We start from the raw sequence: 60,948 nt of genomic DNA, 5'->3' as shown, positions 1-60,948 counted from the left end.
TACACGTCCCTATTCAGACCACCCAATTGACTAAGAGGCGCAGGCCTCTTAGGTAAATCTGGTGGGAACTGCTCCACAGTAGGTGCCAATTTCTGCCATATGACTTACGTAAATCAAGGTAAACCAGGCATGGAAGGCCACTCCTGAAAATGTTAAGCTCTGCATAGGTTGACATATTTTTGGCATACAATCCACGAGGAGACAACCATAAAAGCCAAACTGAAAATGGTTTTATTTTAGTTTAAAAAGAAAAAAAAATATTTAAAACTTCTAAAAACCTCTTGCTACATTTTAATTTCACAGAAATCATTGTAACTGCTGAGCATGGCTGGATGTCTGCAGAAGAGGACAACAGCAGGTTAAGGGAGAAGATGTTATGTAGAACATATTACCTTTCTATAATATGTCAGCCTGGCGCCACAGCCAAGGTATTATATTATATCTTATTAAGACAAGGACTCCTGCTCCGAGCATTGCTATCTCAAGTAACCGCCGGGCACATTTCCATCATATAATATATGAATATACCTTTAGATTTGGCTTTAGGCCTCTTAATAAATAATGCTAAGTGCTGCATTCAGATTGACCAAGATTATGTATCCTCAGCCAATTATATCCTAGGGCTTAAAATGACATTACTCGTGATTTACTCTACACGGACCCTTGCTAAGGGAAGGCCGTAGAGGGGTGACAACCTAACATAACAATATAGCACCGCAAATGGAGCTTAATTCTTAGTGAATGGTTTTCCCTCATCTACGTTAAACATAATTTTTTTTAATACATAGTCACCTTTTGCGGTCAATGGTCTCCTGGAAATAATTTACCATGTTCAATATGTAAAGATGTCATTGAGCGCCACCCAGAGGTCAGTTGCTATAGTGCAGGAAATATTCCTACCGCTGACATTTGATGCACGTACACTTCTGTGTACGCCAAACAAACAGGATTTCTGTTCTTACCTGTGTTTAATGCAAGAATACTGTTTGTACAATGACTTAAATACTATACCAGTGCATGAACACTAAAAATGAAACCTTTTGGCAGCAGAACCCTGAGTGCTATTTTCCTATGAATCAGCCATTGTATACAGCAGAATACTTGACTTGTGCACTACATAGTTATCCTCCTCTGAAGCATTAAAAACTGGATGCATAAAGTCAGTCATCTTCTGCAGAGTATCGCAGCCACCTCAGAACACGACCAGAGTAGCCTGCAGCGGGTGAAATGTGCAGACTATGCAGGTTACTCTGGCAGTACCTTGTATATTAGACAGAACAGCCAGCCTCTCTGTGCAATCCACAAACCAAGGAGAGAGGTTTCCATAGCGGACAATACTCAGAATATCAGTTCATCCCCATCTCAGTCCTTGGCAGCGTTCTCCTGGCTCTGAGTGTTCCACATGCCCCTCTTGGAGTGATAGTAGTGGAAGAAGTTTCTCAAACGCAGCCGCTCCACCTCCAGCCCGTTCTGCAGCACCCTGCAAAGATGTCCAGATTTGTAGTTAATCGTAAAGAGGAAAAGCATCTTTGTTTCTCAGCAGGACTGTGCTTCATATAGATTTACTGTCCCTTGAGGGAAAAAAAGATGGAATCCCGTTTTTTACACCATAGCAAATATACAAATCTCAAACACCACAGAATAGCTGAATACTCTAGCTTCATAAAACGTATCTTATGAGAATGATAAAAAAAATCATTGTAATAAATAACAAATGGGTTTCCTGAGAGAGAGTGGAATAAAAAAATGGAGAGTTCAACAGAAAAATATAAATGGTTGTTCCAGAACAAATGATAAATATTCTACATCAAGCAGATTCCAGCTGCACTGACAGATCAGCTTAGCACGATGGAGCCTTATCATGGATCATTTTCTTCTTCTTTTTTATTTCCATTATAAATTTTCATTCAGAGTGAGATTGTAAACTCATATGGAGAAAACAAGCCTTTTCTACAGAAAAGCTTTAACACTTTGCTTTGTGAGCGAGGTATCATACTATTTTCTATCGATGGAAGGAGAAGTGTCCACCGCATACTAGAGATGCAATTTCTTACAGTTCTCTCATACACATTCACTCCTATATACCTATGTTTCTCATTTGTTTTCTTCAACATTTATATTTTCTCTATCTTGACATGGACTCTTCCTTGGTTTACCTGTAGGTTTTCTTTTTATAACCTTTTCTTTATACTTGCACTATATTTTTCACACAGCTGGCTGGGAACAACCAACATCTTTCACCTAACAGTCCATTTTTTTTAATTTTGCCTATTAACATCCTTTCTGTGTGTCATCTATTACAATGGTACAATCATACAATGGAAGTCTGTACCTCCTATAAAGTATTAAAAAAAAAAAAAAAAAAAAAAAAAAAAAAAAAAAGGGTTTGCTCACCTTTTGGGGTTGTGGATATACAGAGCAACAACACCTATCTGCACATATCCACTGTGGATAAATTACACTCCAAACATGTCAATGCCCAAGTACCCACCAGGGATAGGTCCAATGGATAATATAGTAGTGAAAGTTGAAAAAAGGGGGACCTGAAGGTTGCAAAAGGACTCACATAAGATTAATTTATTGAGTCCAATAATAACGCATTTCGGGGATCTCAGTTTTTCTCCATCTGATCATGGACATGTTAAAGGGTAACAGTAACCTTGAAATGCGTTATCATTGGACTCTTATGTGAATTGTTTGGATCCAATTGTCTGCCTATCTAGATCGCAACCTCCAGGTCCCTCTTTTATTTTACTGCCATATTATCTATTACAATGGTACTATCTTAATCGAAGTGTGGATTGCCATGTAAGCTTTCCAAAAGGTTTATATATGATGTAGAGGTTTTAGTTTCTCTTTAGGAGACACCTGCTTTATGTTACAAAGTTCCTCTCATTACAGGATGCAAATGTTCAATTTTTCCACAGTGCTGCCACAGGTGAAATTAGGAATTGTACCATACCCTCTGTGATAATGGGCTATTGTGTAATACATGGGCATGCAGGATCCTCCACAGGAAGAAATCCTCTTAGTATTCTGTCTCCAATTTATGACCAGGGGACTCAGATTCAAAAACACTCACTTTCCCCAAAAATGGCTATGACGCTAAAGTCAGGCTCAGAAAATCCAAATTTATTCTCAAAGATTAAGTTAGTAAAGAAATTGGAAAGGTTTCATACGTTTCTCCGCCAAAGTGAAATTATAAACTGCAGTGGAAGAGCCCAATTAGTCACGAGAACTCTGATTTTAGATTTCTTCTGAGCAATAACTTGCAATTGCCACGTGCTACAGAACTGATGGACAGTTAAGAGTCATTTAAGGCATCATAATAAGTCATATTGCTAATGTACTCTTCTCAAAAGACATTTTCTCAAAGAGATCTACGGTAATCCAATGAAAAAGCCATAAAAGAGAATAGAAAAAAACAAGCCCGGAACATGCTGCATCTCTTATTTAATTGGTCATTGTCTATTACATAACTATTGTATGAATCACAATTTTGTAGAATAATGGTGGATCAAACGTAGGTGCCAAAACCCTTTTTGAAAGCCAGGTTCAGATCTCCCAATTCAGAAGAAGACGCTGTCAGGCTCTTTGCAGATTAGTGATCTTCTTTATTGTTTAAATGTGACGCGTTTCGGGGGTCCACCGGCCCCTTCATCAGACATCAGATGAAGATGTCTGATGAAGGGGGTGGTGGACCCCCAAAACACGTCACATTTAAACAATAAACACTAATCTGCAAAGAGCCTGACAGCGTCTTCTTCTGAATTGGGAGATCTGAACCTGGCTTTCAAAAAGGGTTTTGGCACCTACGTTTGATCCACCATTATTCTACAAAATTGTGATTTCTACACCGGGAACCAGAAAGGACCCTCGGGAGGTGGACGGCAGCAGACCCTGGTTTAATTACTTGTGCCCACATTAGAGTCGTACCTGAGCATGTCCGACCACAACAGGTGAGCGTGCATTTGTGATTGCAAAGATACGAATGCTCTGTTATATTGATCTGCACATGCAGCGCCATTTGTTCTGTTTTTTCTTTCTTTGTGCATAACTATTGTATGAGTTCTCTCTTTATTTCTCCTGGTTAATTCACAACTTGGCAAATTGTCATTAATAACTTTATTACTATGTTATTGTTCTAACCACTACAAAGAATACTTTCCTTCAGTGTGGCAATGCCATTTACCATAATGGATTTACTGCACAAAAAAAACATGTATTGCTCTGGAAGCACTGAGAAGCCACTGAGAACTGCTCTGATCACTGTTCGGGCAGCATTAAAGTAAAACAAAACATGTCAGCATGTTCAAGGTGACTGGTGAGGGACATGGTAACAGGTGAACTCTTTGCAGTAAAATATGATTAACTAGCTGATGATGTAGCAGAGCTGGCGTGCGCATAGTGTAGCCATGTGCTGCATACAGGGCATCGGTTTACCGGGCATGTAGTAAAGGTTTAGACCTCTGCTTGCTGACTGTGAATGAAAACATTCTAGTTCCATCTAGACTAAGAACATCTATGACACTTACAGTATGCTGAGCTGAGACACAAAGACAGGTAAATATTCCTGCATTCAATGACAGCAAGCAGACATAGACTATAACTTTTCATATCACAGAAACCTAGGCTCATGGACACATGTAAGTTTACAGAAGCAACACAGGTGCATGGAGATGATGCAGATAATGTCTCCTGGGGGTCGGGTAACCAAGTCAATAGACAGCTAACCCAGCCCCCAGAGAGGAGATCATATGTCCTGTGACTACAAAGGGAGTAAGTGGGGGAGGGAGGAAGCTAAGTGTTGTCAGAGTGGACCCAGAGTAGAGGATTTTACATGTCCAGAGTGGATAAGAATGAGGTGGGTAGGGGGGGCAGGGAGTGCAAGATCGGTTATACATGTATATTAGACATAGGGTAGAATTGGGAAGAAATATTGTTTAGAATATTGTTTTGTTACCTGGATAACATTGGCTGTGAGCAAAAGTTAAAACTATGACTTCTCTAAACCACCCAGGCTTTAGTGTAAAGCACAGTGGAATGAGGGCATCCGTCATTAAATCATGCTGCCTGCAGCTAGGGCAGAGTGAAGGTGCCAACAGATGCCATTTTATAGGATGCCTATCAATTTTACAAACTTATGACATCTCGAGTCTTGACAGGTGGGGGCTCCGGTGCTGAGACCTTTACTGGTCGCTAAAATGAACTGGCAGAAGTGTTCAGCTGAGCACTAAGGGCCTTTGTTTCTGAAATCAATGACACTTTCTATGAACCTGTACACTACATGCTTTGGCTTTTTATAAGGTGAGCCGAGCAGGAAGAAGGGGCACATTGTTCAGTGCTACTTCCACAGTGGTTTAGAGAGTAGTGCATGTCTTGGCACCCGGAGCCCCACAGAACAAAACTTTATGTGACATGTGAAAAGGTTATAAAAACTAGTAAAATCGATTACAAGTTGTTTTTTTTTCAAATGCACTTTTTGTGATCACTGGGGATCAGACAACTGACATCCACCATCTATTGCAGGAACAGAGTGTTAGAGTCTTCTAGGAGACTGTCAAGTGCAATCTCCTCCAGAGCACACTGCTAATCCAGTATGTGGGATCCTAGCAGTCAGAACCCTAGCGATCACAAAATGTATCACCCATGTACTTGTGAAAGTAAAACCCTCCTAAAAGGAAAACTAACAACAGGTTAGAAGTATCTAACCTGCTGATATCTCCCTAGGCGCTGAGGATGAAGGTAAATTTCTTCTTATCTTCATCCTCTGTGCAGTATGTGTGACATTAGCTGATAAATACATATGCTAAGTAAGTGTTTTGGTACACCTAGTGCACCAATCCGCCTCGGCCGGCCCAGTCTGCTGATACCCATTAGAAGGGCCAGATCGGTGCACTGGGGGCAGAACTACCACCCTGGTGCACCAAAACGCCTAATTAGCATATGGATTAAACTGCTAATAGCACAGAAACAGCACAGATGATTCAGGTAAGAAATGTGCCTTCATCCTCAGCACCCAAGAACTATAGAGATATAGGATAGTTTTTTTGACTTAAAGAATCTAACCTGTTAATTATTGATGTCTCACCAAGAAAACCTGAGCTCTATGCTAGACGTCATACAAGCGTATTTCCAGATATGTGAACAAAACCGCTCAGTGTGTATGTTTTAAGGTGGATAATCAGATCTTTGCACAATGCAAGGATTAGAAGGATTAACTAGATAACTAGATTAAAGAGAAGTATCCCTATGTAAAATGATATGGCTGAAGTATCTCCAGAAACTGAATGGAAAAGTCTGGAGCTTAACCAGATTTACCTCCAAAAAGTAACTAGAGAATTCAATCGAAGTTTCGTGTTGAATCAATAGTACTATAAATATCCAGGCTCTAGTAGTCCCACGTAAATAGGCACTCCAAAAACATGATTGCCATGGGTCCGCCAGATAAAACCCCCAGTAATCAGATGCAATTACATTATATTACAAGTTATGGGCAATACATTTCTGGTGATAGGACGTTGATCGCCATATTTGGAGTGAGGAAAAAAATCTCTCTCCTGGAGATGGGGTAATTGGCATCTACCTCATGATTGTTTTTGTCTTCCTCTGGATCAACACAGTAGGGTTATACTTCAGATCAGGGATGGGGAACCTTTGGCTCTCCAGCTGTTGTAAAACTACAATTCTAAAGCTTTGGCTGTCCAGGCATGATGGGAATTGCAGTTTTGCAACAGCTGGAGGGCCGAAGGTTCCCCATCCCTGCCTTAAATTGACCTTGAGGGACTATTGCCTTTTTTTAACCTTAAAGGGATACTCCAGCGGGGGGGCTATTTTGGGATCTGGCCAGGGAGGAGGTGGCTGAGAGAAAAGACGTCCACTCACCTCCCCGATCCAGCGGCAGGTCCTGTATCGCAGCGATCCAGTCCCCGGCCGCTTCCTGGTGTCTGACGCGGCCTCGATACGTGACATCTCAAGTCCGCTCAGCCAGTCAGTGACAGAGGCGGAATCTGAGCAGACTTGAAATGGATCCCGCCTCTGTCACTGACAGGCTGAGCGGACTTGAGACGTCACGTCTCGAGCCACGCGCCAGACACCAGGAAGCAACCGTAAACGGGGCGCTGCGATACGGGACCCGCCGCTGGATCCGAGGAGGTGAGTTGACGTCTTTCCTCTCAGCCACCTCCTCCCTGGCCAGATCCCAAAACAGAGCCCCCCCTCCTGCTGGAGTACCCCTTTAATAAATATGTAAATATATTTTCCTAAAGCTTTGATCTTTAAAAGTAAAAAAATAAAAATAAAAAAACAAACAAAACATTTTATCTTTATGGACATTATGTGTCTTGAATATAGCAATAGGATGTAATGTAGCAATGGCTTAAAATTCAGTATAAATAAGAGCTTGCTGTACAAACATTTATTGTTTTGCTCTTAACATTATTAAAGTGGTTGTTCGAAATTATAGAAGGACCAGCTTTTTAACCAGAAACAGCGCCACTCTTGGCTCATAGGCTGTGTCCAGTACTGCAATTTCGCCTTCTTTAATGCCCACAAAATATTAAATGATTTAAAAATATGACATAAATGCATAAATCCTGCTTTTCATCATTTCTATGGAAACATGACTAAACATAAGAACAACTGTAGCCAAAGAAGACGTTCACATCAAAAGGAATAACATAAGTGCAAAGACACGTTGTGCTTTCCAGGAATTACTAGCTACAAGGAAGCCAATGCAGCCAAAGTAAGCATTTACAGATGCCCAAAATAATTGTACAAACACTTTGTAGAAACCGGGCCTGGACTGTTCAGAACCTCTCAGGATCCAAGAGGGTTGTTTTTGCCAAATGATGTCAAGGATATTGGAGTGAAGCTTCAGTACTCCCTTGTACAGCTGTTCTATAAGCTTGTAGTGTCCCCAAGAAGGATGCTATAGAGCGTGACAATGCCTTGTATCCTGCTGGAGTAGACTAGTAGCTGCTGATACACCCCCATGTGCTCCTGTTTTAATATGTAACTGAAGGTCAGCCTACCAACATTTGGAAAAGACTAAGGGGCCTTTTCCACTGAGCGATAATCGGCCCGATTCGGACAATTAACGCTCCGTGGAAAAAATACAACAATCAGCCGATGACAACGATCGGCTGATCGTTGATATAGGTTTGAACCTATAATTGTCGGGCGCGCGACTTAGGATTTACATTACCTATCCAGGCTGCAGGGATCCTCCTGCTGTCTTCTACTCCCCGGGTCCCGCGCGCTCCAGCTTCAAAGCAGCCTGCCTGAGCTGACAGGCGCTCAGCCAATCACAGGCCGGGACCGCCGCCGCCAGTAATTGGCTGAAAAGCCTGTCAGCTGAGACAGGCCGCTCTAAAGCTGGAGCGCGCGGGACCCGGGGAGAAGAGGACCACAAGAGGAGCCCTGCAGCCTGGATAGGTAATGTATAAAGTTTGAGCAAGGGCTGCAAGGACATCGGTAACGATGTCCACGCAGCCCCACTAAACGAGCGCCGATCTAGCAGATTGGCTCTCGTTTACTATTATTGGGCCCTCACCTGCCAGTGGAATAACACCCTAAGTTTTACAAACTGGTATTCGGAATTATGTAATACAACATATGGGGGCTAAATACCCCAATGTACAGCCACCAGCAAATTAGCATCACTATGAGATCTGATACAGTGTTACCAAAATTGTAAAAAAAATAAAAAATAAAAAAATGGAGATGCTGCAGGATCAGGCGTTCAGTATCTTTTACTGAGGTGAGGGTTCTTTCTGGCCACTCAATCATAAAGTCCGGATTGGTGGGGTGCTGCAGTAATGGATGACCTTCTGGAAGTATATCTGCACACAGAATCTTTGGAGCCAGAGTGACCATTGGGTTCATGGTCACCTCTCTTGCTAAGGCCTTTCTCCCTGATTATTTAGTTGAGTTGGTTCTAAATTTCTTCCATTTAAAGGAGAACTCCAGGGAACTCTAAAAATCCAGAGCAGACAGGGAGTGTGGTAACATAAAAAAGAATACATACAGGCCAGTCCTCGTGCCCCCGCAGTACCACAAGCTCTGGACACCCTCTGGATTTTTACATTTGGCTGGAGCTCCCCTTTAAGAATTATGGAAGCCACTGTGCTCTTGGGAACTTGCTGTGCAGAATTTTTAGTCCCCTTCTCAAGATTTGTGTCTTCAACACAATCCGGTCTCTGAGCTCTACAGGCAGTTCTTTCCACCTCATACATGTAGTTTGGTTCTTGCTGAGATATGCATTGTCGGCTTTGAGATTTTATATAGACAGGGCTGTGGCTTTTCATATCTGGCAGCAGCTTATCTCCCTGAATACAAAGGGATTGGGTAGTTTGAAACCCAACGTGCCTTGTCATTCTCTCTACCAACATCTGCCATCAGAAAGAGTAGGGAGGCCCCCATATGTACTGGATGGTTGGCTGATGTTTTCATAAATCAGTGTGTTTGGCCAACTTTAAAGCGACTTTGTACCCACTTTGTGCCCCCCACAACTACTCATACCTTCCTGTAGCTGACGATAAGTTCTTGCTGGTGGTATGTTTATCATCGCTAGTGTCGCTTTCCAGTGTCCGAAAATCATACTTTACTGTAGCTGGAACCGTGTCTAAGAGGCGTGGCCTAGAGCCTTCGTGCCCTAGGCCAGCACCGCCTGTGTGGTGGTCTTCTCTGTCTCCCCCGCCTCCCGCTCCGCCCGCTGACCGCCCTCTGTCCGGCACCCAGTCGTTGCATTGATTGCGCATGCACCGCCTCGTAACCCCCCGGCGCCGACGCAATGACGTGTTTGGGTCACCGCCGCCTCTCTGGTGTGGTCGCTCAGCGCAATCCCCGCCCTGTGTTTCTGAAGTTCCTGGCCTTTCCCCACCTCTCTTGCCTGTCCCCGCCGCATACCATGGTGCTGCCCGCTGTCATCAGCTGGTCGTCTTCCCAGCCCATGCGCCATTGCGCTCATAACCCATGCATGCGGCTAGTCGGAGAAAGCCGGCAGCATCAATGCACGTGCACGGCTTGGGAGCGCAATGGCGCATGGGCCGGGAAGACAACCAGCTGATGATGGCAGCGGGCAGCACCATGGTATGCGGCGGGGACAGGCAAGAGTGGCAGGGAAACGCCAGGAACTTCAGAAACACAGGGCGGGGATGGCGCAGTGCGGCCACACCAGAGAGGCCAAACACGTCATTGCGTCAGCGCAGGGGGGTTACGAGGCGGCGCATGCCCAATCATTGCCACGACTGGGCGCCGGACAGAGGACGGTCAGCGGGCGGAGGAGACAGAGAAGACCACCACACAGGCGGTGCTGGCCTAGGGCACGATCGCTCTAGGCCACACCTCTTAGACACGGTTCCAGCTACAGTAAAGTACGATTTTCGGGCACTGGAAAGTGACACCAGCGATGATAAACATACCACCTGCAAAAACTTAGCATCAGCTACAGGAAGGTATGAGTAGTTGTGGGGGGCACAAAGTGGGTACAGAGTTGCTTTAATGTGACGTTTATAGTCAGCTTTAGAGAACAAGCTGAATGACCATTACCTGTCCAGCAGCTCCCAGTCCTCTCCTCCCCAGCGGTCCTTGAATTCCTCTGTATTCATTCCTCCAATGCGATCAAAATCAGACTTGTAAATCCCAAACAGGCCAAAACCATTAACTTCCCAGTAACCTACATGGATAAATGCAAAGAGACAACAATGGTTTCACAAACAGGAGCCTTTATAAAAAGAAAAGAAAGCTGAGGAAGCTTGTTGATATGTACCAGTCTGTCATTCTAGACATCTTTCATACCATTCTTGTAAGTGTAAAGTTGTTTTGGAGTACAAAAAAGTTGCAAAAGGTATCGAAAAAGTTATCCAGGCTTATGGCAGTGAAATAACAGTGCCATATAGGCTGGTCTGGTTGTTTCTGGTACTGCAGCTAAGGTCTGAATAGTCGGATGGGCTAAGCTGCAATATTAGATTCTCCAGTCAGTGATGCAGGCCTATTCTTTTGATTATTGGTTGGAGTCCTGTTTTTTTTCAAACCTTAAAGGGGTATTCCAGGGAAAATCAATAATTTAGCAATGGAAAGGGTTAACCAAGGTTAACCCTTTCCTAATATACTTACCTGTCCGTTTTTGGCCCCCCAAGGAGATCTCCCGTCCGGTCACGTGATGGTCCAAGCTGTGACTCGCGGATCCTCTTCTTCCGGTTCGGTGACGTCACCACCCGGCCGGCGACTGACTCTTTCTTATTAGCAGCAGAGCACTGAACCCTGACTGACTTGTAGTGTGTAGCCAATCAGGGTTTAGTGTTCCTGCTGTACGAAGTTAGCCGGGTTCTGATCCCCCCGGCCCCCTACTTCTCTATCATTACAGCGATCCCCCCGGCCCCCTCCTTCTCTATCATTACAGCGATCCCCCGGCCCCCTCCCTGTGCTATAAGCCCGATCCTCCTGGCCTTCTCCTTCCTATGTAATCTGTCCTGATCAAAGATAGCTCACCCGCACCCCCCAGTGTGCTGCGGCGCCGGCCCCCGTATCGGCACTTATTGTAAGCAGCTGTTCTCAGCTGACAGGCGCTGTGCGTGTGTGTATGAGGCAGGAGAGAGTTCATGCTTTCTCCGTACACAGCGCAAGCATGAACTCTCTCCTGCCTCACACACACACACACACACACAGCGCCTGTCAGCTGAGAACAGCTGCTTACAATAAGTGCCGATACGGGGGCCGGCGCCGCAGCACACTGGGGGGTGCGGGTGAGCTATCTTTGATCAGGACAGATTACATAGGAAGGAGAAGGCCAGGAGGATCGGGCTTATAGCACAGGGAGGGGGCCGGGGGGGATCGCTGTAATGATAGAGGAGGGGGCCGGGGGGATCAGAACCCGGCTAACTTCGTACAGCAGGAGCACTAAACCCTGATTGGCTACACACTACAAGTCAGTCAGGGTTCAGTGCTCTGCTGCTAATAAGAAAGAGTCAGTCGCCGGCCGGGTGGTGACGTCACCGAACCGGAAGAAGAGGATCTGCGAGTCACAGCTTGGACCATCACGTGACCGGACGGGAGATCTCCTTGGGGGGCCAAAAACGGACAGGTCAGTATATTAGGAAAGGGTTAACCTTGATTAACCCTTTCCATTGCTAAATTATAGATTTTTCCTGGAATACCCCTTTAACTGACAATAATCTAATAGCCTACCCTAACAATAAGTCAATCAAAAGTCCTCAACAAGTTTCACTTTGTAACATGAGGGCGTCTTTCGGAATCTCTACCTAATCATTTTATAGCTCTGTAAACTAAGCCGTGGAAAGATGGGCAGGATACAACACTGGATTGTGGATAGGTGTGTTAATATTTAAAACCTGCTTTATCAAAGAAGCGGTATGGCAGTCAGGAAAAAACTGTATTCCCCAGTATTGTTTTTTTTTCAGTGAACATCTTTAGTTATTAGTAATATAACATAAGGAAGAATTGTACATTGTTACTGTTATCAGGAAACGCACCCAGTAGAGTTCCACTGGCAAGTCACCAGTCCTATAGATTAAGCAGTCACCAGTCCTATAGATTGAGCCCGTCAATTATGCTCTTACCTCTGGGCTGCCGCGGGGAGCTTCCACAGCTCAGTCTCATTACAATAGGGGCAAATGCCAACCTCCCCTCCACACAATGCTTTCTCACACTGTCCAGTACTGAAAGAGGGAAGTGTATGTGCAGGTCACACAGGAACACAATGCTATGATTGTCCTGCAGAAACACACCGAGGAAGTGATGAATAGCGCCATCTACATAAGGAAAATCAATATCACTAGAGCTCCGAGAAGCCTCATTTCTAACCTGTATCGTATCAACTCCCGCCTGTAGTCCTGCTGACCTCTCAAAATTTCCACTTCTTTTCAGATACTGATAACTGAAAATGAAACCAGTAGAAAAAAATGTCAGTAGAAAATCATAGACGCCACAATAAAACAAGTTTACAACTGCTCTCCAGTTTGATTAAAACCAAAAGCATTGAGAGATGTACATAAAGAATTTGGTAATGGTCAGGTCTGGTATTGCCGTGTTATCCAGTCACAGTATTGTTCAGGGTAAATGAATGACACCTATTGGTAACCACATAAGGGCCTGGTTTCGGCTGCATGTGGTGACGTACTGATCACATACAAATATGATGCTCAGAAACTAGAAAATCATGATGCTATTAGTGAGAGAAGATCGGGCGTCTTCAGGTTTAGTGCCTAGGGCAGCAGCTGCTGGTAATACGGCCCTGGGCTGACCATGTGATACATGGATGGGCAAACCTTGTTCTCATAGTATAGGACTTACTACTCATACGGGGGGGGGGGGGGGGGATTTCTATTACATACACATGCCCTAATAGCAAATATTGGCGGTATTATCTTTGTAGTCCTGTACACTCACACTGTGCATGGTACTACTGCAGCCAATCACAACAGCAGCCACGTGCAACAGGAAACGCATGTAAGTCATTGGCCACAGCATCAAAGACAAATTGTATGGCATGTCAAGAGAACAAATCCACTGGGCACTCTGCAGCAGCAGGTGTGGGACACTAGGAAGGGTGAGTATAGTTTATTTATTTAATTTTCCCTCCCATTCCTTGTACCCTGGCATTTTTTTTTTGTATTTAGAAACCACTTTAATTTCTTTGCTAAACTTCATATAAAAATGAGAGACCATACGTATCTTAAAAGGGGCTTGTCACCAAAGCTTGCCGTGTCTTAAAACAATCCTTTTTTGTACCTTTTAGCATACCATAGATTGCTGTTGGCTGCTGGTGACCTAACATGTATAGTGTAGACACGTTTCAATGGCTATCGGGGAAAGTTGGAACAGATTGAATTATCTTATGGATGCCACCCTGGAATTAATGAAAGCGCACGTCACGTAGAAAGAAAACAGGCACCAGATTGGACTGAAGTGTCGGCTCTGGGCTAAGAAAGGTGAGTATAGTGTATTTAAATTTTTTAAATTTATTAATTTTGTTACATTTCACCCATAAAAATTATTTTTATTAAATCTGTCTATTCTGACTTTAGGGTAAAAGTGTATGGGCACCGTCACTCCCTCTATCTCCCCTCACATCCCAATTAACCCTACCTCTTCCAGACTTCCTGGTTGTCTACTTTTCTTGTTCTTCCTTTGTGAACATTGTAATATTATCCTCCATTTATTATCAATTTGCTTAGAGTTTTTTTTGTTTTTTTTTTATCACCTATTGCCAAGTTACTTTTCTAAGTTTTAACCATAGTTTTCCAGGACCCCTTGTGCTGATGTAAGGAGTTCCTGAAATCCTAGATCCGCTCCAATGCACCGTGTGCCTCATACATAAAGACCGGTGCACAATGCATATACAAAAAGTGTCAACAACCCGTATAACAAATGTGCAGGCGGATTTGTTTACTTGTGAACAATACTTGTTTCAACTAACTTTATTTAAAGGAAACTACTCTAATAATTGCTCATCTTAAAAGCAAGAGGAATGTTTATGGAGAGTGGTGTGCATGCAAGTCTGCTGCCAGATATTGGCTTCCACATTATTAAAAATGCATAAAACCAAACAAGCCTAATTTGATTTCTATTGATTGCAAGACTTTTTGGAATTTTTTCTACACCAAATGTCTAAGCATTGCCAGCTATAGCTTCAGCACTTTTATGGATTACTGTGAAAGTGCACAATTCTAAACCATTGTTTTAAAGGGAATGTGTCAGATGGTTTCATATAATGTAACTAGTCACAAGGATCTTCACAGTCCTACCTTTAGATTTGTGAACTTAGGCTTTGAGCTGAACAATTTTTTTTTATTTTTTTTTTTTATTTATTTAGTGTCCACAGGGCGGCGTACATCTCCTCAACTGCCCAGAATTTCAATGCTGTATTGCTGCTTGACTCCTCCTCCAGTATATAAGCGACTCCCTTAAGCGACCAGTACTTTCATGCCCTAGGGCACAGAGGCTACCAGCGCCACCTTGTGGGCAATTGTCGCTTATATGCATATATGAAAGAGCACAGAGAGGGCCGTGCCTTAGTGCATGCCCAGCATGACTGGATTTAGCTAGGAGAGGAGGCAGTGACAGGGTTAAAGGGGTATTTCACTCAACCATAACTTGTCATATGTTGCTGCCAATAGTGAGAACAAAAAATAATTCCATGCTTGTTAATATCTATTCAGTCTCCTTCCGCAGCAAGTGCTGCAGAATCTGTTGGCGCTATACAAATAAATAAATATAATTACTACCCTAGTTCTAAGCTGCCTCTTTGTGCTGAAGACAGCAAATCTCCTCCTCCCTCCTGAGCAGGCTAATGTAAACAAGTCCCTATCTGCAACTTTGTAATGCTGGCTGGATAAATCACAGTGAGTTCATCAGCAACTTGACCTCAGATTAACCCTCCCAGCATTACAAAGTAGCTACAAAGTTGAAGATAAAGCCTGCCAGGGGCCTTGTTTACATCAGCTGTCTCGTAAGGGAGAGGGAGACAGAGAAAACAGCTCACACACAGTTTTCTGTTTCTTTAGCACAAAGCAGCAGCACAGAAGGAGACTGAATAGATATTAACATGTGGAATAAGTTGTTAGGGTCCTATTACACGGAGCAATTTTTAACGATTCAGGATAAACAATGGCAAACACGATCGTTCACTATATTACACAGAACGATGGTCGTTAGTTAGGATCATAGTAACGATCGCAATAACGATCGCAGAAACGATCGTTTACTTCATCTGATCCCAACGAAACAATGAATAATGTGCAATTACACTGAATGATTAGTAAAAAAAAAAAAATGCGGAACCTGAGCGAACGAATGTTGAATTACAGCCATTGATTAATGATAATTTAAGGTTCAGATCTAAATCAACAATCAACGACATACGGATGATTTTTCAATTGTTGCCTGCAGTTACACAGGACGATTATCGTTTAAATCAGAACGATATAACAATTTTTCGCACGATAATCGTCCTGTGTAATAGGGCCCTTAGTTTCAACATGGGCAGCAACATATGAAAAGATATGTTTAAGTGGAATACCCCTTTAATAGGTAAGGAAGGGAAGGCAGGAAAGTAAGAGGATGTCAGGGACAGGTCAGAGAAGGGCAAGTGGGGATTGGGTATGGTCAGTGCCTCTTGATTTGCGGGTTAGTGGGGGGAGGCATGTGAGTTAAGGGGGACAGGGTGGGCTAGATATCCAGTATGGAAGGAGGGGGGTAGCTTAGGTCATAGCTGAAGAGAACTCAGTTATACCCATAGAAAACATGAATTGCTCGACTCAAGCTGAAGTTCACAGACTTAAAGGGTAGGACCGTGAAGGTGCGTGTAACCCCTGCCTGGCCCTGCGAATAGTTACAGTATATCAGGTATCAGACTTTATTAAAAGTGAAAAAGGCAAAAAAAAAAAAACAAAACTTATAATTAATTCAGTAGAATAAGGAAGCAAATAAAAGGACATTAATGGGAAGAGATACTCCAGGAAGGTATAGAGCAAAATGAAAATCAGCATGTGGCACAGAGAAAATAGCAGCATAAAGCAGATTATTACTCTGTCTTTTAATTGCTTTTCTGGCAGTCTTGCAAATTTCCAAATAAAAAAGAGGGCACCCGTCTAAAGATCACCTATATGCATATACCCAGGCATGTAGGTTTGCTGCTGTGTAATATGGTGGAAAAACACCTTGAAAAATAATATATACAACTATGACCGTGAATAGAATGGCGCCGTAAACGGGAACTGGACACTGTTCAAAAAAGGACCATGGCACCGGATTCCCTGCATTGGCGCCATTCCATACATAGGCAATACTTAAAAGGGAATGTACCTGATGGTACATTTGCTTTAAGCAATAGGAATTTTGAACCTACTAAAAAGGTCTTATCCCAAAAGGTATGTACAGAACAGGAAATAAGTAGCTCCACTTGCTAGGACTCCCATTGACCACAAGAATGCCCATGCTCAGCCACTGCTCCCTTTGCTTTCTATGGCAAATCACCACTCAGGTATGCTGAGAAGTTCCAAAGAAAGAGAATGGAAAAGTGGCAGAGCATGAGCCATGGGACAAAAGGACCTGTATTATTGTGATCATCGATGGTCTCAGTGGTCAAACTGAAACAGTTTGTTACCTACCCTAAGGACAGGTGTAACAATTAACCTTAGGGTCCTATTAAACAGGTTGAAGATGGCGCTCTTTTACTGAGCTAATTACATGGCTCGATAATTGTTTAGCATGGGCTTCACGGACATCATGGGCGATGTCCATGCAGCCCTTGCCCTAAACTGTTATACATTGCCCTCTGTTTACACTCCCAGAGACAAGAACCAGCCAATGAAATCATCAGCCAATCGTGTCTTTAGGTCCGGACCTAAAATAATTAGCCACCGACCGCGCATCGTTCCGTGTAATAGGGCCCTTAGAATACCCGCTTTAAACTACAGCAGCATTTGGTGTGTGTTTATGTCGGTAACAGACAGTCAGGCAGACTGCCTTTTCTGAGCAGCATTCAATTGTTTCCCTTCGCAGGGCAGCTGTTTGCTTTGGAGAAGCTACAATAATGTATAAAGAAATTAACCGGCATCCATGGAGACAACTAATTTCAATGTGTGCTTTGCCATCACTGAATACTGGAGGATTAGGCTTTCCCCTTAAGGTAATAAAGGGCATGCCAGGTCCTAGAGAAACAGCTTAATACGACATATGAATAGACTAATAGCAAATCCGTTACTTGCTCCTTATCAGACTTCAGCAAATATAGAAACAACCAGATTTAATAACCACCACAAATACAAGCAATTGTTTGTTAAGTGTAACTAAGATCAGCTGTTAACTCTTTAGCTACATCCCTATAGGGGAATGCCACAAATATTCCATGTGCCATGAATGTCTGATAAATGTGGATCCCATCACATACGGTATCTTTAGAACCCGGGTACCAGGGTAAAAACAAAATTAACAGTGTAGAACAAGCTTTACTTTTTCCATAATATTCCGGTGGTGGAGCCTGTATCTATCAGTATATTTTTTGCTGTAGTCTGCACAACATTAGCAAGGAGCAGAAAGTGATCCATCAAAAAACATGTTTTTTAATATGTAAAATTGATTTAGTAGACAATACTAAATTTCGGACCCAGAGGCATATAAAAAGTTTTGGTTGCTTAAAGTCTGGGTGCAAAGACCCCACTGATCGCTAGAGAGCGTGTGAAGAAGCACTCGGCTAAGTGCTTCTCTCTCCTCACTGCAGGAGATGGATCCTATCGAGACCCTTTCCTGCAACGGGGAAAGGGAAGAATAGAGAGGTGCCTAGCTTTCTCTGTTCTAATCTTAAGTGGGTGTTTCAGCAACCAGATCCTGACTGATGAAAACTTTCGAGAAGTCTGTAAAACGCATGAAAAGTTGTTATTTTTTTTAATTATAACCCAGGAAAGTCTATTTAAAGCATTACTGTCATTAGCAGTAATGTTTGACGTTCTCAGACACGTCAAGTAACTGACCAGCGATTATGAAGCACAGGGTCTCACTCCAGAGACCTGCTGCCACGCTGCAATATAGCCAAGGGGAGTGTGGGACTGTCAATCAAATCCAACTTGTTTGCTTCATTAGTCTATGGAGCGAACAAGTCAGATGTCTCTGTTGACTGGAGTGTAAAGTGCACTGCTATGCACTGTCCCCCTGGCTGTATCTCAGGATTGAAGCAGGTCTTAGAAGTGAGACCCCATGCGATCAGTAACTTGTCTGAGGATGTGTCCATTTTGCTTCTGGTCATCACAAACATATATAATAGAATGGTGTTAGGAATGCTAGAAGCGCTGTTAATGCCTCGGAACCTATGTATAAATACCTTGGCAGTTTAGCACGACGCAAAGCTTGTTCTACGTCCATGTCCTCACTGTCATAGTCCACTAGAATGAGGCTGAACTGGTCATCGTGAGTCCTGAGGTACAGGAACTCTAGATCATTGATCAGCTGTTGGACCCAACGGGCCTGGTTCTTAACTGCCAGATAGGGAAAAAAGAAAAAAAAGGTCAATATCTCTGCAATGCAGTATAAGATATAAAGTAACATATAAAGCTTCATAAATACATTGTTTAATCTACAGTACATGCTTTTATTAAATTTGGTCATTTATAAAAATTTGCCCAGCATACAACACCAAATTAAAGTCAATGGAGTCCATCAGGTGTGGTTCGTGTCCAATATGTAATGGATATGCCGACACTGCTTTCAAACAACAGAAAATACAACTTAGGTTCACAATCAATCTAAAAACTGTACTTGGAACAAGACAAGTAGCATTCCCTACACCCACCATGAATAGGGTGAAATATCACCCTAGAGCAGGGGTACTCAACAACTTTTAGTGAAGGTCCACTTACCGGGGTCTATTGTCAGGTGAAGGTCCGAGCTGAACATCAGTAGGAAACGTGTTTTGTTACTTTGTCACAAACGTTCAACTATTTATATACAGAATTGCTGCTTATTAGCGGGAAAATTGCCATTTTTTTTCTCTCTCACCAGGCCTTTGATATTAGGTACAAAGGGGGTGACTGCCCTGGTAGTATATAGCCCCCCTGTTGCTCCCCCATTAGTGTATAGCCCCCCCTGTGCGCTCTCCTTCAGTAGTATATAGCCCCCTGTTGCTCCCCCAGTAGTATATAGCCCCCCTGTGCGCTCTCCCCCTGTAGTATATAGCCCCCTGTGAGCTCCCCCCAGTAGTATATAGCCTCCCCGTGCGCTCTCCCCCTGTAGAATATAGCCCCCTGTGAGCTCCCCCCAGTAGTATATAGCCCCCTGTGCGCTGTCCCCCAGTAGTATATAGCCCCCTGTGCGCTGTCCCCAGTAGTATATAGCCCCCCTGTGCTCTCCCCCTGTAGTATATAGCCCCCTGTGAGCTCCCCCCAGTAGTATATAGCCCCCGTGAGCTCCCCCCAAGTAGTATATAGCCCCCCTGTGAGCTCCCCCCTGTAGTATATAGCCCCCTGTGAGCTCCCCCTGTAGTATATAGCCCCCCCATGCGCTGTCCCCCTGTAGTATATAGCCCCCTGTGAGCTCCCCCCAGTAGTATATAGCGCCCCTGTGCTCTCCCCCCAGTAGTATATAGCCCCCCTTGTGCATTCCCCCTGTAGTATATAGCCCCTGTAGGGATGTCCCGGGGATTCCCCAGCAGAGCGCGCATCAGTGACCTCAGCGTACGCCGCCGGCCTGCACTTCCGGGAAGGACAGGCCGGCAGCGTACACTGAGGTCTGTGGTGCGCGCTCTGCTGGGGAATCCCCGGGACATCCCTACAGAGCGCGTATCAGCCGGGGGCCGGACAGACACTGCCCCCAGCCCCACAGGCGTACTGACATCTAAGGACAGTACGCCTATGGGGCGGGAGGCAGTGCGGTGGGGAGCGGGACGGACCGGATCCGGGGCGGTTAGGAGGTCTGACCAGGGGTCCGGTCAGCTGGCCTCCGCGGTCCGGGTTCGGACCGCGATCCGCCAGTTGAGGACCCCTGCCCTAGAGTATTAACACCCATAATAGCAGCTGGTGGTATTTGTCCTCTCCATTCTAATCATCTATCAACCTGAATTACATGATGTCCTGTTCGGGAGGACAATCTTCATTTCATCCTTACTATAAGTTACTAGACGTCATCAAGCTTTTATCAGGTTCCAACCTTTTCTATTCTTCTGGTCTTTTTTTATTCTGCTAACTATTGTGTAGAGACAACTCCATGTTAAGAAATTTATTCAGAAACGATTCAAAATTTCTATATATATAAAAAAAAAGCAAGTTCTTAGGATACAATTTTTTTTATTTTTTTTTTACAGCAAACTAATAGCCTTTTCTAAAGGCCTAAAGTTAGTAACGCCTACTTGGTCAGCAACGCTCTCTCTAAACTTCCATAGAAAATGTGCATGCTCCACCATGTATTGTACACTGTGGTGGAGATTTATCAAACATGGTGAAAAGTGAAACTGGCTCAGTTGCCCCTAGCAACCAACCAGATTCCAGCTTTCATTTTCCAAAGAGTCTGTGAGGTGGATTCTGATTGGTTGCTAGGGGCAAATGAGACAGTTTCACTTTACACCACGTTTGATAAATTTCCCCCTGTATCTCTAGTGGCACTAATTTCCCAGAAGCATGGTTAAATCCAATCGGCCTGACCTAAAATTGCTAGGATCACCCAAAATAATCAACTTTTTCAGCAGGGAGAGAAATAAAAGCTCCCACCATCCTAAAATCAGATTAGTTTCTTGTACGTGTGCGATGAGATGTACGTGTAAGATGAGGTCTAGTTGTAAAATGTTGAGAATCATTTTAATAAAAAGCATTGCAAAAATCCCTGGAAACTGTAGTTTATAAAGTACAACTTTCCCTCATGTGGAAAGTTGCACCAACCTTCTGTTAAATAAATGATGCAAGAACAAAAAAAATACAGCAAACTCTGCACTGAGCCTCCCTACTGACCCATTTTATTTTCCAACTCATTGCTTAGAAACACAGAAATAAACAGCAGAAAATGGGATATTTGGCTGTGATCTTACAGTTACAGTTTTCTGATGAATTCTCTAGACTTTTCCAACATATTTAGTGGATGCCATTACAAGGGATGGCCCACCAGCAATTTCTAATCCACAGGATAAGGGGGAAGTGTATGACTGGGGAACGGACCACTTGGTCATCAGAATGGAGCCTATGCACCTTTCACTGTCTATGGTACAAAAAATGGGGCGACTCCACAGCTCCATTCCAATGGGAAAGACTAAAACAATTTCAATAATGTTGCACAGATAACCTGAAGCGGACTGTCAGCAGCTTTTTGTTAACTGAAGGCAGTATTACACAGCCCAAACACTAATGTGAACAAGCACCGATCTACTAGACCAGTGCTTGTTTATTGAGCTTGATAATCTTGGCTTGATAATCTTGCAGCAAGGGCTGTAGATATATATATCATTATTGAAGTCCGTGCAACCCTTGCCTTAAAGTGACACTGTCATCTCCTTTTTGCATTATGACTTCTCTACACAGGTGTAAAGGGTAAATTTTGCAGTTTTTATAACATCATGGTGCTTGTTCCAGTAAAAAGTGATCTTTTATCATCTGCGGATTGTGCTACCAGGGCAGGGCTTCATGGGCACCGTAGGCCACACCTCTCCGTGACATCATCAGTGCATAGGTTCTACCCCATGGCGGCCATTGGTATGGGCCGACCTACGGGGGGGGGGGGGGGGGGGTGTTAAACCTTTAGGCAGGCCCATTGGGATAGTCGTTAAGGGGGCGGGGCCTCAACTGTGATGGGGTCTACTGCACTGTTGTGGGCGGTGCTCAGTGGTCGAAAAGCTCCAGCCAGGTGGCACAATGCGCAGATGAGTAAAAAAAAAAAAAAAAAATCATACCTAATTTTATATCATATTTCATGGTGCTTGTTTCAGTAAAAATTGAAAACTAAAAAATTTACCCTTTACACCTGTGTAGAGAAGTCATAATGCAAAAAGGGGGTGACATTGTCACTTAAAAGTGTAAAATAATAAACTTTATACATATCTGTCGATGCTCCCCAGTGTTCTTCTAGCTTCTGCCATCTGCCCATTGGAACTTCTGAGTTGGTGCCACGGCCAGTGATTGGCTAAGCAGCTTGTCATTTTAGAGACCGGCTCAGAAGTTCCAGCAGCAGCTGTGGGGAGCGCAAAGATAGGAAGACAATGGGAGTGTAGACAGGTAAGTTTCTTATTTTATTTAATTTTTTTACACACAGAGATGCATGGTCGGCGGCCAATGATTTTTTAATAAGTTGAAAGACAGCGATCAGTTGCTGATCGTTGTCTTTGTTACGTGGAGATAATTTGCTGAATCGATCTAAATGGGCAGATTATCTCTCTGTGTACTAGGGCCTTAAAGTAAAATAGATAGATATTGTCCACCTCCTTTAGTCCAGTCAGCAAAAAGTTGCCAACAGGTCAGGGAGGGCGATAACGGGCACAGCCTAGTAGCAGCCCAGACATGAAGGGGTGGGCAGTTACGGGTAAAGCACGTGGTTGCAGACGGGTTAGGAAGAGGTCAGTTAGTGGGAGGGGGGAGCACATTGGACCAGGGGAAGGGTTAGGTAGCTGGGTAGGGCCAATCAGGAAAGAGCAGAGGAGAAGAGGGAGGGCTGTAGCAAAGGGGTTAAAAGGGAGGGGAGTAGTTATACTCACATGTTCCTGGCTCCTGTACCGAAGACAGCCCGCCCGCCCTGTATTATTATTCGGCCGGTGGGTGGTAGGCTGTTTTTTTTTGTCGCGGCAGCTGCATGGGGGTGGGCATGGATGGTGCCAAATAATGATATGCTGGAGGTCAGGAGGAAGGGTGGCAGCAAACCCTTGGTATAGGGTAAGTGGTCGTGCAATGGGATCCGCATAGTGGAAGGTATGGTAAAGGTTCCATGGAAAAAAAATTGTGCAAAAGAGAAATTTCAAATGTCAACTCACCAGGTACTACAAAGTGCACTGTGGCTCGAGGATTCCAGCTCAAGCTGACTGGTCGGCACAAGATTGGTTTAGTGTAAATGGAAGGACTGGGGGAAACTTCAGGTGGTTCTGCAGGGGGACTCTCATCACTCTCGCCCCCAGCGCCACGGTGCAGCAGGAGGTACACATATTCTGCCAGTCTCACTTTCTTCCGTCCTCGTTCCTCCAGCTCTAGTTCTATGAGGTATCTGTTGCCCCTTGCAGAGTCACGACGCTTCTCCACATTGACTATACGAAGTAAAGTGTAAATGCTAGAAAAAGGATAAAATCACATAAAAAATAGACATGAACTGAAAAATGAAGATATAGGTATACAAGTAAAAGCCAGGAGATACACTGAAAACATAAAAAAACTGAAAACATAAAAGAATAAATAAGAAAAACTACACTTCTCTTACCCTCCATTCTTCTCATTGAGTTTTTCCATGTACTGAGCCACCACATCCACAGTTTCTGCTTCAGAAAGCTGCAGGTTACCGCTCACATTGCAGCGAAGATCGTTCCAGTCTGACCTCAACATCTCAAAGTCTACATTTCCTACGCTAAACGTACGTTGCCAATTGATGGCATCCTCAGGCCAGGTTTGTCGAGGCTCTGCATCCTCATAGCTGTAGTCCTGGAGTTCTTCAGCTGGAGCCTCTGAAGACAAGCTGAGTGAAGGAGGGCCGCCAGGAAGACTAGGTGAGGTAGGGAGGGATATTCCAGGGATTTCAGTTTGGCCTTCCCAACTGAAAAGTCCCAGTTCTGAGGTATCAGGTGGAGTCCAGGGTCTGGATCGTCTTGCCCCATGTGAAAGTTTTGGGGGTGTAGGGTGATGATAGTGCTCATAAACTCTAGAGGTTCTCCGTGGTTTAGGTTTCGGCAAGAGCATCCCAGGGAAGACTTGACCTCGAGACTTTCTGACTCCGGAGAGGAGTCGAGTCACATATACTTTATCTGATTCTTGTTTATTTAAGTTCTTTGAGTTTTGTTTTACATTCTCTGTCTTTGTGGTGCCTTCTATTCTACTTTCGTCACTAGGCCTTACCTCTACATTCTCCTGCTTTTCTGTAACTTCTAACTTCCCATGTTTATTTCGCAACTCGGATTTGTCACCTCGCCTCCGAGTCTCTGATCTTCCTCTGCTTCTCGATTTACCCTCTGAATTCTTTCCCTTTCTCCTATGATCAATATGATTTCCTTCTCTAGTTCTTAAAGCAGCTTTTACTTCTGTGGGTTCTGGATCATCTGCAATTTTTGGTCCACCAAGCAACGGCGTTAGGCGTTTCCTACTTCCATGGCGGGCAGAAGGTGGGCTTTCCCGAGGTGCCCACAGGAGAGATCTGAGAGAAGACTTCAAGCTATCATTCATTACAGGCACAGAGTCTAGGGAGTCATTGTAATGGATGTTGATGTGCTGAGGAACCACAGGAGCCGGGGACACGGCATCGGATATCATCTCTTCCCTAACATCTTTCTTAAGTGAAGCACCTGGCAACAGGGAGTCATCCTCATCTTCATCTTCATCCATAAAATCTAAATACAAAAGGATATAAATATTATAAAAAATAAAAAAATAAATTGTATTGTATTTTTTTTTACTTTCAAGGAAAACCCTACAATGAATAACAGTTTATCTACTTAAAATGTCCCTGTCATCGAATTTTTATTTTTGATCAGTGATGGTTTGGGTGTTCAGATCACAGTCAATCGTTAATTCTCTTCCCTAGCTTACTGCAATGGACAGACTCTAATCAGCATTCATTTAAAGTAAATGTGTCATCAGAAAATCCCTGATTGTTTTAAATGAAATATTTCCGTCTTCATTCTCACCACTAGGCCCAAAACTAAAGAGACACATCCTATACTATGCAATCATAAGAAGGAGGCTGCTGTAAAATGATCTGTAAAGCATTACAGTAAAGGGTGACATCAGTAAATAGAGACTTCAATAGATGAAGCTCACAGCTCAGCCTCCCCCTCACTGTAGAAAAAACACTTTAAAAAGGTCACAGAGTACACTCAGTATTGTTTCCCATTCATGTCCGGTCCTGTCTATTGTCATCTATGTACATGGAGCTTGCTGTTAAGCATATCACTAACTGCTGCTAAGATGTCTGCCCCCATAATAATGTACAAAAAAATGTAATAAAAAAATAAATAAGTAGATGATCCAATCAGCCAAAAAACAAGTGCTGGTCCATTTGCTGACAGCCCTTTGGGGCTTTGTTCACACATTGCTAGATGTGCTAGATATATAGACCGCAAATATGAATAAGTGAGATGTAGCAGAGCTGACTGTATCGCTTGGAAGATTATATTGTTCACCGTGGTGACAAATTCAGCTTGGCTTTATCTTCTTTGATGCACTTTTGATAGACTGTTTGGTACTACATCATCTAGCATCTAGTTCACCCCAGAATGTCCATCAAAGGCCCATTAATAGGCAACAAATGTAGAAAAGGTAAACTGTGAACTGATGAATCACACTGCACCATCTGGGATGACAAATTCAGCTTTCCCACATGTCCTTCATATACCTGCGACTTTGATGGACATTCTGTTTGGTTCTTGCATGTAATCAACCCCAAGTACGGGAAAGAATGTCCATCAAAGTCGCAGGTATATGAAGCAGATGTAGCAGAGCTGAATCTGTCACCACAGATGGTGCACTGTGATCTCACAATAAGGTGCACATCTACAGTACTGTCTATACTAAACCAGTCAGCCAGTTTATTATTCATAGGGCAGACGACAGATCTTCTGTTCTCCATGCACAGTGTACAGGAGCGCTTTAGCCTGATCAATACCCAGGAAAGCATTGCACTCTGAGGATGCTGTCTCCAGGGATCTGGAATGGACTGCCAGAACATGAGCGTGGCCAACTGAGACTCACTGCTTTATAAGGTGCTAGAAGACAGCACATCCAGCATCCCCTCCCCCATTCGTTGCCTGTCTATCTAACCAGACATCTGTCCCCGTTACACAGCATTTCATGTTCACGTCATTTTTCATCGATCCATTTCGCTGATTAAAAAGGATAAAGAAACCTCTCCCTAATATAATGAATATGAAAGGAAGGTAAGAACAAAGGCTTTTCTCTATTTGTTTATAGTGATGTGAAAGCTTTTGATCTTTACACCCTATGACTGCCAGACAGCAGAAATTAAGGCAACTATAAATACCGGGTTTTGTTTGCATCATTGATCTGGCACCTATGAAAATTTTATCAGAAAGTATGGATTACTGGAAGTTTAGAACAGACACTTGCACATTTGCACAGACGAGCAAGAAATCAGAGCCACTTAATTTCAGTGTATATGAATTCAACATAAATAAGAGCCATACATACATGGAAAAACATTGCACTGCAGCAGTAGGCTTTACCCTGCAATGTCTAAAATACTACTCTGAATACATTGTATGTGACCGCTGCTGTTACTAATAGCCTATATAAAACAACAATGGACAAGCAGATCATTTCAATGGATATACCAAAGGTATCCCTTGTTAACAGGATGGGTGATAACAAGCTGACTAATAGGGAATCAACCAGTGGGACTGCTCATGAGAAATAGCCTCCCTGTTACTACTCCATAGAGCTGTGAGTAGGCTCTGGACAGAATCTGTCTCCTTCCTCCTCTGGCAGCTGACCAGAAGGCCCCCTCTTACTTTCCTTGTAAATGTAATATTATTTGAGTAATAAAGGTATATACCGAATGGCACCTACATTATGAACTCCCTTCAGAAACTAAGGCAATCCTAAAGCCATTACAAATGGCTAATCTGCATATAAGAAGAAATCACTGCCCATAGATCTAAGCTTGCGCGCCCACTAGCATTCTGTTCCACTGGTGGACATGCTTACTGCTATACATTCTGAACACCAGGTGGCACTGCAGAATTAGTTTGTTTTTTTTATCTTGTTTGTCTAAAGCAGGGGTGGGGAACCTCCGGCCCGCGGGCCGCATCCGGCCCCTGACACCTCCGGATGTGGCCCGCGGCTCCCCTGTGACATGCGCCGCTCTGGAGGAGAAGGAGCCGACACACACGGCATCCTCCTGTGTCTGTGACAGGTGCCAGGAGGATGCTGTGAGTGCCGGCTCCTTCCCCTCAGAGCGGTGCACATCTTCTGTCTCCTGCCCTCCTGTGACGTGCGCCGCGCTGGTGAGGCAGGAGCTGGCACAGACACAGGAAGATGTGTTGTATGCCGGCTCCTGCCTCACCAGTGCGGCGCAGAGCGGCGCACGTCTTCTGACTCCTGCGGGCCGCGCGCGATGACGTCATTTCATCGCGCGCCGCCTGCAGGAGAAGACCGGCACAGAAGAGAGGAGGGAGAAGAGGACCTGGACAGCGTGGGAGCGGAGGAAAGGTGAGTGGGATGTTTATTTTTTTCATTTGGGGCAGACACTGGGGGTTAACTAGGCCACCAGGGACATGACTGGGGGGTTAACTAGGCCACAAGGGACATGACTGGGGGGGGGGGATTAACTAGGCTACCAGGGACATGACTGAGGAGTTAACTAGGCCACCAGGGACATGACTGGGGGGGGGGTTAACTAGGCTACCAGGGACATGACTGGGGGGTTAACTAGGCCACCAGGGACATGACTGGGGGGGGGGGGGGGGGGGTTAACTAGGCTACCAGGGACATGACTGGGGGGTTAACTAGGCCACCAGGGACATGACTGGGGGGGGGGGGGGGGTTAACTAGGCCACCAGGGACATGACTGAGGAGTTAACTAGGCCACCAGGGACATGACTGGGGGGGGGTTAACTAGGCTACCAGGGACATGACTGGGGGGTTAACTAGGCCACAAGGGACATGACTGGGGGGTTAACTATGCTACCAGGGGCATCACTAAGGATTCAAATCAGGTACAAGGGGCATCACAGAGGGTTAACTACAATAGCAGGGGCATTAGGGGAACAATACTTTGCCTTGTTCGGGTGCTGCAAACCCACGCTACTAACTGCCGCGCACGGTATAACATTGAGTGCGGCCCTCGAATGATTTTATTAAGGCCCGACCGGCCCTCGACATGGAAAAGGTTCCCCACCCCTGGTCTAAAGCATAAACAGCATAGAAATGGTAGACATTATTATTATTTTTATAGTCTACGCATTAAAGGAGAAGTCTGGCCAGGGGACAATTTTTGCAAACGTCAGAGGCAGGAGGAAACAAACTATACCAACTTACCTCTCCACATGCTTCTAAAGTGTTGGATCGCCACTTTAGGACCCCCACTGGGCTCCGGGATGTCCTGAAGTAACGACCCAGCTGATGGACTGTCCGCTCAGCCAGTCGGTGACTGGGGCGGGACACCGCTGCAGTCAATGATTGGCTGAGCATGAAATCTATCAGCTGGGGTTGGGACAGGGATCCCCCCCCCCTTCCCCCCCAGGGTCATGAAGTCATATCAACTCAGGGGAAAAAGTCTTCTGGTGGGGGGCCAGGAGCCAGTCAAGCAGTGCATTGCAGGCATGGGGAGAGGTAAGCAATGCTTGATTCTTATTTTCTCCCCTGCCGGCTGTCAAATTTTTGATATATAAAGTCTATGGTCCTGTCTCTTTAATAGATTCCTTCCGATGTCTTCACATAATGACTCACTGAATACATAGCAATAACCCCAGTGTCAGAATCTGACGGTCTTCAGCTATAAATGATTGTTACAGCGGTGGCAACAAATAGAAGAAAAGGGCACATGAGTCATGCGATTCTCCTATGCCTGAGAAGAGCAGAAAGCGGGTACATTTGTAGCAGTAAGACGTCCTGTACATACGCTGTCGATTGAAGAAAAGGAATGGCATTTGGGGAGAATCATCGTCATCCATCTTCATATACTTATAGAATCCAAACCTTAGGGAGGAAAACAAAATATCACAAGCTGTTTCAATTGCGTGACAGCAGTAAGAGGAATATAAAGGAAGCAGGGCCTGTGGCTTCAGGACATGGTCATTTTACAGAAGGAGGAAAAAAAATGTCAGCACAAGCCACAAACTTACTTCTCCAAGTACACAGGGGACTCTCGGTAGAAGCATTTGTTTTCTGTTTCCATGTGAGTAAGACGTGTAAAATCATTTGGGTAGACGAATGTGAGGTAAACCTAAAAAAAAAAAGGAAACAATCAGCAATGGAATGTGATAAGAGGGGAAGACATGTGGTATGTGCTAAGCGGTGGGCAGCGTCTACTCACAAACTGCAGGCCTTGGTAACGGGCAATGGGAAAATCCTTCACCACATAAGTGGGGTTGTATGCACAGGGGACCAGCACATTCTCCACCCTGGATTGTTCAATCATAGGGGCTGCGAAGGAGAGATGTTAGGCGTTATGATCTGCACAGAAGCCAGGTGCACAGTTGTGCTTCTAGGCAAGAGATTTTGGCCCTAGTCACGTCTAGTAAAAAGGTGTGTAACAGCGGAACAACTTCAGTTTATGAGTGTAGACTTGCACACAGAAGCAAATGACTAATGTTAATGTTTTCTGGGAAAGATGACCAAATCTTGGGACCAAAGACAAAGCTGGAGACCATGAGTCACGGCAGCCCACCATTTATCCCTCTATGACCGGGCGACTGAGTTTCTTCAACCTCTTTTCGGAGGACAACAGGGATAAAAAAAATAGATAAATAACTACAAAAAAAAAGGAAAAATTGCTTTACTTCAACTTTTAACTCCTGCAATTTTATTTTTCCATAGAGCTGTCATTTGTATTGGTACCATTTTGGGGTACATGGGACGAATGTTTATTAATCCATTTGTTTCAAACAAATGAAGTGTTTTTCCCCTCTTTGATGGAGTTCACTGCTTATATTTTAATATTTCAGACATTTCCTAATACAAAACAAAAACTTTTTTCCTGCTTATTTAAACCTGGCAAGGAACTTGAACAAGCAATTACTTTTATAATACCACTGCAATATTGCATTGATAAAAAGAGTGACTCGTTGCCCAAATAATGGGAGTCCAGGAGGTTTAAGGGGGTACTCCGGAAATGTTTTCAAGTCAACTGCTATCAGAAAGTTAAACAGATTCGAAAATTAAGTCTTCCAGTACTTGTCAGCTGCTGAATGTCCTGCTGGAAGGGGTGTATTCCTTCCAGTTTGACACAGTGCTCTCTGCTGCCACCTCTGTCCGTTACAGAAACTTTCCAGAGCAGGAGAAAATCCCTATAGAAAACCTTTCCTGTGCTGGACAGTTCCTGACATGGACAGAGGTGGCAGCAGAGAGCACTGTGTTAGACTGGAAAGAAAATGTTACTCCCTGCAGGACATACAGCAGCTGATAAGGACTTGACGACTAGAGACTCTTAAAATAGAAGTAACTTACAAATCTGTATAACTTTCTGACCCCAGTTGATTTGAAGAAAGAGGTTTTCACTGGACAACCCCTTTAAAGCTTATTTACAAGGGCTGATTAGTAGGGGAATAAGCACCTGGTCAGCTATAAGTATTCACACATTCAGGTTTGTAATTGAAATTCACAAGTACAAATGTAGGAATGCTGGGGTCCAGGATGTTTAAGGGGTGCTCCAGAAAGGTTTTTTTAAATCAACAGGTTTCAGAAAAAAACAAAACCAACAACACTTACTCATATAAAAAGTATCTCGAGGATCTTGTCTTAAGATATCAACAGTAGGCTCCTCACTGGTCAAGCGATGGTCGATCACACTGGACAGTGTTCGTGGGATGTGAGAGATCTCATTCATTTTATAAGATGTCTCATCTGGAAGAAACACAAGTTACTGAGAAATATCCTACGTGCATTATCAGTGGTTACTTATGAGATGGTACCCAGCGCAGTCTTACCAGTGTATAAAGACACGTATTGAGAGTCCACAATTTCAAACTTCATACCTGGGAGGGAAAGGCGCCACTAAAAGTACAGACACAGAATTTTAGAGTAATATTCCTGCCACTGACATTACTACACTGTGTACACTATGTAGTGTCATCCCATTGCTTTCTATAGTAGATACCAGCCAGATTCGTCCAAGGCAGCTATGACAGCCCCAGGATAACCTTCAAGTCCTACACTACACAGAGGGCGCATAAACACCTTCTTCATTGGGAAAACTCCCTACAGGGGACAACTATATAAATGGGGAAAAACTAGCCAATAGGGGACCTGCCTGGTAGGGAAATTACCTAATGGGGGCACATATCTCCTACAGACTGTACCGAATGAGACACCACAGACACAATATAGGGCACTTTATGAGGGGAAGGATAAGGAGGGAACTGGAAGAATGTTTCTCAGACAGGAAAAAAAATCATCTGGGCAAGATAGAGAAGAAAAGAGAAAGTGAACGATTCTGGTTTGAGTGGGTTTAGGGGTGCAAGGAATAGTGTTTGAAAGGGGTTGTCAAAACACATGGCCACTTACTTCCAGAGACAGAAACACTCTTGGTTTAGGTGGGGTTTGCAATTAAGCTCCATTCAAAACCCCACTCAAACTGAAGACAAGAGTTGTGTGGTCTCTGGAAGAAAGTGGCCATGTTTTCTAACACTGGATAACTCCTTTAACAGAATTACACCTAGATTAAAAGTTATTGACCATCTATAGGACACTGGGACCCCCACCATTCATGGAGAATGGAGATCAGTTATCTCTCCCGCAAATGTCTATAGAGTTGCAGCACGCACACTTAGACACTGCTCTGCTCACCGTCCATGAAATTTCAACCATGGCTGAAACTGTATGCTACTTCATTTAGCTAGGAATCAAATGATCTGCATTCTCATGACTAGTGAGGATACAGTCTGACCCCCACCGATCAGCTGGTTATCCTTTTCCTGTGCATATGACATACTGTACGCCTTTGAACAGAATTGTCTCTTACACCAGAGAATTATCATTTATGAAACCTTACATTTGGAGGTAGATTACAATACTTACAGCTACTTCTACATGGTCCGAGCCCCGATCATTCTGTTTGTGAAGAAGTTCAAAGTAATACCGCCGAGAACTCATTAATCTGAGGGAAAGAAAGGATCAGGTGAGAACACATAAAAAAGAATTTGTGGCACTCACCAGCCTTTATCCATTTAATTGGAAATAGTTCACAACCACATGTACAACAGCAAGAACATTAGAAAGAGTCAGTCCATTACAAATTGGGGGCGGGGGTTGTACTATGCACACTTCATTGTGGCCCCTGAGATACGAGTATTGAAAGGGTTATCAGGATTTAAAAAAACAAAAAACAAAAAAACAAAGCTACATTCTTTCAAAAACAGCACCACTGCTTTCCCCAGGTTGTGTGTGATAATACGTTTCAGCTCCATTCACTTCAATGGAGCTGAGCTGCAGAACCATACCCATACAGTAGAGGCGCTGTTTCCGGAAGAAAGCGGCCATGAATTAAAAAAAATTAAGGCGGCATTCTGAACCCATATATGAAAACACAATCAGTTGCAGAAAATCTGCATGTGTAAATGTACCCTTAACCTAAACTATGGAAATATTTTATTTTCTCTCACGGGTAGAAGCAGCTCGGAGCATACCCATATATATTCAGGATGCACCTCTGTGCCAATACAGATAAATCTTTATTACGATGCAATTACTGAAGCACGCACAAACACTTGCAGGACAGAATATAATGAAGACAACAAATTCTCTTTATTATAAAAAGTTATTGAGTTGTCAAAATGTGAATGAACTCTTCAACCTTTTCAGGAAAGTAAGTGTAAGCAGCAAAGTCCTTCCTATTATTAAACCAATCCATCTCCATCATAAAACCCCATCTGATAAACGGAATGAAGTGGTAGAGATACGGGTGGGATTGGAGTTTATGTAAAGCAACGACTAACAAGACAACAGTTGTTCATAGTGACTGGTTGTTGCTGCTGCTTCTACTACTACAAAGAGCCTTTCTCCATATCATAATATACCAAAACAATTAAACTACTGAATCATTTCCAGACTCTTGTCGATCTGAAGAATGCCATACACAAGATCCTGATGGGATTGACTGACTTTTTAGGAAATTTATGAAGGTGAATTAGTTCACAATGCAAACCACAGGTTGTTGCAACCATACAACTATTCAACCTCATTATAAGCTGTGATGAATCAGTGTGACCAGGCGATCTTTGGTTGACACACATACTGCAATGCCAATATGGGCCTGTAGCATGAGGGTACTATTGCACAGAACGATAAATCGTCCCTATCCGGCCAATTATCGTACTGTGTAATAAACACAACGATCAGCCGATGACAACGATCATCGGCTCATCGTTAATATAGGTTTGGACCTATAATTGTTGAGCACCAATCGTGCATCGTGCAGCGGTGCGTGGCCAGCGGCTGACGATATGCAAAGTGCATACAGTACATTACCTATCCATGGTCCAGGGCTCCTTCTGCGCTCTGCTTCTCCCCAGGTCCTACGCGCTGCAGCTTCAGAGCGGCCTGTCTTAGCTGACAGGCAGCTCAGCCAATCACAGGCCGGGACCACCGCAGCCAATGATTGGCTGAGCTGCCTGTCAGTTAAGACAGGCCGCTCTGAAGCTGCAGCGCGCGGGACCCGGGGAAAAGCAGACCGCAAGAGGAGCCCTGGACCATAGATAGGTAATGTATGCAGTTTAAGCAAGGGCTGCAAGGACATCTGTAACGATGTCCATGCAGTCCTTGTTAAATGATTATCTAGCAGATTGGCACTCGTTTACAGTTATCATCAGGCCCCCCATCGGCCTGTGTAATAACACCCTGAGTCTGACTAACTACTCATGCAGCAGCCCCTCAGGAGGGGTGGTAATTTAGTATAGACAATTGAATTCCGTCTGTCCACTCCCACATTGGGCCAAAGCAAAGAGTATCTGCAAACAGTTGCACAGTATTGTAGTATGAATAACGCAAATTAAGAAAAATAAATGCTCTGAAATTACGCCTTAAAATAGGTCAAGAGTCAGCCAGACCCCTTTACAACATTGATAACTGCAAAAAGCAAAGCACATTATTCTTAAAGGAGTTGTCTGGAGACAGAATGCATGTCATATTTGATTTTGGGGCACAGTAAACAAAACAAAACAAAAAAAATAAAAATGATACAGTGGTACCTTGGTTTCAGAGTAACTTGGATTGAGAGCGTTTTGCAAGAAGACCTTCCAGTTTTTCAAAATTGTAACTCTGTTTAAGAGCATTGCTTCGGTTTAAGAGCTCCCTGTACTGGGTAGGAGGAGGAGTGGGGGAGGGGAATGGTCTGCATAGCGGGGTCCACAGCCCTGTACTCTGACCCAGTAAGTCTCCCTCACCTTCCAAATCATGGCAGATCCACTTCCGGCTGGGGCTTGCATCAGGGGACAGAACTGTGGAGGTAATCTCTCCATAGCTGTAACTCCTCTCTCCCCGGACAGAGAGCGCTGCATGTATAGGCCCACATATGTCCTGCTCATTCCTTCATGCTCCCTGCAGTCTCTATCAGCCCTAATGTTTCCCATCCTCTCCATTCCTGCTATAATGTGCCTACACTTACACCCAGCTATACCCATTGCTGATATAATGTGCCTGCACTCACATTCAGCTATACACACTGTTGCTATTAAGGGCCTGCACTTACACTCAGCTATAAACACTGCTGCTATAATGTACCAGTTCTGTGATTCTCACTTCCTGATTAGTCCATGTTGAACACCCCACTGCAGTCATGTGACCACACAGACCTCTGATTCTCTATTCTAGCCTGTTGTACTACGCTATTGCATTATGGGGATCTGCAGTTCCATCCTGTATCTACAAACTGCAGCTGTTTTTTTTCAGGTTTATGCACTTACTATACATTATACCCCACATGCTGAATGCTATACTGTACAGTAACCTATTATATGACATTCAGCTGTTTCCTAATGTTTGTTTAATTTGTCTTACATGTTACTCAAAATAAAAAAAAAATAATTTGTCTCCATTTCAATTATTTCTTATGGGAAATGTGCTTTGGTTTAAGAGTGGATTATGCTTGTAAAAAAAAAAATATATATATACACACACATACATACATACATACATACATATACACACACACACACACACACACACACCATACCCCAATCCCATGCAGTGGCTATAATCAAGGCCCTGGGGTGATGGGTGGGAGGCAGCTTCTCCTGGCATGACACATCACAGGAACCGGAAGCTATCAGATCATGGTAGGAGAGTTTGACTTTTTTTTTTCCTTTTCTATGTTTAGCGCATCCCCAGCAAGATATTAAAAAATTAAAAAAACTCTGTCCCCAGACAACCCCTTTGATTCTTATTTTATAAACATTAAACGATCCTTTGAATCTTAAGACACTTCTTGCACTAGCTTCATTCCCCCATCTACATTAGTTCCACTTGTTAAGACATTACCAAGTTTTACAATGGAATTCGCAATATAATGACTTGGAACCCAATGAAAGAGGCGGCTTAAAAAAGCTAAGAATAGTTCTGGTATTCTGTATGGAATCACGAACGTGGAAACAAACATATGTTGATAATCAGCTCATACATGATTTCGAGAGGCCTGGATGTTCTCCCTCTATTGCTTTTTATGTGTCCCCCTCTGACACCGGCTGTATGACTCACTTATTAATAAGGCTAAGAGGATTTTCTGATGGAAAGTAATACCTGGACAAGGACAATGGCTGAGTGAGCCATTGGAATATTAAGAAGTGCAGGGAGGGGGGTCAGGCAGGACAGTGCTGTAACAGAGGGTGCAGACTGCTTGGCAACTGGCAAAGAGGCTCATGTCTCATTACTCATGATTACGGATGACCTGACCACCGCTGCATATACAGGGGAGAACAAAGCAATGGAGGACTTGAACCTTTGCAGCAACTCAATAGATTTATGTAAAGGATGTGGAAGGAGAGAGACAGACGCCACAGAGGGAGATGTCACTGAGGATACCCAACGTGTGGACCAAGGTGAGATGCTGGAACTAATAGACTCTCCAACAGTGAAGAGTGATCACATCAACACTATACAAAAAGACAGCGTTAACCACGAAGCATGTAAGACCACAGAGGGTGTGAAGCAGGATGTATCTGATGCAACACTGCTGCCTTATGACCTTTTACATCAAGCCACAAAATCTCCAGAGTCTTCTAGAGATGAAGATACTGACAGCACTGACGGGGAATTAAGTGATCTATCACAGGGTGGAGAATCATGGGAGCAAATGACATATGACAGCAATGCAGAGGAAGACTACATCAAAACCAGAAGGAAGAGAAACTACAGTGATCTATCCACAATGAGAGCGGCGTCTACGGATGCGTCTAACCTCAGCCTGGCTGACAGCGGCTCCTTCATATTAGATGCAGAGGTGATCGAGCCTGAGCTGGACAGTGATGGAAAATACCTCCTGCCATGTGATTCTTTTTCTTCTGACATTGAGTTCATGGAAACAAATGATACAGGGACTGATTTTGGTCTGGTGCCCATGGACAGGATACAGGTCTCTTCGGTAAGCAGCAACTCACAGACACTGAATGATTTTGGTGCAGGATCCACAGCATTTCCTTCTCTAAACTTTAGTATCACAGGTGCAGACTGGCATACGGCTTCACTGCCAGACAAATGCTTAGAGATGGGGGCAGTGAATGTTGCTTCTCTAACACTGGGCACAGTCGGCATCAGTGTAATCCCCATGGTGTCCCCTGGCACAATAGATATAAACCCTTTTCCAAATAGCATAGGGATGATGCCAACTGAGCCCATCGACTTGGAGACATGGAGCATGGACTCTATGTCCCTTGCTGCAATGTCAGCAGACTACGTGAACGTTGATTCTATAACCCCGGAGGGTGTTAGAGAACGATGGCATCCATTAGAGGATCGTCTCTATGCTCTAGGGGAGGCCCTGACAAAGCTAGACGAGAAACTTGAAGGGTTCTCCCCACGTATTCAGGAGGCAGAATCGCTGCTCAATGAAGTGGAATTGTCATTCAGCCAGCATGCTATTCACATCTCCGACATTATGAAGGAAAACAATGCCTTAGCGGAACGAGTCCTGCTGCTCGAGGAGCGCCTGACTAGGGAAAAGCAGCAACAAAATATCTGGGAAAAGAGAAGTGAAGAGGAAACCTAGACGGTGGCGGCTGATAGGACTGAATGGTATTATCCCATCACACAGCATTAGAGACTTACACTTAGCTGGGTAAACATGGAGAACATACACGCTTTTGCCTACTGTAAAACTGAATAAATAAAATGCAACCGTTTTTATAATATATCTCATCAGCAATAAATTCACAGTTTTTTTTTATAAATGTCAGGAGATATACTCATTTATGTGTTGCCTATTTAGAAACAATAGTTATAACAATACAAAAAAGAAAAACTACAATACAGATACCAACAGAAACACTTAACAGTCTCACCTAGAGATGAGCAAATTTACAGTACTAACAAAGCGCTTTGTTATCTCTACAATCTACTTATCAGCCTGCTGCCTTTTAAAGGCCCTATGCCACAGAACGATTATCGTCCGTATACGGACGATAATCGTCCCGTGGAATAGAGTGCAACGATCAGCCGACATTGTTTTTTGCTTGTTTTTTAAGCGACTGATATAGCAGCGATCTGCTGCCGGCGCTCCGTTGAATAGGAGCATCGGCAGCAGACGCTGCTGTATCCTATGGGCTGCCCGGACGATCAGCGATCACCCGGGCAGCCCCCCCGCCGCCCCTCCCGCACTCACCCGCTTGCTGCTGCCGCGACGAATGGCGGCGGCAGCGAGCGGGGAACGAGGAGCAAACGAGCGCTGAGAGCGCTCGTTTGCTGCTCTAAACGACCCGTGGAATAGGGGCTTTACTGACTGACGCTCCGTGACGCTCCACTCTGGGTTCAGTGAACAAACTTGAGCTAACGAATGTCGAATTACAACGAACGATTAACTGTAGTTTTATGTTCAGATCTAAATCAACGATCAACGACATACGAACGATTTTTCGATCGTTGCCTGCAATTACAAAGAGCGATTATGGTTTAAATTCGAGCAATATAACTATTTTTCACACAATAATTGTGCCATGTAATAAGGCCCTTACACTCGCTTCATTTAATCGGTGGACAGTGTCAGCTAGGCGGGGCTTCCGTCACTGCTTTTAGAGCAGAGTGACAGAAAGCAGCAGATCAAGAAAAAAAGGCACTTTGCTAAATGTATTTGCGAAAATATTTACACTGACAAAGTCCTAGAAGATTAACTATATTAGTTGACATGGAAAAACCTTTTTAAAACACACTGGGGGAGATTTATCAAACTGGTGTAAAGTAGAATTGTCTTAGTTGCCCCTAGCAACCGATCGGATTCCACTTTTCATTCCTCACAGACTCTTTTTAAAATGAAAGGTGATATCTGATTGGTTGCTAGGGGCAACTAAGACCATTCTACTTTACACCAGTTTTATAAATCTCCTCCATTGCCTACTGTATGATCCCTCTTTCGATTATATCCAAAAGTCTGAACAGACAGCACCTTTAAAGAGGTTGACATTTATGGCAAATATACATTTTGGGCCCTCAGTTGCTAATTAAAGGGGAACTATGAGCAGGTTAGATGAATTTAACCTGATGATAGCTCCCCATTGCGCAGGAGACGCGCAGGAGACACAGAGGAAGGAGGTATGTCTTTTACCTTCATCCTTGGCGCAGTCCCCGTGCATTTAGTTCTTCACTTCTCGATCCAGTAAGATTATTTGGAGTACTCGGGCACCATTAGGAGCACTGGACAGTACTACTACCGGTCTTACTGGACCGAGTTGTAAGAAACTAAGTGCACGGGAACGGCACAAAGAATGAAGGGAAGAGACATACCTATATCCTAGGTGTCACCTGCACTATAGGGGGCTATCAGCAGGTTACATTTGTCTAACCTGCTGATAGTTCCCCTTTAAACGGGTACTGTGGGTATTCAGCCAGTGACTGGGAATAGACCGTTGCGGTGCACTGGAACATGCTGCGGTTCAAAAAAAGGTCCGCAACACCGGCGGCATCCCTGTGCCAGCCTATTGATGTAATGTTGGTACATTTGCTTTGAAGAGATATTGCCCATATCTTTCCATGTTTTTTTCCCATGGTTTTTTAGACAATAACATGTTAGAATATGGATTAAATATAGGTTTACAATATCAAATACGATAGACATTATCACTAATATAACTCTGTTTAGAGCTGGAACAACGTGAACGGACATGAGATTGTAACTTACCTGAAAGGCTTAGAAACTTGAGAGCTAAACTTTGTAAATTCCCCTGGAGCTGTCCATTCGGAGCCGACCTAAGGTATGCGAGAAAGAGTCATGTTAGGATTCCCGAGGACAGACAAATGATCTTGTTTATATGTGAAATTTGTAGACACATGTAAACCTCATAAAAAACAATTGCTGGTCGATCATGCTGTGGATATATCGGCTACTTGCCAACATTGTATGCCCAGTGTCACATGGATCATTAGACTAAAGGCTTGGACTTGCAACCATAAAAGATAAAGAATTATGACAGTAATACACACGAGTGAAATGGACCCTAAAATGACCAAAGCTGGGTGTGACCAGGCACAGGTTTGTAACATATCTTTAATACTCAGTGTGTTGCACCACAGAAAGGCAAAAACAAAAAAAACGCAAGACCTCAGTGACTTAGGGTGGGTTCATACTGAGGAATTCTCACGGATAAACTCAGCGGAATTCCGCAGTATGTCCTGCTCGCCTTTCCGCCGACTCCATTGACACAGTTATGCTCAGCCAATCGCGACTGAGTAGCTGATGATGCGGCAGAGGGCGGCCGGCACTAGGGACGGTCGGAGCGGTTCGGCCGTCCGTCCGAAGATGACATCATGGCACAAGATGGCGGACGGGGGTCGGCTAGAGGCAGGTATGTATAGAACACTACACTTCCGAGTCTGGTGTGGGTGGGGGGAAACACAGGGAAGCGGGCGATTCACTAACATAACATGGTTGTAAAGTTGTAAAACTTTGTAATGTGTGTTATTTAGTGAATAATTGTTTAGCGCCGCACTACCCCTTTAACCTGAAATTGTTCACCACAGAAAATCTTGTTAGTGACAATCGTTACTACGATCGTTTACTCCATCTGACCCCAGCAAAAGAACGAACGATAAAACAATTAGTGAACTACAGCCTCAGATGTGGAATTACAGCGAATAATTATCAAACGATTAACAATGATTTTAGGGTCAGATCTATTTCAACGGTCTGCAAAAGTCTGAAAGATTCCCTTTGAAGCAACACATACTTATATACTGTAAGCTGAGCGCAGTCAATGTGGGGGTGGTGCATGACTCAAGGATAACCTCTGTCATGTACCACCCCCTCAGGTCCTAACACGCCAGGCGAGATTAGTTCATACTATGGATTAAATGACAACTTGGGTACATATAGTAATAAATGTGGCTCATTGTATCAGTTTTCCATTACTTTCAGATCAAGTGCCATTGCTTACATTGCAAGCCTACAAGAAATGTAGCATTGATAGAGAGAGACAGGTGAAAGATCAAGGATAAAGAAGCAGCCATTCTCTCTGGCCACATACAGAATACTCTTCACTAAGGAGGCTTGTATTTCAATAGCTCATATGAAAGATGTTAGAGAAATATTGCAACTCTCAGTGTGTCTGATAGCAGAGAATCCTTGCACTTACCCTTCCTACATAAGCGATCAATTGGGCACTGGATGGGCTTTCCTCTGTGCCCAGCCAAAACTCAGAGTTATCTTCTGAGGCCACAGCAAACTGAAAGTCCCCTGCAGAGGACAAGAACAAGAGAGAATATATAGAAACAGCGTTAGGAAAACAGACGAACATCCTCTAAAGCTTCAGTACCTGAATGTTGCACTACAGGCAAAGTTTTTCAATGACTTTTGTAAAGTCCATGGATGACACACATGACCAGTATCAGGTCAACAGCTTCATCCCCCAGGATTCTGCTGCACAGCACTACCACTGGGTAGAATGATGTACATCCAAACACCAAACCATATCAAGGTCAATATGATACTACTACGGGGTCACTTATTAAAACAGAATATGATTCCTACCCACACTAAGGGTATATTCACATGAACGGGCTCGCAGCGAGATTCTCGCTGCGAGCCCGGCAGGTCCTGGCAGTTCCCATACACTACATACTCGCTGCGGTCGTTTAGACCGCAGCAAGTATGTAATTCTGCCGCCCTTAACCCCTTCTGCTCCCGGCCGGCTCCCCCGCTGTAAGCATACTTTACCTGTCCTCGCTGCACGGGTCCGGCGTCCTGCTCTCCCGTCCGGCCAATTAGTGTGTTGCCCAGCTGCAGCCACTGATTGGCCGGACGGGAGAGCAGGACGCCGGACCCGTGCAACAAGGACAGGTAAAGTATGCTTACAGCGGGGGAGCCAGGCGGGAGCAGAAGGGGTTAAGGGCGGCAGAATTACATACTCGCTGCGGTCGTTTAGACCGCAGCAAGTATGTAGTGTATGGGAACTGCCAGGACCTGCCAGGCCCGAATCTCGCTGCGAGCCTGTTCGTGTGAATATACCCTAATACAGTTTTACGCATTAAAAACAGAAGCAGTTAATGTTCTATCACATGGAACACAGGAGAATGACGCGTCTACAAAAAGGTGACGTTAGTACAAGGGTTTGGGAAATATTTCACACGTCCCACTCACCATCCTTGTACGGGTGTATGTATCCAAATATCCTTAGTCCGTAATTCTTCCACTTGGGTGACACAGCTAGTTTAGTGACTGTAGTGCGGGTCTATAGAAGGATGATGAAGAAGAAAGAAAAAAAAAACAGCAAGTGAGGAGAGAATCGAAAGAGTCAGAAAAAAGCAAACTTTGGTGAAAAAGTGAATACTTACATGGGGATACAGAGGGAAATGTAGATTACTCTTCAGGTGCAGCACTGATCCACCACACCAGTCCTCAAACACATGGAGATTTACTTTGCCCTTGTACTTTAGGAAAAAGGGATTCCATTAGGCCATGAATCTACATCAGATTGTGGACAATTCCCTATTATTTAAGGGGGTACTCCAGCAAAATCGTTTTTCTCTCAAATCAACTGGTTTCAGAAAGTTATATAGATTTGTAATTTATTTCTATTTAAAAATCTCAAGTCTTCCCATACTTATCAGCTGCTGTATGTCCTGCAGGAGGTGGTCTTTTCTTTTTAGTCTGACACAGTGCTCTCTGCTGACATCAGGGCCGTATTAGCAGCTGCTGCTCTAGGCACTAGACTTTAAGACACCCCACCACAGGATTGGTAGATTTGTCGGTAAAAGCTCCACGCATCACATTTAACACCAGACCTGACTAATACCGCCATACTGCGACTGGATAACAGTGCCACACCAGACCTGACCAGTACCGCCATACTGCGACTGGATAACACCATCATACCAGTCCTCCTCACTCTACTCTGTAATCATGCCTATGCCCAATCCCCCCCCAACAGATTTACTGGCAAGTCAAAAAGGGAGACTAAAAAAAAAATTAAAACTAAAAAAGTTATTTTCTTCCCCCTGCTCCCTGGTGCTGCCCCCCTGCTCCCTGGTGCTGCCCCCTGTAAAGTGCTGCCCTAGGCACCGGACCACGGGTGCCTAGTGGTAAATATGGCCCTGGCTGCCATCTCTCTCCGAGACAGGACCCATCCAGAGCAGTAGCACAGCCCCATAGAAAACCTCTCTTACTCTGGACAGTTCCTGTCTCAGCCAGCTGATAAGTACTGGAAGACTTGAAATTTTTAAATAGAAGTAAATTACAAATCTATATAACTTTCTGAAACCAGATGATTTGAAAGAAAAATATTTTTGCTGGAATACCCCTTTGAGGTTTATGATATCTACTTATGTAAAGGCAATAACATTATATAAAATGCATATAATGTGCAAGGTGAAGCGGTAAAGATTAGGAGCCCATGAGACCACTCTGGCAATAATATCAATAAAGAGAGAAATACAACCTTTACTAGGCGTACTAAGCAGCGACAGACACTTAGGGGTAGATTTATCAAAGGGTGTAAAATTTAGACTGGTGCAAACTGGCCACAGCAACCAATCACAGCTCAGCTTTCCTTTTACCAGAGCTGGAAGCTGAGCTGTGATTGGTTGCTATCGGCAGTTTGCACCAGTCTAAATTTTACACCCTTTGATAAATCTACCCCTTAGAGTAAACCTGTTACAATGAAAATGCTAGTAGGACTGCCCACTTGACTACTTAGCCCAGAATAGTCAATGGATTACCATGCAGCTGACCAGGAAAGGATGTATGAAGCAAACAGGAAACAAAATGGCATGGCACTTCCCTGGTCTTTTGATTGGTGCAACAACAGTTGGAACCCAATTGTACTATGCATTGTTATCAGCCGCACAATAGATCAAATAGTCACTCGTTGGCTGATCTCTGGAACTTTAACAAAAGCTGATTGTTAATGCTTGTTAGCAATTATCGGCCCAAGTATAAGGGCCCTATTCCACGGGCCGATCAATAATGTAAACGAGCGCCGATCTGCTAGATCGACGCTCATTTATTGGGCCTATTCCACGGTCCGATGATCGGGACATCGTTACCAATGTTGTTGCAGCCCTTGCAGCATACATTACCTAGCAGGGCTTCTCCTCCCCTCTGTCTATAGCCCGCTCCCGCTTGCAGCATCAACTCCGAAGCAGTCTGAGCAGCGGTGCCGGCCTGTGATTGGCTGAGCCGCCTCACAGCTCAGTCAGGCGGCACCGAAGCTGCTGCTGCGCGCGGGACCGGGATGAATACGGAGCGGAGGAGAAGCCCTGCTAGGTAATGTGTGCTGCTATTCCATGTAGCGATGCGCGGTGGGTGACCGATGATTTTAGGTTTGGGCCTAAATAAACGATCAGCCGATGACACCATCGGCTGATCATTTTCTCTATCCCACCGAGCGATAATCGGCCGAATAGGCCCCTAAGGGTCTTTAGAAGAAGCTTGGGAAATCTAAGCAACACCATCATCGCTGAAACAGATTCAACTAAAACAATTTGACAGAGTTTTTCTTACATACACTAGGCCCCATAGAGACTGCAGCTTTATCTTATGATGCTAATACTATAAAGAACGGTTGACAGGATCAGTTATAACACAAAAATGCTTACCTTCTCATCCCAGGGCAGAGGGGTGTCAGTAAGGTTCCCCAGTTCTAGGCTAGGGTGCAGTCGGTGGCTTCTCTTCCATCCAAGGGCGTCTATCTGTAGGAATCAGGTGCATAGTAACACAGCTTCCTCACTCAAGAGGTATTCCCCCTTACGTAACCAACCCGCTATTTGTTACCGTAGGGAGTTCCTCGCTCGAGTCCCCTGCTTGTGAGTGAGGGGGAGAGGCCTGAACTTTCCCCGTCTTTCGGGCAGGATCAGTTCCTTCAAGTTTTTCTCCATCTATGATATAAAAGAAAATGACTGCATGGTTAGTCTGATACAAATAGACAGCTCTTGCATCCATCATACAAAGATAAAAATGTGCATTCAATACTCTTATGTGAAAATGGCCTAAATAAAATACTCATACATGACTGGCCACTGCTGTGCGCTGCCATTCTGGTCTTTTATTGCTAAGCAACTAGGACCAAGAGCATCTTCACATGTAGAGAAGCTTTTATATGTACAGGTAAAATCCGCAGGGGATACAGTACCAGAAATGTGGATGAGATTTTACAAAACCCATCCATACGTGTTTTGAACAGGTTCACTGCACACAAAGCAGAAAGGCTGCTGATTTTCCATGCAGATTTGCGTACAGAAAACGACGGATTACGATACTAAGAGAATAGCTGGCTGTATGTAGTAAGCACTGTACTTCTGAACTGCTGCAAACCATTTTTTCCATACTTGTATGCTTTTTCGCAATTTAAAGTGTCACTGTTGTTTACATTTTTGTGCAGAAATCAATAGAACAGGCGATTTTAAGAAACTTTGTAATTAGGTTTATTAGCCGCAAAATGCATTTTTATCATGAAAAAGCAGTTTGAAGCTCTCCCCCTGTCTTCATTGTTCTCTATGGAGAGGAGAGGGGTGGAGGGAGATGAGGCACCAAAACAGGACAACAAAGAGTTAATTTACAGCTACATCACCAGGCTCTCCCCTCTGAGGTCAGCACTGACCTTTGAATACAAACTTTCACACAGCTCCTGCTGTGTAATCCTTTTTTCTCTGCTGCCGACTAATCTCCCTCCTCCCATAGAACAGACAGGGCCCGACTAATGTAAACCAGTCAAGATTTCCTGATAATGAGCAGTAGATGAGAGAGAGGAGGGAGGGGGGACCTGGGGAAAGGCTTTTTGAATACAGATTTCTTTAAATCGCCTGTACTATTGATTTCTGCAAAAAAAAATTAAATTAAATTAAACTTCCATAGAAGCATATAGCATTACTTACCTGTCTATCCCAGTTTTGAAACTACCAAAAATCCATTTGTTTGGGGGGGGGGGGGGGGGTTGTTCTGTATTGGGTTTCTGTCTTTTCTGGTTGAGCAGTTCCCAGAATGTAATGTTTTCCCTCAGCTGATCATCACAGTCCTCCACCAATAACAATCAGTAAAATTAGTGCTGCACCTGCTTTTGGCCATTCAGAGATGGTGAATCACTCAGGGGACTGGGGGATCCAGCCAAGCCTCCTATGACATCGTGCCCTGCCCCCTGTTTGCATCATCAGCCTGTGCTCAGCAAACACACACAATGTGAGACAGAGGCATGGAATTTTTGTCTCCTAAGGTGGCACAGAGGCCATTTTTTTTTAACTTCCTGGATTTCTATTAGCTACCAGTATGGCAGAACCGCACAGATACAGTAATACATTGTATAGACACATCTATATAACTTTGAATGTACTTTTAATAGAAAACAAGTTTTTCTTATCCAGAGTTCCCCTTTAAATACTAAAAGTGGAAAGTATAAAAATCCCAGGTTACCAGCAGCATTTCCAAAGGATTTACTGGATATGTACAATTGTGACGCAACCACACCACGACACAATACAACCAAACCACGTGTTTTTACGCTTACAATCTTATTCACATGGTTTTTTTTTCTCTGTTTGTTGCAGACTTTCACCACCTTCAGGGTACATTCACGTGTAATGTTCGCACCATGTTTTTGGGCTTCAAGCTGATAACAAAAGACAAAAATGCAGCTGAGGACACTGTGCATGTGAATGTACCTCCATAGAGGTTGTGTTCACCAGCTGCAGTTTTTAATGGATCAAAAAAGAGGAGAAGTCTCAGCCTTTCCTTTTTCTCCATTTCTAATTGTTTCTGGATTTCTATCCAACAATTGCCATTAAAAACCTGAACACGTGAACACAGTTATTAATACAGTGGTGCCTTGGATTACGAGCATAATTCGTTCCAGGACCGTGCTTGTAATCCAAATCCACTCTTAAACCAAAGCAGGTTTTCCCATAAGAAATCATAGAAATGCAGACAATTGGTTCCACACCCCAAAAATATTTATTATTCTGAATAACATGTAAAACTAATGAAACAAACAATGAGAAACAGCTGAATATGTGATATTATAAGTTACAGTACAGTAATGGAGAGGATGGGAAACACAAGGGCGGACAGAGACTGCAGGGAGCATGAAGGAATGAGCAGGACAGATGTGAGCACATACATGCAGCACTCTCTGTCCGGGGAGATAGAGGTTACAGCTGTGGAGAGATTACCTCCACAGTCCTGTACCCTGATGTAAGCCCCAGCCTGAGGTGGATCTGCTATTATTTGGAAGGTGAGAGAGACTTCCTGAGTCAGAGTACAGAGCTGTAGACACCGTTATGCAGACCATGCCCCTCCCCTACTCCCACTCCCACCCAGTACAGGGAGCTCTTAAACCAAAGCAATGCTCTTAAACCAAGTCACAATTTTGGAAAATCTGTGAGCTCTTAAACCAAGTTACTCTTAAACCAAGTTACTCTTAAACCAAGGAACCACTGTAACTTTATTAGTCCATACGCAATGCACTGGTTCAGTATTCACATATTCTATGCACACTTGCCCTCAGTGTGGTAATGGTGACTTGTCTATATTAGGAAATTAAAGCTCTGACCTAATGCTATTGAGCAAGAAGACCCATTAAATATCCAAATGACTCAAAACTAAAAAAAGTTGCGCAGTTGTGAATAATTCAGAAGCCATACTGTCTCACATGATGTAAAGAGTATTTATAGGGTACATGTAGGTTTTAGGACTGGCTTATAAATCCACTGGCTTGGATCTTAGTACCCGCTACACCACTCAAACACAATGCCTTAAAAAGAAGGTAGTTCAGCTCTTGAGCACAGAGAGTTAATGAAGCATCCTAAACACATAGGCGGTCTCTTCCTGGCACTCCGAGAGACTGAGAGCGTGCCCAGACTAAATAGAGACTGCTCTGAATGGAAGTCTTTCATCGTAAACCCCTCTAGTCCCAGTTTGGAAACCTAAACCAGGAACCGTGAAACCAATCACTTCCAGCATAGAAGGAACTAGTGACTAAGGAACTCCCAGAACTCAATATACAGATCAAAAGGCAGTACATCTTCCACTTCTGGTGGACTATACATAACTAGGGAGACCTACATTCTAATTTGTTTCAAAGCATAACGTGTCACTTCTTGCTAAGTAAGTGCAAACGTAACACCGCTAAGTATAACCTGTCCCGACGGTAACCCACATCCTTCTAGCAGAGCTGCAAGACAGCAAATCTGTGTAAAACACGCTGCTTCTGTACAGAGCTGGTCTTGTTTTACTTGACTTTTTGTACGCAATGTCTTGGGTTTAAAATATTCACCATATTTTCAATAAAAACATTCAGTGTTCCTGTGATACCGCCAAGTTCCAATTCTGTTCTCCATGGCTGCTGTTCACCGGTTGCGGCCAATGTAAACACTGGCTACCAAAGGACATGGTGTCCTCCTGATGCCATGAAGTTACATGACATAGAAACTTGACCACAATGTCCTGGGTTGAAAACAAATGCACAGGCTCCGATGAGAATTTGTATTTAAACATTTAGAAGGATTAACCAGGATCAGGAAAACATAGCTGCTTTCTACCAGAAACAGCACCACTTTTGTACTCAGTGTGTACATGGTACTGCAGCTCAGTTCCATTGAAGTGAATGCAGCAGAGTTGTAATACCACAACAAAAGGGTGGCGCTGTTTTTGGAAGAACCCCTTTAATTTTTAGCAAAAATAAATAAACTTGTTCTGGTTATGTTTTTTTACACTGTGTTGTGCAGTATTCATCAGGGAAAGATGCGTTTGTTGGAAATAATGCCTGTGTAGTTTTTAATGCATTCTTTTGGGCCAAAGACAGCAGCAGCAGGAGGGAGAAGTATAAGGCCGTCCTTTATATTTATCATTCCTTTAGAATACACTTCCAGCTTTGGCTCAAAGTGAATGAAAAACTGCAATGTTTTTAGTATGTGTGAAACTGCCTACTTTGCATATCTTCTTCATTCTTAAAGCAAAAGGTACCACCAGTTACATTCACTTTAAGTGCTGCATAGGAATATAATGGCGCTGGCCTTTTACAGAGCACCGGCCTGGGCTGAAGTGCTGGATGCGGGCCAGCTGCCCCCAGTGGGAGGAAACCCCCACCCCTCTATGACGTCGTTCCATTGATTCTATTGGATCCGCATCACAGAGGGACGGAAGTTTCCTCCCACTGGGGGTGGGCCGGCCCAACTCCACTGCTTCAGCCCAGGCCAGTGCTCGGTAATAGACCGGCACCGTGCCCGGGAACTGGGCTGACGTTCAAAAAAAGGACCGCGGCACCAGCTTGCCCACACTGGCGCCATTTTATTCATATACAAAACTTAAATCGAATGTAACTGATGATACATGCTCTTTAAACAGACTCCCACATAAAAATAAAAATAAAAACATAGCACATATAAACATAAACCTCAATGGAAACCATGCAAGCAGGAGCCAAAACAATGCCATTCTGGTCTGCGTAGTGTAATGGCAGTCTATGAATACATGCACCATATATTTATATATATAGGGCATAGCGCAAACATGCAAATATTCGGTAAAAACCTAACCTAAGAGTGGTTTTGTTTCACACAGTATTTTCATGTTATTTGTTCCCCAGGTTTCTTTGTCTTTTGCAAAAAAAAAAAAATGCTGTGACCAGATGTTAACTGAAAGCCAATAGTTAAAAGGAACCGGTCATCACTTTTTAAGCAGCCTGAATCACTAGTCACTGAGGCAGTCCCCAATGACTTCTCCTACCCTGACTGATAGATCTCTCCCTGTTTTGACACATGGAGAGATCAAGCAGTTAGGGCTGGGTGGAAAAAAACCCCACCAAGATAGCTTTGTGGCCCAGGATGCATGAAAATTATGACAGGTTCCCTTTAAACATATAATTTTTAATTTTTTTAGGCAGCATGCTCTGGATATTGCATTTTTCTTCTTGCATTTTTTATTCTATAGGGTATGAAAAAGGACACAAAAAAACCCTGTCTGAATTAAAAAGCCAAAGCCACCCTGAGAAAACATGTAGTTTATGGCTTTTCTTTTTTTACAAGCCTGAAGGAGGCCTTAAGGAGTTAACCTGGGAGCCCCTATGGTCTGCAGTCATGGATAGAGAAGGCTGATGACAATCACACATTTACTCTAAACTATTTCACTTCTGTTTTATCTGACCACAAAGTCTGCAGCAACCCCCTACATGAGCAGGCCCTTTCATCCTGACCTTGCCAGTTCATGAAGATTAATACTGGGGTATATGCTGGGCTGTATAGCTAGAGGTATAACCAGTAGGAAGAAGGAGATTGTGATTCCGCAGTATAGAGCTCTAGTGACACCACATCTGGAATACTGTGTCCAGTTCTAGAGACCTCACCTAAAAAAGGATAGTGATAAAATAGAACAGGTCCAAACACAGGCTACAGATATGGTGGAGGATGTCAGGCATAAACCATATCTGGAAAGACTTAAGGATTTGAATCTTTATAGTCTGGAAGAAACCAGGGAAAGGGGTGACATGATCGAAACCTTTAAATATGTTACTAGACTAAATAACGTTCAGGAGGGAAGTGTAAATAATAATAAAAAAAATTAACTCAAGAACAAAGGGACACAGTGAGAGGTTAGTTGGGGGAAAGATCAGAAAATATTACTTTACTGAAAGAGTAGTAGATACGTAGAATAAACTTCCAGCAGAGGTGATAAACCTACAATAACAGAATGTAAACCTGCCTGGGATTATGGGATAAATATATACCTATCCTAAGATAATAATAAGGGAAATACTAAAAGGGCAGACTAGATGGACCCAGTCGTCTTTTTCTGCCAACAATCTTATATATTTCTTCTTAGAGCAGGGATGAAGCTTTGGCTGTCCAGGCATGATGGGAGTTGTAGTTTTGCAACAGCTGGAGGGCCGAAGGTTCCCCATCTCTGACTTAGAGTGTCTTGGTGCATAACTAAGGGGATTTCTGCTCCATTCAGAGGTTTTGTAAAAATGAGTGAAAACCTGTATGGGCATTAGTATGGCAGAATACAACTAATGGTAGAAACAAAGATACATAGAAATGGTTGGCTACAAAATAGATTTCACACGAGGGTACGCTGGGGCATCAGTGTTTAAAACAAAGCTACACAGGGTCATAATGGGAGATATATAAGAGCTGGTATCCAGAACATGTGAGCACAGCGTACAGGTCAGATGGATCAGATCTCCAGTGACTAATGAGATCTACAAAATCATCATCATCAACAGCTTCACCTATGACCATACATTATGACAGTATCACAGTGCTATAAAACACCCATCAGCCAGGGATGTGCACAGCGCTGCGGGTCTCTTCTGGACACACAAACCCCACTGTTAGTAAGGGGATCCCACAGCTTCACCTCCTCCCTGCTGCTTTTCCCTGCCAGCTGGAAGAACCATGCTTGAGTCACAGCAACAGCTAAGGGAGGGGAGAGAAGGGGCTAGCCAAGTGAATCCTGAGAGTTAATGTAATAACAAGCCACTGAGACCCTAATTACAGGGCCCCTCCCATCAACAAGACCTCTGCTAAAAGGAACCACTATCCCACTCTATCATTTTCTGACAGAAGATTCTTTCAAGACACAGCTGCCTGCTATGCAAAGGGATCACTGAAATCGTCTCCATATAATCGCTAAGCATGACAGCACTAAATAGAATTTCATAGTATATAAAGTAATTTAAGAGTTAAAGTATCGAATTCCACTCAGTTACATCTACATGCACGTCTGTCAAGTACCTGCCCCTCTGTTGCAAAATACAGTATGTGAGTAGCTCGAAGTTATAATCCGGCTTAGCAGAAAGGTAAAGAAGGACATTGCTATGGCAATGTGTGGTGATGTATAAACACCCTGCAGAAAGAGATGACAGGTGCGGTATCTGTGAGACGGACACAAGAATATTCAAAGAACATTACCTCGACTGTAGACGAAGGGCAGCCGCAGACCTTTGCCCTGCCTTGAAAGACTGATGTGTAAGTAGGTGACCCAGACAGCGGAGGTTAGTAGCACCAACAAGAGCAGCAGCTTAAATTGCCTACGGATCTTCTTCACTGGCAACCAAGGCATCCTGCCGGCACCATCACCAGGCGCAGCGGTGGGGCCGCGGGCTGGCCTCCCTCACACACTTCAAGAGCACATCAAGCCAAAGGGGGTTGTCTGTCAACGTAGTGGAGAAACACAGTCAGGTGGCATGACGATTTATTGCTAAAGAAGAACGTGTATCTCTTTTATATAAATCTTTACTTGCAGGAAAAAAAAAAAAAAAGAAACAAACATAGGCACAACATAAAACAAAGCTGTGATATGACGAGTCTGGGGTTGTCAGTTTAAAGCAGTGTTCTTCAAGCAAAATAACTACTACTTCCATCATGCTGACAGCTAAAGGCTGCCAAGGCAATGTGGGAGTTGTAGTTCTGCAAGCCACTAGCCGAGGAACACTGATTTAAAGGTACATTAGATATTGAATCCCTATTTTCAGTGACCCTGGTTATAGAACAACATGTATCACTTGAACACAAATGTTTATGCTATGCAGAAAACAACAGAATAAGCACACAACATAAATCACTATCTGTGGCACATGACACTATTGCACTGATCTCTACAGGCGGCGGGTGACTAACATTACTGGGCAGCATCGCGTAAACAAAACCATTCAATCTAGCAGAACATGAGAGAGTTCTGGCAAGCATAAACTATCAAGACCTTGCTGGGTCCTGCTAGGCACTAACCTTCAAATCAATATTACTTGGTTTCTAAGGCACGGAGGGCTCATCCAGCATGCCAGGGACCTCTGTAACATATGCTATATACTAATGCACCATCACAACCAGACGTACAGTAATCCATTGTTAGGAAAAGTTTCCTGGCTGGATTGTGAACAGAGTTCATTGACGGCAATGTTTCCCCAACCATTGGCTCCCTAGCATATCTAAACTACAGCTCACATCATGCCCTGATAACTTCTCACTGTCAGTACATGATGAGAGTTGCAGTTTTACAGGCACATTCCACATAGCAGTGCTAGATACAATGAAACATGGCTGTGACATTTTGCTGTCACCTTGTAAAACACTGCTTGTTACTTAAAAATAAATCTCCCCATCTACCAGAATGGGCAGACAAATACCATGCAGCCAGTGATGAGTGTATGGCAGATCGTCCAGTGAGGTGCAGCTCTCCTCCTCCTCCTCCACCTTGCAGGCTGCATGCAGGGGCTCACACCTCCCACTACCAGGCTATGCACACACACATGCACTGCAATAGGACTACATGAAGAGCCTTGTGATCCCGGCGCTCACATGCTTCCCCGGCCTCCCCGGCTGTCTCATGCAGAGACTGTCCCTCATGTGATGCATCCAGCAGGCCCGGGCTGAGGTCACCACCCCTCCCCCTTCTCTCACCGAGCTCTCCCGGGGATGGTCACTCACTGGCGGGGTGTCCTTCACGCTGCTCACATGATTACTCTGCACTCATTCCACAGGTGTCTCAGTCACAATGCCCGGCGTCTCTCTATTCCTATCAGCAGCGACTGTCTATTCTCCTTTGCATTGTCTCTTCACTCATTGGCAGCTGTCTCTTTATTCCCACAAAGGTAGCTTGTGGTAGTGACCCGCCCTGAGCTCTTCTCTCCTCACTCCTTATCCAGGAGATTGCCCTTCCAACCTCAGCCTCAGGCTGTCTCTCTGTTCTCCCTCTGTCTCTCCCAGCTTCTCTGTCTCCTCTACGGAGCATCAACGCTGTAGAGCAACCAAGCCTGATACGGGACCATTCCAAACACTAGCCTGCTCCAGCCAATCAAACGTCCGCGATTTGGAAGCCGTCCAATCAGATCCCTAGGCTAACGGGACTGCACAGGGGTAGGTTGCACCCGGCATCCATCTCCACGCCAACGCGTGCACACCTTGCGGACTGAACCATTCTGTAACCGGGGAGGGCGAGGGTAAGTTGATGTTTCATGTTCGTTGTCATACATCTAGTTTTCATGAGAGAGTTAAACAGTTAAATTCTCTAAAGCGATTCCGGCTTAAGTGCTGCCAGTTATGGTAAAGACGGGGCTGGTATGAGCTTCAGTAACGGATTACATGATAAAATATTCCCCTATTTTGTAGGGTGGCAGAGTCTGAGTGGATAAGAGGAGCCTTTGTGGTTTGGCAGTGATGCTTAGAGCTGCTCCAGGATGCAGTATTGTGGACTTAGGAAATGGAAACAGCATTTGTAGGGAGTGTGCGATGTGGGAAGAGGGAAGGAGCAGTAGTAACACTGTGGCACTGCATCTATAGGATCACAAGCAGGAGGAAGAGGGAAAACCCCCTGTGCATCACAGAAGAAACCGCACAGCAAAACCGCATACTTGGGATTTGTTATTGGGAAGGCGAGTCGGTGTCCTCCTCAGCAATGAAAACTAACATAAAACTTCTTACATAGTTCTACTTGGTGGAATCAGAAGGGGCGGAGCCCAGTGTGACCCCCAACCCCACAGCACAGACACATCCAAGGGAATTCATATAATAGCAAGAAAACAGAATCCACACATTTGCATGACTATGGTTTTATCAACTCCCACAGCTTGCAACCTGGTGTGTGGAGGATGTTGACCCAGTGCTGCATGACTGTGCTGCTACCCCCCTGCTGCAGGGACTGTGCTGCTAACCCCCCCCACCCCTGCTGCAGGGACTGTGCTGCTGCCCCCCCTGCTGCAGGGACTGTGCTGCTGCCCCCCCCCCTGCTGCAGGGACTGTGCTGCTGCCCCCACCCCTGCTGCAGGGACTGTGCTGCTGCCCCCCCCCACCCCTGCTGCAGGGACTGTGCTGCCCCCCCCCCCCTGCTGCAGGGACTGTGCTTGCTGTCCCCCCCCCTGCTGCAGGGACTGTGCTGCTGCCCCCCCCCCTGCTGCAGGGACTGTGCTGCTGCCCCCCCCACCCGCTGCAGGGACTGTGCTGCTGCCCCCCCCCCTGCTGCAGGGACTGTGCTGGCCGCCCCCCCCTGCTGCAGGGACTGTGCTGCTGCCCCCCCCCCTGCTGCAGGGACTGTGCTGCTACTACCCCCCCCCCTGCTGCAGGGACTGTGCTGCCGCCCCTCCCCCCTGCTGCAGGGACTGTGCTACCCCCCACCTGCTGTGCTACCCCCCCCTGCTGCAGGGACTGTGCTGCTGCCCCCCCTCCTGCTGCAGGGACTGCTGCCCCCCCTCCTGCTGCAGGGACTGTGCTGCTGCCCCCCCCACCTGCTGTGCTACCCCCCCTCCCTGCTGCAGGGACTGTGCTGCTGCCCCCCCACCTGCTGTGCTGCTGCCCCTCCTCCTTGCTGCAGGGACTGTGCTCCCCCCCCCCCAGGGACTGTGCTACCCCCCCTAGGGACTGTGCTACCCCCCCCCAGGGACTGTGCTACACCCCCCCCCCCCCCAGGGACTGTGCTACACCCCCCCCCAGGGACTGTGCTACCCCCCCTCCCCCCCCCAAGGGACTGTGCTACCCCCCCTCCCCCCCCCAAGGGACTGTGCTACCCCCCCTCCCTCCCCCAAGGGACTGTGCTCCCCCCCCAGGGACTGTGCTACCCCCCCTCCCCCCCCAAGGGACTGTGCTACCCCCCCTCCCCCCAAAGGACTGTGCAACCCCCCTCCCCAAGGGACTGCGCTACCCTCCCCCCCCCCAAGGGACTGTGCTACACCCCCCTCCCCCCCCCCAAGGGACTGTGCTACCCCCCCTCCCCCCCCAAGGGACTGTGCTACCCCCCCTCCCCCCCCCCAAGGGACTGTGCTACCCCCCCCTCCCCCCCCAAGGGACTGTGCTACCCCCCCTCCCCCCCCCCAAGGGACTGTGCTACCCCCCCCCCAAGGGACTGTGCTACCCCCCCCCTCCCCCCCCAAGGGACTGTGCTACCCCCCCCCCCCAAGGGACTGTACTACCCCCCCCCCCCCCCAAGGGACTGTGCTACCCCCCCCTCCCCCACCAAGGGACTGTGCTACCCCCCCCTCCCCCCCCAAGGGACTGTGCTACCCCCCCCTCCCCCCCCCAAGGGACTGTGCTACCCCCCCTCCCCCCCCCAAGGGACTGTGCTACCCCCCCTCCCCCCCCCAAGGGACTGTGCTACCCCCCCTCCCCCCCCCAAGGGACTGTGCTACCCCCCCTCCCCCCCCCAAGGGACTGTGCTACCCCCCCCTCCCCCCCCAAGGGACTGTGCTACCCCCCCCTAGGGACTGTGCTACCCCCCCCCCAGGGACTGTGCTACACCCCCCCCCCCAGGGACTGTGCTACACCCCCCCCCAGGGACTGTGCTACCCCCCCTCCCCCCCCCAAGGGACTGTGCTACACCCCCTCCCCCCCCCAAGGGACTGTGCTACCCCCCTCCCTCCCCCAAGGGACTGTGCTCCCCCCCCAGGGACTGTGCTACCCCCCCTCCCCCCCCAAGGGACTGTGCTACCCCCCCTCCCCCCAAAGGACTGTGCAACCCCCCTCCCCAAGGGACTGCGCTACCCTCCCCCCCCCCCAAGGGACTGTGCTACCCCCCCTCCCCCCCCCCAAGGGACTGTGCTACCCCCCCTCCCCCCCCAAGGGACTGTGCTACCCCCCCTCCCCCCCCCAAGGGACTGTGCTACCCCCCCTCCCCCCCCCCAAGGGACTGTGCTACCCCCCCCCCAAGGGACTGTGCTACCCCCCCCTCCCCCCCCAAGGGACTGTGCTACCCCCCCCCCAAGGGACTGTACTACCCCCCCCCCCCAAGGGACTGTGCTACCCCCCCCCTCCCCCCCCAAGGGACTGTGCTACCCCCCCCTCCCCCCCCCAAGGGACTGTGCTACCCCCCCCTCCCCCCCCCAAGGGACTGTGCTACCCCCCCTCCCCCCCCCAAGGGACTGTGCTACCCCCCCTCCCCCCCCCCCAAGGGACTGTGCTACCCCCCCTCCCCCCCCCCCAAGGGACTGTGCTACCCCCCCTCCCCCCCCCAAGGGACTGTGCTAACCCCCCCCTCCCCCCCAAGGGACTGTGCTACCCCCCCCTCCCCCCCCCAAGGGACTGTGCTACCCCCCCCAAGGGACTGTGCTACCCCCCCCTCCCCCCCCAAGGGACTGTGCTACCCCCCCTCCCCCCCCCAAGGGACTGTGCTACCCCCCCCCCCAAGGGACTGTGCTACCCCCCCCCCCCCCAAGGGACTGTGCTACCCCCCCCCTCCCCCCCCAAGGGACTGTGCTACCCCCCCTCCCCCCCAGGGGACTGTGCTACCCCCCCCCCCCCCCCCAAGGGACTGTGCTACCCCCCCCCCCCAAGGGACTGTGCTACCCCCCCCCAAGGGACTGTACTACCCCCCCCCCCCCCCAAAGGGACTGTGCTCCCCCCCCCCCCAAGGGACTGTGCTCCCCCCCCCAAGGGACTGCGCTACCCCCCCCCCAAGGGACTGTGCTACCCCCCCCTCCCCAAGGGACTGTGCTCCCCCCCCCCAAGGGACTGTGCTCCCCCCCCCAAGGGACTGTGCCAGCCCCCCCAGGGTTCTGTGTCCACCATGTGTCTCCCTCCTGGGATCAGATGTTACCTCCTCTCATGCAGGAGTCAGTTCTCTATGCCAGCGCTTCTCAAAGTGTGAGGCGCGGCTGTGAGCACCCTCTCAGGCCGGCGGCTGCACTTCCTGACCGGCCTGAGTGTGCACACATGAATATGCACGGAGGAAGGGAGGCCTGACAGCTGGAAGCTTGTCCTGATCTGAGGGGAGGGGGATTTGTTATGAGAGCTTATTTAAGGTGGAACAGACAGCCTGAACCCCGGCCAGCAGTAAAGGTTAATCTTCCTGGTGGCCGAGATTCAGGCTGTCTGATAAGCTCCCTTAACAAATCCCCCCTCCCCTCAGCTCTGACAAGCCTCAAGCTTCGGATGTCATCAGGTCCCGCGGTAAGTGAGAGCAGGGGATGTGTGCAGACACACACACCTCACACATCCCTGCCCCCTGCTGTCTGCTTCCACATCTCTACCCTCACATCCCTAAATCCCTGCCCTCTGCTCCCTGTGCCTACATCCCTGCCCCCTGTGCCTACATTCCTGCCCTCTGCTCCCACATCTCTGCCCCCTGCTCCCTATGCCCACATCTCTGCCCTCTGCTCCCACATCCCTGCCCTCTACTCCCTGCGCCTACATCCCTGCCCCCTGTGCCTACATCCCTGCCCTCTGCCCCCACATCTCTGCCCCCTGCTCCCTATGCCCACATCTCTGCCCTCTGCTCCCACATTCCTGCCCTCTGCTCCCATATCTCTGCCCCCTGCTCCCTATGCCCACATCCCTGCCCTCTGCTCCCACATCCCTGCCCTCTGCTCCCTGCGCCTACATCCCTGCCCCCTGTGTCTACATTCCTGCCCTCTGCCCCCACATCCCTGCCCTCTGCCCCCACATCCCTGCCCTCTGCTCCCTGTGCCTACATCCCTGCCCCCTGTGCCTACATTCCTGCCCTCTGCTCCCACATCTCTGCCCCCTGCTCCCTATGCCCACATCTCTGCCCTCTGCTCCCACATCCCTGCCCTCTACTCCCTGCGCCTACATCCCTGCCCCCTGTGCCTACATCCCTGCCCTCTGCCCCCACATCTCTGCCCCCTGCTCCCTATGCCCACATCTCTGCCCTCTGCTCCCACATTCCTGCCCTCTGCTCCCATATCTCTGCCCCCTGCTCCCTATGCCCACATCCCTGCCCTCTGCTCCCACATCCCTGCCCTCTGCTCCCTGCGCCTACATCCCTGCCCCCTGTGTCTACATTCCTGCCCTCTGCTCCCTGTGCCCACATCTCTGCCCTCTGCTCCCACATTCCTGCCCTCTGCTCCCATATATCTGCCCCCTGCTCCCTATGCCCACATCTCTGCCCTCTGCTCCCACATCCCTGCCCTCTGCTCCCTGTGCCTACATCCCTGCGCCTACATCCCTGCCCTCTACAGAGGGCTCCCTGTGCTCACATCTCTGCCCTCTGCTCCCACATTCCTGCCCTCTGCTCCCATATCTCTGCCACCTGCTCCCTGCCACCACATCCCTGCCCTCTGCTCTCACATCCCTGCCCTCTGCTCCCTGCCCCCACATCCCTGCCTTCTGCTCTCTCCCCCCACATCCCTGCCTTCTGCTCCCTGCCCCACATCCCTGCCTTCTGCTCCCTGCCCCCACATCCCTGCCCTCTGCCCCCACATCTCTGTCCTCTGCCCACATCTCTGCCCTCACATCCCTAAATCCCTGCCCTCTGTGCCCACATCTCTACCCTCTGCCCCCACATCCCTGCCCTCTGCTCCCTGTGCCCCATCTCTGCCCTCTGCTCCCATATCTCTGCTCCCTGTGCCCACATCTCTGCCCTCTGCTCCCACATTCCTGCCCTCTGCCTACATCTCTGCCCTCTGCTCCCTATGCCCACATATCTGCCCTCTGCTCTCACACCCCTGCCTTCTGCTCCCTGCCCCTACACCCCTGCCTTCTGCTCCCTGCCCCCACACCCCTGCCATCTGCCCCCACATCCCTGCCCTCTGCCCCCACATCTCTGCCCTCACACCCCTGCCCTCTGCCCTCACACCCCTGCCTTCTGCTCCCTCCCCCCACATCCCTGCCTTCTGCTCCCTCCCCCCACATCCCTGCCCTCTGCTCCCTGCCCCCACATCCCTGCCCTCTGCTCCCTGCCACCACATCCCTGCCCTCTGCTCTCACATCCCTGCCCTCTGCTCCCTGCCCCCACATCCCTGCCTTCTGCTCTCTCCCCCCACATCCCTGCCTTCTGCTCCCTGCCCCACATCCCTGCCTTCTGCTCCCTGCCCCCACATCCCTGCCCTCTGCCCCCACATCTCTGCCCACTGCTCTCACATCCCTGCCCTCTGCTCCCTGCCCTCACATCCCTGCCCTCTGCCCTCACATCCCGGCCCTCTGCCCTCACACCCCTGCCCTCACACCCCTGCCTTCTGCTCCCTCCCCCCACATCCCTGCCTTCTGCTCCCTCCCCCCACATCCCTGCCCTCTGCCACCACATCCCTGCTCCCTGCCACCACATCCCTGCCCTCTGCTCTCACATCCCTGCCCTCTGCTCTCACATCCCTGCCTTCTGCTCCCTGCCACCACATCCCTGCTCCCTGCCACCACATCCCTGCCCTCTGCTCTCACATCCCTGCCCTCTGCTCCCTGCCCCCACATCCCTGCCTTCTGCTCCCTCCCCCCACATCCCTGCCTTCTGCTCCCTGCCCCACATCCCTGCCCTCTGCTCTCACATCCCTGCCCTCTGCTCCCTGCCCCCACATCCCTGCCTTCTGCTCCCTCCCCCCACATCCCTGCCTTCTGCTCCCTGCCTTCTGCTCTCACATCCCTGCCCTCTGCTCTCACATCCCTGCCCTCTGCTCCCTCCCCCCACATCCCTGCTTTCTGCTCCCTGCCCCCACATCCCTAGCCTCTGCTCCCTGCCCCCACATCTCTGCCCTCTGCCCCCACATCCCTGCCTTCTGCTCCCTGCCCCCACATCCCTGCCTTCTGCTCCCTGCCCCCACATCCCTGCCTTCTGTTCCCTGCCCCCACATCCCTGCCCTCTTCCCCCACATCCCTACCCTCTGCTCCCTGCCCCCACATCTCTGCCCTCTGCCCCCACATCCCTGCCCCCACATCCCTGCCTTCTGCTCCCTGCCCCCACATCCCTGCCTTCTGTTCCCTGCCCCCACATCTCTGCCCTCTGCCCCCACATCCCTGCCCTCTGCTCCCTGCCCCCACATCCCTGCCCTTTGCTCCCTGCCACCACATCACTGCCCCTATCTCCCTGACCCTGATAATCTTTTAACTCTTTCACTTCTGGCTTCAGCATCCACCAATGGTGAGGCCCGAGCAACACTGTTTGGTTGGTGAGGCCCGAACTGAAAAAGTTTGAGAAGCACTGCTCTATGCACATCCCAGCTGCCCACCAGCTAAACATGCTCTCTAATGATGGCAGGCTCTCAGATTAACTCCTAGCATGCTGGAAGCAGCACAAGGGATAAGCTTTATGCACGCTCCAGCTGTA

The 60,948-nt window shown here is 46.5% G+C and overlaps 1 protein-coding gene across 5 annotated transcripts; it reads right to left on the bottom strand.

Annotated features, from left to right (window-relative positions):
• Positions 1-273: 273 nt before the first annotated feature.
• On the bottom strand, positions 274-53,716 carry B4GALNT4 (beta-1,4-N-acetyl-galactosaminyltransferase 4). Of its 5 annotated transcripts, none has more exons than XM_069965641.1 (21): positions 53,373-53,716; positions 51,885-52,125; positions 44,761-44,864; positions 44,586-44,678; positions 42,324-42,419; positions 42,130-42,220; positions 41,126-41,226; positions 39,676-39,743; positions 32,376-32,454; positions 31,286-31,352; positions 31,068-31,202; positions 29,674-29,783; positions 29,483-29,583; positions 29,260-29,336; positions 23,896-25,012; positions 23,459-23,748; positions 18,842-18,995; positions 12,826-12,898; positions 12,582-12,735; positions 10,552-10,678; positions 274-1,480 (listed from the first exon to the last, which is right to left on the bottom strand). In XM_069965641.1, the coding sequence occupies exons 2-21, from the start codon at positions 52,033-52,035 to the stop codon at positions 1,363-1,365; spliced, it is 3,306 nt and encodes a 1,101-aa protein (XP_069821742.1). In that variant the 5' UTR covers positions 52,036-52,125; positions 53,373-53,716; the 3' UTR covers positions 274-1,362. The 5 variants fall into 5 exon arrangements, 4 of the variants coding, with proteins under 4 accessions (XP_069821742.1, XP_069821743.1, XP_069821744.1 ...); XM_069965642.1 differs by having other exon boundaries at positions 53,400-53,716; XM_069965643.1 differs by lacking the exon at positions 53,373-53,716 and adding an exon at positions 53,099-53,126.
• Positions 53,717-60,948: the final 7,232 nt, after the last annotated feature.

Source organism: Dendropsophus ebraccatus, chromosome 4 (genome assembly GCF_027789765.1).
Source record: "Dendropsophus ebraccatus isolate aDenEbr1 chromosome 4, aDenEbr1.pat, whole genome shotgun sequence".
Lineage (NCBI taxonomy): Eukaryota > Metazoa > Chordata > Amphibia > Anura > Hylidae > Dendropsophus > Dendropsophus ebraccatus.
Note: the sequence above shows the minus strand (reverse complement) of the source record. Positions and strands in the feature narration are given on the sequence as shown.

What these genes read in the sequence shown, in the direction of transcription:
- B4GALNT4 (XM_069965641.1), bottom strand. Translation starts at nt 52,035, where the DNA reads ATGCCTTGGTTGCCAGTGAAGAAGATCCGTAGGCAATTTAAGCTGCTG. An exon ending in CGGACCATGTAGAAGTAGCT is followed by an intron (nt 31,353 to 32,375) that starts GTAAGTATTGTA and finishes CTGTACTTTTAG; the next exon opens with TGGCGCCTTTCCCTCCCAGG. An exon ending in CCTTTTCTTCAATCGACAGC is followed by an intron (nt 25,013 to 29,259) that starts GTATGTACAGGA and finishes TTTTGTATTTAG; the next exon opens with ATTTTATGGATGAAGATGAA.